The 72,089-nt window shown below is 34.9% G+C and overlaps 1 long non-coding RNA gene across 1 annotated transcript; it reads left to right on the top strand.

Moving 5' to 3' along the window:
• Positions 1 to 31,396: 31,396 nt before the first annotated feature.
• LOC309627397 lies at positions 31,397 to 66,248 on the top strand. Its single transcript, XR_014243720.1, has 3 exons — positions 31,397 to 42,619; positions 42,945 to 58,800; positions 60,471 to 66,248. It is a non-coding gene; the product is annotated as an uncharacterized lncRNA (long non-coding RNA).
• The last annotated feature ends 5,841 nt before the right edge of the window (positions 66,249 to 72,089 follow it).

The following is a 72,089-nucleotide window of genomic DNA, read 5'->3' as shown; positions in this document are numbered from 1 at the left end:
TGTTGTTCTTCTTTCTCTTCATCCTCTCTATTCTCCTTCCCTCATCCCCCTCCCCCTCCTCTCAGTTGTTAGAAAATTGGAGAGTAGCTTGGTATGGAAAAATAAGTAGTTGGTGTCAGAAAAAAAAATCATATATTTGCTGTCAGAAAACACTACACAAAGCTCTCTATAAGGCTATATATAAAGAATATATATAGTATGTTTACATATTTAATATGTTTATATATAGTGTATGTGGGGTATCTGTTATAGCACATATGTATGCTTATATGCATATATAAAAGATACACATATGTTTATATACATAAACACAAGATATATGTGTGTATATATCTGTATATACATTTACATTATATATCCTAAAATTAAAACAAGTTTCAATATTTAGCAAATTATGCATAGGACATACTTGTAACAAATTACTCATTATTTATCTTAAATTCAAATGTAAGTGAGAATACTTTATCTGACAACCCTAAATATACAGCACTTGCCTAAATGCCATGCCACGCCTTTGAATCAGTTACTGTTTGCCTGCTCGTACACTTAAATTAGGCTTACTTCAGTGTTACTCTGTGTTGGCAGCAGAGAGAAAACAAGTTTGGGAGTTAGTAGCTAAGTAAATATCTAAGCAGACATCAATTTTAGAGGTCTAGCTTTTTAAAATGCTTATTTATCCTGATGTGTTAATACTGAACCATCTTGTCTCCAACTAGCAAATGCTTGAGACTTAACATTTGTGTATAAGTCAATTGCTTGGGACTTAGCAATTATGCTTTTAAGGAGGAATATTCTACAAGATTGTTAGTTCATCAGGCCATATCACAAAATGCTATTTGACATATAATATAGTTGAACTACTTGTTAAAATAAATTTTAAAGTATTCTTTAGAACTCAAGACAGGTACACAAATTGTATTCATCCTTCTGTGATACTGGAGAGGAAAATTGGGTGGCTTCTTATACCACAGGACTCACTATTCCATCCTAGAAAGGATTTTGACCTTCCAGTGGAGCCCACTGTATAATTATGGGTTTTTTAAGTTTAGTATTAGTGTCTCAAGGTTGCTCACTATTCTACAGAGAATAAATTTTCATTTGATTCTCTTTTTTAAATGACCTCCTATTCTTCTCCTTTGAGTTTTTGTTTGCCTTAAGGCTTTCTCTGCTGATTTTTAACTGCATTTTTTCAACATTTAATGAGAGAATTGTATGGTTATGATGATGAGATGGAGGAGAAGCAAAACACTAACAAACAGCACTGCCATTCTTGAGCATGTGTTCGGTACCAAGAACTGAGCTAAGCACCACTGTCTGTGGATTACAAGTATTACTTCTTACAGCAGCCCTGTGAGTTAGGTTGTATTTCCATTTTGCAGAAGAGGGATATGAGTCACAGAATAGTTACCTAAGTTTGCATGGCTGGTAAATGGTGGAGGTAGGATTTAAACTCAATTTTTCTGACTTCAGAGCACCTGTGTATTATTCATAATGCTATGGCTTGGACAAGAAATCCGATACATATGTAGTTGAGAACTAAATATCATAGCATATCCAAACAATTAGTTGAAGTGGACAGTTTGAGATAAGTTGGCTGAAAATATCTTGCATAAAATAGCCCTATACAATGAACCAATGGGACATAAAAATGTATTCCATTTGTCTGACATTCTTGGTTTCAGATTTTTACTTTTTTTGTTTATTTCTTGTTATTCTTACACCAGTACTTTCAAGACCATTATATCATGTAGAGAATGAAAACTCCAAAAGATTAAATTCTAAAAAAGGCAGTAAGAGATAAAACAGATTCTCAAATGTGTGTCTAATGACCCTGAGTTTATTATTTTCTCCAATATACTTTTTTTCCAAAAAAATATTGTGTCAGCAGTGTTTCATATTATATTTGTCTTAAGACTTTTAAAATGATCTATTATATTATAATTACCATAAAAATGGAAACTACATAATTTTGTAAGATATTTCTTTTCCTGATCGGACATATTGCAAAAACTGTAACAGTTTCTCAGTCATACTTGGTGTGGCTGATATTTTATAGTGTTTGTCCCATTGTGGAACCTCAGAATGGTAATAATGAAAACACTGGATAAATATACAGCTAACATGTTTTGAATGATTACTATGTACCAGTGGCCATGCTCAAACTTTTACATAAATTGTCCTACTTAGTCCGCCAAAATAAGAGAATGATAAAAAGAGAGTGGCTGGCTTTCCTGAACAAAGTATTGCAGTAATCTTTTACATTTAATAGTTTCATGGGTATATGATTCTTTTTTCCCCCAAGTTTTAGACAATTGTGTAAAACAAATGAAATGTTGAAAAAAACCAAAAATATGGAAGCACAGTATCACAAGTGATCAAAAATACACAGAAAGATAACAGAATAAACGAGGCATTAACACAGGGTGACTGTCTCATTGGAACAAAAGGGAAAGAGGAAAGTTTACCTCATTAATCTTTTATTCATTCCCAAAATGACAGTCATAAACTTCTGAGAAATGTCATGGAAATTTTAGAATGTCTATCCAACCTCTACAGATTTCTATTCATCTGATAGTATACTAATGCCATAGTCACTTTTTTCAGAACCTCATCAAAAATAGCTCATTTTGTTACTAAGAGCAGAAAAGGAATTGAAACTACTAGATCTTCCCATACCCTTCTAGGAGTCCCACAAAAGGACTTGTTAAAGTTGAATCCAAACTCTTTTATGTTCACTCCCTGCTATGGAATTTTTGATGCACACTATTTTTATGTACATTTTCAACGTTAATTCCCACTTACTTTTAATTTGCAATGCCTTTGTTTCAAGTATAGAGATGCATGTAGCTGGTTTCCATGTTTTGATCAATGCCAAGCACTGACAGGTTCAGTACTGGTCACAGTGGCAGAAAATCTTAGAAACAGGAACTCTGGTACAACAGATAAAGCACAGACTCTGACTTCAGATAGTGTTTAAATGTTTTCATATACAGATATTTGGTTCCTACACTCCATTCTGCTACCAAGCCTCGCAAAAAACATTTCTTCACCTTGAAACACTAATCCTTACATAATTAACCATTTCCTTACTTGCTTTGTGGTTATTTCTTCCAGGACGTCTTCCTTGGCACTTCATATCTTGAATAGGGGGCCCCTCCTTTGCACTTCCATGGGGCCCTGAGCTTATATCATCAGTGGATTTCTCCTAGGCTGATTAACATTCCTATCTGTGTCTACCCAGTTCTCTGTTTGATTTCCAATACCTTTCTTAGGGCCTGGAACAGAGTAGTTCCAGCAAATAGAGTTCCAGTTATTGTTGGATGTTGCTGGATGTCCACGACTGGCAGTGCCATCTCCATCAATAATCTCCATCTCCATCACTGGCATGGCTGCACTCTACCACACTGCTCTAAGAAGCATGGGGTCTTGCCAGTGGATGTGGAGATCCTTCCTCAGCTGTGGCCTCTTCCTATACAGGTTGTCTTGTCTCCCTTTCTTCACTCTTTTTACATTAGAATGGATAATTTCAGAGAGCAATTGTGGCTTCTCCTTTTCTCTAAACAGGAATTTCTCACCACTCGAAGTATGGCTAAGGGAGTGGGGTGAACAAGAGTAGATCAACAGATTCATGAACTGTTCATGTGCCAATTTACAAAGCTTGGACTGTCTTAGAGTTTGTGGTGAGTCAATGGAGGGCTTTAATTAAGAGAGTGACAAGGATAGATTTTCATTTTAGATAGATCACTGTACTGGCTCTGAAGAAGATGGATTTGAGGAGAAAAATATTAGGGAGCACGGAAATCAATCATAAGGGCATTCAGTACTACAGACCTGTATATTAAGGGCCTATACCAGGGAAACAAGAAAACTTGTTTTCTGTAAAGGACCAGATAGTACATATTTTAGGCTTTGTCACAACTACTCAACTCTAACTCAGTAGCTAAAAATGTAGACAAAAGATAAATGAATGGGCGTGTCGGTGTTCCAATAAAACTTTCTTTATGGAAACTAAAGTTTAAATTTCATATAATTTTCATTTGTCACACACTATTATGCTTTAAAAATTTTTTTCAATCATTAAAAGTGTAAAAAACAAAATCTTATTTGCTAAACACACAATAACAGGTCAGAGGCTGGATTTGGGCCAAGTATCATAGTTCTTTGACAACTGGCTTATACCATTCATTTGTTTGTAGAAGAGAGGAGGGATTAAAAAAAAACTAAAAAGTTATAAAATTTTGAGTCACTGGTCCAAAACCTTGGATTTCATGAGCTCCTAGACTACTACGTGCCAAATAGTAAATACTCAAGTATTTTTTGATGGAAAATATATCAAAATTTGGTGACAACAGATTCTGGTGAGGAAGGAGGCAAGAACAGATGTCATATTTTAAGTTTTGGTGATTTAAAGTATTGTGTGGCCATTATCCATCATGGAGAATTCTGGGAAAGGAGACCTGGAAAGCAGAGGCAGAAGATGTTTGTCTTCTTTTCTGTTTGGCTGTGCTTCTACTCAGGACAAGGCATTAGCTGGTTTTGAACTGATTAGAATTCTCTACTTAACCTCCATGGTATCCAGAGTTTCTGTGTAAACTCTCTAGATCTCAGAGTTCTAGATCTCTCTCTTGGGCTGCATGATTCTCTTAGTGAAATAGTTCCCATAGGCTCTTTATATCTTAATTAGTACGTTCTGTGAGCTCCTTTCAGTTGGGAACTTTCCTTTGAAGTTTTTCCATTGGAGAAAGGACACAAGATTTTCCTCACAGAATTTTATTTTGTTACATCATCATCATCATCATCTTGAGGTACAGACATGAGAAGTCATGGCCACCAGGTGGAAAAGCTGGTAGAATAATTATTGCACTTATAAAATTATTACCTTTTCTAATTCAACTCCATCTTAGACTTCCCCAAGGCCAAAGTGAAGATTGCCATTAGAGTCTCTTCCCTTATATTCTCTGCCTTTGCCTCCCAATCCCTTCCCTAAGCTTGTGGACGATTCTCCTCGTCCTCCACTCCTCCTCTTCCTCCTCCTCATCGTCCTCTTCCACCTCGTCCTCCTTTGTATTCATGAGCATTCATACCATTGAGACTTGTAGCTAATATGACTAATATCTAGAGTGAAATTTAAGTACTTTATTTCTTCGTATATATATATACTAATATGCTCCAAATGGAATAATCTGAAATATAACAGAACAGATGAAAGGAAGCATATCAAATATAGCATTGGAGAAATTTATCTGCCAATTGTCATCCATGCAAATCATCTGTGAAAAAAATGGGATGTCATTTTGGAGCAACCAAATAAAGAATCCAGTTTAAGCAATGGAGGAGCTGCATTTTGAGGGCTGTCACATGAACGAGGTCCTATAGGCTATTGCTTTTGTAAGATAAGCAGACTTTTATTGTATAAGAAATCTATGGAATTCAGAACTATAGAGAAGTTGAAAAACTTCTAATTAAAAAATGGCATAGGGGAATCCTACAGTCTGATTGGGTCAGTTGCTTCCTGGCCTAGTTAAGAATTAGAATTACTTCTGCTTACTAATGGCATTACATAAAACATTAAAATATTTCTACAAATCAAGGTTATGCAGGTTAATAAGAACAAGGTCTGAAAGCATCACTGAATACATTGTTTTTAATATTTAAGCAACTCTTCATGAGTAAAAGTAGGATAAATACAACATTATCATTGCATTTCATGTTTTGTACATACATTATGTTGGAATGGTCTCTAGCATTATTTTTGTTTCTTTAATTCTCCTAGTTGCTTATTATTATTTTAATTTTATTCTGGCCTGTTTGCTTGTTTTTTTTCTTTTCTTTTTTCAAGTCATTTTTTTCTCTCTTTACATGTACATACATGCAAAAAAATTAAAGGATTTTTGTTAATTGGTTAGAACATTTTATTCTTAATGATTAAAATCAGAAGCAAAAATAATATAATCCTGAAGATTATCCTCCCCTTCTTCCCAGCACCTGAAACAAGATAGAAAAAACAAAACACAAGATTGGAAGCCATAGAGACCTCATTTGGATCCTGACTCTCTTTCTACTTTTATTTCTAAAAACTTAATTCAAACTGATTTAAAATCTAATAATGTATACTTATTTTGGTTAAAATTGAGTGGTTAATCCTCTCATTAATTAATGCATTTATTTTTCTAATACATGTTTGTCGAATCCCTGGTATGAAAAAGGCCATATGCTCAGTACCTTCAATGATAAAAAAAAATAAAAAGATACTAGAGCATGAGATCTGCCTTCGAGGGACTAAGAAAAGGTGGATGATATGTGTATATTTATATGTGACACATAGCAATATAAAATGGAAATATGAATTCTTTAAAAGACAAAAAAGTAAATATTGATATAAAACCACCCAAATATCTGAGTAGATAACTCAGAATGGACTTTTGAGAGAAATGTCATTTTATTTTGACCTTCAAGGATAGAATTCATAAAGACAAGGATTAGAGGGGAGAGGTAGATGAAAATATATTTATCTAGGATTCCAGGCAAGGAGAAGTTTATGTAAATGGATGAAATTTGAGAAAAGAGAGCCAATAAAGTAATATAAATTTATTCTGTAGAGGTACAAACACGGTTTATAGAGGTTAATCTTAGAGCTGTGATGAGGAGAGTGAAAACTCACAGAAATTGAGACATTAGAATGGTAAATTATATCAGATCCATTTTCTCTCTGCCTCTAGCCAAGCATAATGCTGATAATTATAATAATAATATTAACACAACAGCAACAATAAACATTTTCATTGCTTACTATATACCAAATGCTGCTAATAAATTATAAATAAAACTCTAAGTTAAGTACTATAATTGATCCTATTTGATAGATGAACAATTTGAAGCATAGAGATATTAACCAGGTTCCTCAAAATAACATAGTGCCAAACAGGTAGAGCCAGGAATTAAAATATCATGCTTCAATCTCTTTGGTATCTGGAAAAAGAAGGAAATAAGTAAAGAAGAGTGGAATAATGATGCACATAACTGAAAACTGTGTCCCACAGTGTCCAAAATTGAAAATGGAAGCCATCAACTTTCCTTGTTCTCTTTGTGCTTCTAATCTCAGCCAGAAACCTAATGGCAACCCTTTCCTCCTCCACCTCTCTGATTCCAATATTATCTATTCTATGCATTCAAATCGTTTATGAGAATTCCCTCCATTTGGTGTCTACTGTGACAACTTCACATTAGTCCCCGATTCTATCTTGCTTGACTTACTGTGAGAGGTATCTAACTAGTGTCCTGCCTCCAGTTTTCCTGATGTCTCCCCAGCCAACTACCACTCCATAGAGCATTCTTCCTAAAATGCAATTCAACATGACACTCCACCGCAAAAAGACACCTGTCATGTCCCTCAGAGCTGATGGAATAAAGTCTAAATTCCTTCCTATGGCATAGAAGACGAGCTAACTAATAGGTCTCCTTTTTTGCCCTACTGTAATCTCCAGTCATATGTAGAGACTAACATGTTTTATTTTTTTCTAAGGAGCAAAATTCTTTCATATCTACAAACTTCACTATTCTCATGTTTTTGCCTGGATCCACCTGGTGAGCTATGACTTTCATTTAAAGACTCAAACCAGGGCTGACCTCCATTATGAACCTTACCTGAACTCAGAGATCAAAACCTGTTTTTCTATTTGCAAATGTAGAACCCTATATTTTCTTTTAGTGGAGTACTTATAATACTCCAAAGTTTCCTTCATTTAAATTCTGAGCTTACCTTTAAGATCTTTGAAGTCAGAAGCAATGTCTTACAGTTACTGGCACTCTCAGGGGTCTTGCACAGAGCCTGGCACCTACTGGGGGTTGAATAAATGAAACATGAATTAAGAGGAGGGTTGTAGATGTAATTAGTAGATCCTGGCTCCAGCAGTTTACTCCCTCTACGAAGAAAGCAAGAAAAAAAATGTAATGGAAGGAAAAAAAAAAGCAGAGGCCTCCCATCAAGCCTTTCCACTGTCCAATTTGTCATATAATTTAATTATATTCTGGGTCAAGGAAGCCACATAGGATAAGACAGAGAGTTTACATTGTGTTTGTGACAGTGCCTGAGCTTTCATCTAATACTTGAAAGGTGAAAGTCTGAATTAAAGCTTTCATCTAATACGTGAAAGATTAAAGTCTGAATTAGTTGAGAACTGTCACACACGCCTGTTCTGTGCTCCCAAAATGATGCCTGGAAAGCCGGATTTGAGGGGGTGAGGGTGGGAGGCAGAGAGCAAGGCAAAGACAGAGGAAAGAGGGTGTGGGGACGACGTGAGAGAAATCCAGGAGGGCAGAAAAGAAAATGCAAGATAATTAGCTGTCATGATTAAAAGGTTTCACTTTCCAAATCACTATTCCATCTAATGCACACCATGTGAAATGTTAAGATCTATTTCGAGGCTGAGTAATATGCTGTAGTACAAGATTTTGATAAATAATTATCTTCCTATTTTATCCATAAAAATATTAAGACAGATTCTTGTAATTATCATAACCAAGCACTACAGGGTGCTGGCTGGGCCTTGATGAATCGCCTTTTCCTGCCTGACCGAAGTGTTTGGCCTTGAGCCTCATGTATGAACACCTGGGGGCAGAAGCTGGCCCACCTCTTTCTCATTTTCTGATGTTCAAGCTTCACTCTGCCCTTAGGGAATGGGATTATGACAGGCACTTTATCTCAACACGCTGAGTCTCCTATGAAATTGTCACTTTCTCTTGCCGCCTTGCTAGTTAGTTCAATATCATGACGAGATATACAGAGTGACATTTTATACAGAAGCCAAGCTGGGAGACTTGTTTAGGGGAAGTGCACTACTTTACACACATTTCTGAAGAACAAGAAATCAAGGAGGACACGGGAAAGGCAATGAAGCTGGGCCATTTCACAATGAAAATGGTTTGTTTGTACAACTCTTTGTGTGTTCCCACATATTATCTCAGTTAATTTTCACAAATTATCAAAGAATGCTATCATATGCCCCCCTTATTTTTATTATTAGAAAAAATGAGGTTTTGGCAAAGGGCTGAGAAAGAAGCATTAATTTCTAGGCAGACTCCTTTTTGTGTGGTATAATAGCTTGTAAGTGAGTTTATGAAAGTGCCAACAGCCAAATGCTGGTGATAAAAAAAAAAAAATAATACATTTAGAGGATGAGTCCAGAACACCTAATTATTACCACGTGAGCATTCTAATCCATGCATTTTGGGGAAATATTTATTAATATGTATGTCACTATTTGATATCCAAACCAATATTTTATTTAATGGTCATTTCCTCTTGGCAACTGCTCTAGTCTGTACTTCAATGGTTAGAATTCTACAGAAATGGAACATTTTTACTCTTTGGAATGGGATGTGGAGGGCATCTAGACACTAAGTTTTGGATACCACCATCTGTGGATGTGACATTTATACCTTCTAATTGACATAATTATTTCTCTTTCTTTTATACTGGAAATATGTCATGTTTTGTTACTGATTGTTCCTGCTTACTCCTTCTGACTCCCATCAAAATTACTGTAAACAAATAAATAAAGGGATAAAGCCACAAGAACAAAGAAAATGAAAAGAATGACAGCAGTACAACATTTTTTAATGGCTGAGTAGCATTCCATTGTGTGTGTGTATATATATATATATATATATATATATATATATATATATATATATATATATATATATATATATATACACACATATATATATATGCCACATCTTCTTAACCCATCCATCCCTTGATGGACATTTAGGTCATTTCCATATCTTGGCTACTGTAAATAATGCCACAATGAACATAGGAGTGCATGTATCTGTATCTTTTCTAATTACTGTTTTTGTATTCTTTGGATAAATACCCAGAAGTGGGATAGCTGGATCATATGGTAGTTCTATTTTTAATTTTTTCAGGAACCTGCATACCGTTTTCCACAATGGCTGCACCAATTTACATTCCCATCAGCAGTGCACAAGGGTTTCCTTTTCTCCACATCTCTCCAATATTTGTTATTTCATGTTTTCTTTTTTTTTATAATAGTCATTCTAACAGGTGTGAGGTGGTATCTCATTTGGTTTTTATTTGCATTTCCCTAATAATTAGTGATGTTAAACATCTTTTCATGTGCCTGTTGGCCATATGTATGTCTTCTTTGGAAAAATGTCTATTCAGAGCTTCTGTCCATTTTTAATTAGGTTGTTTGTTTTTCTATTGTTGAGTTGAACAAGTTCTTTGTATATTTTATATGTTAACCCCTTATTGGGTATATCATTTGTTAATATCTTTTCCCATTTGGTAGCTTATCTTTTCATTTCATTGATGGTTTCCTTTGAGTAGCACAACATTTTGAAAGCTGCAAAGCAAATAGGTCAATAACAAATGACTTTGTACAAAGAGGTTTTATGAGCAGGCAGAATGGAGGCCCAGAAGCAAGATAATTACAATCAAACAGCTCCAGAAAGGCATGGGAACTGGGTGTTCCACTTAACTCAGAAGCTGGTAGTGCAAATGGAAATAAAAGCAGGATTCTTGTCAAGTATCTGAGAAATAAATATTTGATGCCCTCAAATCCTCCCCAAATAACTTGATGACTCCCTGACCCCCAGGTCACCCTGTACAACTATGGCAAACACTAGGTTTACTCACTGGCGACTTTGAAATAGCTATACTATGTTTAAGAGACCTGGAGTATCTGAGGGTGAAAATATAACAAAATCAGGAAAATAATGGAAATCTCTACATTGAAGAAAGAAATCTCCCTCAACCACTTCTCCTACTGCAAGATCACTTCTAGGCAGGGGATTGGGTGACTTCTCTCTGGTGAAATTCCCAGATCCAAATAAAATGCTATATATACTAAGACTTGGTGGACAGCCAGAAATAAAATCATCAAGCTTCCTCTAGATTGAAGTACACCAGTTAACAAACTACAAATGCACACAGAGACTCAGATTAGGCATTTTATTTCCTGGCTCTTTAATGTGAGTTCATAGCCAAGAATCAAAGGTAGTTGAAAAAGGGAAATAAATCAGACCACAAATTTTTTTAAAAAAATGCAAATTAAAACAAAACAATGCAACCACTAACATGCCATAGTGACCTGGATAAACCAAAAAAGAAAAAAAAATATTCTTAGATATCAAGAGAAAGAGAAACAATAGAGAAAGAAGAAAACTGAAAAATAACTTCTCAGAACAGTCTTCAGAGAGATGAGGGACTATTAGAACCATGAAAGAAGTAAAGAAACAAAACAAATCAAAACACATGCAAACATAAAAACCCACTCAGAGACCTAAACAGATCTCAGACACACAAAATAGGAAAAAAATTGAAATGAATAAAACAGTTACAAGATAATAGTAAAAGTGAATGATATCTCCCAGAAGTTAAAAACAACAAAAAAGAAATGGGAAGATAGGGAAATAAAAATAAGATACTTAGAAGATTAGTCCAGAAAACATAATATCTAAATAATAGACATTTAGAAAATGGAGGAGAGAAAACTGATTTGAATAAATTATAAAAGAAAATAATTCTCCATGATTGAATGTCATAAAATTATAGATTTTCATAAATCAAAAGGCATCCAGCCAAACAGATGATAAAAGACCCACCCCAAGGTCCACCAAACTTCCTTCTTTCTATTTGTGGACAGGTAAATAATCACTTAGAAAAATTTGGTTGTCACAATGGCATTGGATTTCCCAATTAACAATGAAATCTCAAAGTCAATGGAACTTTCCTTCAATTCAAATAATTTCAGACTGTAAACTCTATAGCCAGGCAAACTACTAATAAAGACATTTTCATCTGTATAAGTTCTCAATGCTTTTATTTCTCAAGTCCTCTTTCTCAGGAAGGTACAAAGAGATCATCTCCTTCCCTCTGAGAAACCAAGAAAAAAGAAGTGACACTTAGGAAAGAGAATTTCCAACATATAGAAATTTCCAGCTTTATATAAATGTAATACTGACAGAAAATGTTCAAATGTAATTAATTTAAAAATAATATTTAGTGACATTAATGTTCCAAGTGTCAACAGGCAAGTAAAAATGTTGAAAAATAATGTAATAATAGCTAAATATACTAAAATTTTTACCTTATTATGTGCTAGGTACTGTGTCAAATTCTTTATATCTATCATCTCATTTTTAACACTCACAACTATACTCTGAGATAAACATAACTACATCTATTCTGTAAGCAAGTACATTGAGGTTTAGGGAAGTTTGTCAATTTTCCACAGTTGAAACCTCTTCCAAGTGCCAGAACTGACATTCAGACCATGCTAAACTTTCATGTAAGTCAAATATGAATTGATAATTAGTCGTCTGTGGTGTTGAATGAATGGACATACAGCTTAGTAGTTCTTCCTAAAATTTACCTTTACCTTGACTGTGAACCTCCGACCTTGGGCCAAGGTCTCATAATGCTGAAACATTACTAACCAGCAAATTCATCCTCGTAAATCAAAAGGGAGAATGAGAAACTATTGACGAGAGTAATAACTTATTATTTTTATAGTTTTGTTACACTAAATTCAGTCATTTGAATTCACATCCAACCCACCCTCTGCTCTTTCATATCATAAACAAGTAACATACATCAACAAAAACAAATGTGATTTTTAAGACCTCCTTTGCTACTAGAGTTTTGACCATCAGTTGAAAGTATAACAATCATTGCTGTGCAAATTAATTGTTTATAAGTGCACTTTAAAGGCATGTCTTACAGCAAAAATAATTAGCTGGGCTAATTATGTTTCTTTTTTCAAAACTCGAGTAGGAAAATCACTGTAATGTATTGGATGCCATTAAATTAGACCACTTAAAACAGAAAAAATGTGTTTTAAGCTGTTTTACCTGCAAAATTTCTACTCTTCAAGGAGGGCCATCTCTGCTATGAAGTAATCATGCTAGAAAGAAGGTCGAAGACATCCATGCTATCCAGCTACAGTGTATTTACTAGCATGATTCTAGTTTAGAATTGAAAGGAATTCAATATGATAACAATCAAAGCTGACCCTTATATAGAACAAAGATGTGCCAGGAATGGCTTCAAGTTCTTTCAATTCAATGTTTTATTTATTTTAACCTCAAACAACTCTATATGATGGGTATATTATTCACATTCTCACATTACAGATGAGGACACTAAGGCACAAAGAGAACAAGCAACTTCACTAAGGTCGCCCAACTCGTAAGTGGCCAGAGCCAGGGTTCATACATTGCCACGCTGGCTCTAGAGTTTGTGCTCTCAAAGCGTCTCTCGGGAAAAATGGGAAACTGTGAAGTAGGGTTTATCCATTCATATTTTGGTACCATGTTTGTAAATTGAGTGACTTGCATAAAATACTTTGACTCTCTGGGCCTCCATTTCTTCATCTGTAAAATTGGGATAATCATGATAATCAAAGAAATGAATGACAGTACATGTGTGAGCAATTTGTAAACCCTTAAATCATATATAAAATACTATTTACTTTTAAGGGAAGCAAATTCACCTGACAGACGTTTTTCGAGACCCCCGTTACAAACTATATACTGGCAGAAGCGACAGAAACATGTTTATAACTTCTGACCCCTGTAATTCTACAGAGTTGAACTTTAATACTCCTTTTAAATTAGGGACAACTGAATGACAATGTACACTGCAGTGGGGACTAGAGTGTGGTAAGATGCATCAATAAGCTCACCTGTGTGCCGCAGAAATTGAGAACTTGGAGAGTCGATGAGATTTTTAGACTTAATAGGACAAATGTAATTAACTGAATAGGAAGTCTTCTTTCCCACAGGACTGCAGTAGAAATTGGCCTTTGACAGAATAGCATAATTTAGCCAATGATCACATTGAAGCGGTGAGTATAATTCAAAAGCGGAGGCTGCAGTGAGATGCATCAGATAATGTATATTCCTAAATACTGTACTCATTCTGTTGGCCTGAGTATTGCTAAGTAATATTTTTTCATAATTCACAGAATTCTTAAACTTGGGAATTACAGATTTTGAAGGTCTTAGGTGACTATAAACCTCATAATGAAATGCAACTCTTTCAAGGTCAGGAAGGACATCTATGTTCCAGGATGACCCACTGCCAACTGTATTTTAAATCAAAGAAAAAAAAAATTAAAATAGCAAATACAAGTTGAATAAAGAGTTAGGACTTTTAATCACTGAAAACTCAAATTTTACTTCGTTAATTAGCAGCTGGCACATCAAATGATATATGATGCCAACTCTGGTATAAAACAGAACTTTAAAAATAACTTATGAGTAGGTAGGAAAAGCTTTTTAAATAAATAAAGAGCGGGGAAATTCTGAAATTGGATTGAGGTTCAAAACATGTCAATTTAATCTAACTTCAGCAGAGAATTATGTCAACTATTCGAGGATCATTATCATCAGTGGACATTTTTTGCTCTTCCGCTACTAATGCCTCCAATTGGCAATTAAGCAAAAAGGAGACAATTAGTGTGAAATGTAATATTTCACTCTTGACTCAATATTTGTTGAGTTCAAGGTCCATAAATAAGAAAATCTATTTCTTATAACTTTTTAACGTTGCAAACTTGATTTCTTGCTGTTTATGGATATGGTTGAAATTTCCAACAACTAAGAACAGTAAAAAAAAAAAAAAACAAAAACTTTGCTAGGCACAAAGATAATCTGAATTTTCTTAAGATCTTATGTATGCTGGTCTTGCCAGCCTTTTACCCACAATGCAATGCTGCATATGCAAAATGAAAAAAAAAAGAACAGATGGGAAACTAAGTTGTGCTAAACTAGGCATTCTGGGGGAAGCTAGCAGCCGTAGGTATGCCAAAAGCTACAGAAAAAAACAAAAAGCCAACTTACAGAATTCATGCCCCTAGAGCACATGGCACCTGCCTTCATAGTCAAAATGGAGAGGAAAATTGAAGAGAGAATCTAAATGTTCTTGGAATTACCAAAAGCAGAATCATGGGGTCTCTCACTTTCATTTTTAACTAAAGGAGTTACTTTACAAAATCTTTCTATAACATTTTCATAAAGTTCTGAAAACACTACATTCTTGAAGATGCAACCCAGTTTTTAAATGATCTTAATTTGGTAGTGTGAAGATATGAAATTATTTTTTCCTGATATTTCTTTGGATAATACTCTGTGCATCTCAATTTCTTATCACTGTTTGATCAATCAGGGGCTTCCATAGCAGTTTTAGTCATTTAAAGCACAACAAAAAACAAACTTTCATTCAAGTTAAAAATTCCAGTCACGTATACACTCACTTATTCCTTTTTCTCAGCCCACTGCTATGTGTGTGTTCATATATATGTGTCTATGCACCTGTGTGTATGTGTATAGTAGTGATGGATTCTGCTAGCTATTCTTCCTTTCTCCCCTTTTCTGTCTCAATCATCTAAGAGTAGTAGAAAATTTAGAGGTTACCTGATAAACTTGACGGCCTATGTAACATCCTTTTTTGGCTGTTGCTTCTCTTTTGGTGGATGCTAATAATCATTGATGTCCTCTGTATGTCAGACATCAAATGGTAGCTTTCTAGTGGGAAGCATGTTTAGTACTTCAGAGCTTGGTAGGGGAGTATACTCTTTGGTCATCTTAAGTAGGAGATTTACTCTGGCTTGACCTGCTCCAGACACAGCTGCCCTAGGATCGCCCCCATCTTCATTTGTAGCGTCAGTGCTGGTTTTCATAGGACGAGATTATATCAGGATTATCTATAGCCTGCCCAACTTCTTTACTGTTCAGTTTAATAGTGCAAAATGCATGCACATTTTAAGCCAATCATGAGGATGCTAGCTCTGTTTAATAATCACAATCTATTGGCTGTGGTAAGAAGTATGTCTAGAATAATATTCATAGAATTCAACACTTTCATTACTGAAGCCAAAAAAAGAAATGAAATATATAAATCATAAAATTAAAGGTGATTAAGGAAAGCAGAAATGGTAATAAGAACAAAGCTAGACATTAACAATTAAATAGATTTTTTAAAGTAGGATTATTAAAATGTCCAAAACCCTTCTTTGACCAAACAAAGCAATATGTAAATTAATTAGATTAATGTAATCAAAATGCAGAAATAAGGCCTCAGACAAATGCACATTGACACTAAAATAGTCAAAAACTGATTTTTACAATATCATGCTATTTATTTCAAATAAATTTGAAACTTAAATGATGTATTATTTTAAGGTAATATTTGTTTTAAAATTTAATTTCCAAAATTATTTGTCAAAAATAAGTAATCCATTAATGATTTTTATATGAAAAATTTCAACTTTCAACATATGATTTTCTCAATACTTTAATTTTATAAATGAACAAAATGAAGAAAATAACCAGAATTTTTTGTTTTTGTAACACATATCAATACCTGACAGAGTACAGCAGACAAAAAAAAAAAAACCCCAAAGCACAGAAATGTCATTCTATTTTACATCTAAAGTGTGATGTAAATCTTAAGTTATACTTTACAAAATAGAGGAATTAACATAGTATGCAAAATAATGATACCTTCTGATATATTAGGGTTCATTCAAACAAGTTCATATGATGAATAATATAATTCAATATAGTTATAATTCAAGGAAGGAAAAAAAATACCCAATAATAGACAAAAATAATTTGGTAAATTAAATTTCTGTTTTTATTTAAAGCAATGTAACTACAAACAGTTCATAAAAAAACAAAAACAAAAAAATCATCAGTAATAATAAAAAAAATTACGTACCTTTTATACTAACCTGTATATTAATTCTGAATTACTGTCAGTTAAAAATGTAATTAGGCAAGAAAAACTGCAAGAAAACAAAGCTGAGTTTCCACTTTGTCCCACATACTATATTTTTGTTGCTTCTCTTTACTGTATAAGTCCTAAAACTAGCCATTTACACTTGCTGCTGTCAACTCCTCTTTGCCCATGCTTCTTTAATTCTATTTCAGTTAGGATTTTGCTCCAACTAGTATACAGAAATTGCTTTCTTCAAGGTCACCAATAACCTTCATTATATTTAATGCTCGATCATAAAGTATTACTTAGATAAAACAGTTGACCATGCTTTCCTCCTTGATTTACCATATCGCTTGTATTTCAGGACACCATGCATTTTTGGTTTTTGTTCTGTCTCACTGGCTGCTTCTTCTCAGTTTATGTACTACCTTCTCAACTCTTTGAAACCTCTCAACATTGGTGAACTCCTGAGTTCAGTTCTTATATCTCAACTCATCTCTGTCTGCCATTACTCTCTTAGTGACCTTCTGTAGTTGCATGCCATTAAACAATACATTTATATGCCCTGAAATCCAAAATTTATATCTCCAGTTCAGATTTTTTGCTGATATACAGATGTGTATATCCAGCTGCTTACTTGACTTTTACTTGTCATCTCCAAATGGATATTTAGTAGACATGTAAAAATGTGTATGACTAAAACTGAATTCTGAATGTTTCCCCCCTTCCACTCAAAGGAAGTCTTCTAAGTTGATGACAATTCCATAATTCTAGCTGCACAGACCAAAAACCTTGAAGCCATCTGGCTCCACATTCGATTTATCATGAAAATCTACTGATTCTTTCAAATTTTAGTATATCTAAAAGCTGACCACTGCTCGTAACCTCTACCGCTAACACTTCCACCTGAGCCATCATTAATTTTCATTTAGCTTAGTGCACTAATTTTCTGACAAATACTCTTCTCACTATAATTGACCCCACTCCTTATAATTTGCTCCCCAAACAGCAGCCAGAGTTAATATCATAAATGAAAGTCAAATCATAGATTCTGCTCAAAACTTTGCAACATCAGGATAGGGGAGAGGGAGGCACAAACTATTGGGTGTAAGATAGCCAATATTTTGTAATAACTGTAAATGGAAAGTAACCTTTAAAATTACATTTAAAATTTAAAAAGAAAACCCAACAACTCTGTAATCATTCTCTAGTTTACTCAGAGTCAACATCTTACAGAAGTATAAAATGTCCTACATGATACAGTTGCTATTTTCCCTTTCTCTTTTTGTCTGATATCATTTCATTATCTTTCACTCTATTCCAGCCATATTGATCCTTTTCTGTTTCTCTGTAACACCAGGCATATTCCAAGATGCCCCCCCCTCTGCCTGGAAATATACTCTTCTGGATAATTCCTTCAATCTCTTCATACCTTTGCTCAAAACTTATTTCTTTTTATTTTCACAATAACGTGCCAATCATCAATTTATTTCCTTGCAATTGCAAATTCACCCTTCCTTGTTGGCTGTAAGAAAATGGGGATGAGCTCTTTAAATGTTTTCTCTTTGTCAGCTGGTATGTGTTAACCTTTGCAGGAGAGGGCACTGAAGAGACATTACAAGAGAAAGGTTTTTCTCCCTGCTTCCAGTATGCTGTCTCAGCAGGCTCCTGCAGGGCAAAGGACTGTTCCAGAGTTTGGCTCCTACAGCATGGGAGAATTCTCCAGCTCCAACCTTCTGTAGCATAATAATTTTCTCCAGCACCTGGGATCCTGCAGAGTGCTGTGTTCAGCTCAGCAGTATCAAGAACTTCTGACACTACCCTCAGGCAATTATGTTTGTGAACATCTTTCCCACAAACCCAAAATGGTAGATCCCAGCAAGTTCCACCATCACACACCTCAGTGATTTCTCTGCTATTCAGTGCATCACAGCCGTGCGTCCTCAGACAATGTCTGAATTGCCATTTTACTTTGTACTTTATATATTTACCATAGTCATTAGACTATGCACAATTAAAAATAACAATATTATTAAATATTTTAAAATATAGTTGTGACATATTTCTACATATCTTTTCATGTACTTAAAAATTACTTATTTATTTGCATCAGATAGGTGCAGCCCCTTTGTTGTGCTTACATCTACTCTATGATCAGCCATTCTATGTACATTGGATAACACGGGAGAATTTGAGATTCACAATTTGCTGTATCTCTGAAAAGTCTATTGCATTTTTACAAATTATTGTTTTGTTCACCAACTTAGTAATTATTTAGCAAGATGGCCAAATATAAGTTTAGCAAAAAAAAGTGCATTGTTTTTCTGTAAATTATATAGGAAATTCATCAATAAGTAGAATGACTATATTTAAATGGTGTAAAAATGAAAAAATAATAAAATTCCAGCAATCTGGGAAAATGAAGTTATGGAGACAGAAAGAAAGAGAGAGAGAGACAGAGACAGAGACAGAGACAGAGACAGAGACAGACAGTCACAGAAAATGAGGCTATGGAGACAACTTATTCTGAGCATTCTCTGCTTTCTATTATTCTTCAGGCAGTTCTTTCAGAAGGCAATGGCCCAGAGCTGAAAACTAGATTTTTGTTGTTGTGCGCAAAACCCAGTTGCCTGATACTGCCAATGTCTTATGTGCTAGAAACACATTTAAATGATAATAAAACAGCAGTATTCAAGATGTTCCAGCTCATATTCATTTGACAATGAGAAAGTATAGTATGCTTTGATTGTAATTGCTGTCAGACTTTGCAATCGTTCTCCTACACATGTTTATTCTAAATTTATTTTCTCTATAACTTGAAATGGTGTCACCAGCCAGTCAGTAACCAGGAAACAACAGGAAACACGTCAGGTAAATTTGGGAGTTTTTCATGTTGGAAACGTTGGGCCTAAACATATAGTTCTGACACAAGCTGATTTATAGTGGTGCTGTTGGTTATTTACTGTGTTATCATGAAATAACTCTGTTGTATTTTTGTAATTTACCAAGTGCTTTATGTAAAATTCTGGGTGGTGATTTAACACAGCTCTCTAAATAATTCCTCTCCTCTCTGAGTCCCTGATGCTCACTCTGATTCATGTCAGACTGAAGATGAGAGGCTTCCATATAAAAAAGATAGTTTATGAGTGGGAATCTTTCTATGGCATCCATGCTAGGTATTGAAGGGGTCTCATTTAGGAGCTAAAATGCCAACAGGCATGGCCAGAGACGGCCTGTGAAATCATGGATCTCCACAGCTGTCAAAATTCCACCTAATCTGCTGCAGCCAAGACCCCCTCTAAAGTTTACTGAACTTCCCATTCATCTTGAGAAGAGCTCGAACCAAATTTGGAAGAAAGAAATAGGCCTATGTTAGGGAATAAATCAGCTTAGTATTCTCTTTTTTTCTCCTTTTCTTCCACCAAGTCTAAATGAACATATAGGTACATATCCTAGCTTTGAAAGAACAAGGTTATTCGGTGTGATATGTTCTATTCAATATTTAGAGGAATAGAAAGGTAAATCAAGTTAGTTATCCCACCAGCATACCTAGCAAACATCAATAATTTATTATAGAGACAATATGAAGTGAACAGTCAGCAATTATCCAGTTAATGTGATCAATCCAGGTAGGCGATGGGCCATGGCTGATTGAAACCTTACTAATGATAGATAATAATGCTATTGTCAAATAGGCTGTGTGACATTAGTTATCTATCATTATGTTTGCCCAAATGAAGAGACTGATGCCATTTTGGATCTATTCATTTTTGCATATTTTAAAACATGACCAACATTAATCAATTTGCATAATCAGATTAAAAATTTTAAATGATAGTAAGATAACTGTGAAATTATCCCAATTTGAGGTTTGTTTAAAAAGCCATTGAATCAACAAGTAGATTTTGGGAGTTATTTCACTTGTTACTTTGGGAACCAGCATCCTAATCTCTATCCACTTGGAAACTATGAGTACTAATTTTTTTGTGACCCATGCTTCCTAGAAAATAAATGTACCCTGCACCTTGACTTGACTGAAGACCCAATCAGAATGAATCTTGAGGCTATTCTAGCTGCATGTTTTCAGATATAGATAAACTTGTCTTGTTATTAAATTTTATAACATATCTACCACTAATCAAGAAATCAATGATATTATAGGATATAATTTCTGAATATCTAGATTTATGATCAGAATAAGTGAAGTATCTGTTTTAAAAGATTCTTTACACAATTGTAGCCTTTTAAAAAATATAGATCTCTGTAAATTAAGCCATTTACTTCTGTATATTTGTGAAGGGCAAGGTTATATCAAAAATTGAATGTCAGTTGACACATATAACTTTAGATAAACTATATTTTCTTCTCTCTGTAACTCTCTTTCCTGTTTTGTATTTCTACTTATTTCACACAAGTACTGGTCTCTGGTGTTTCTCAGCCCCTGTTTTAGTGCTGGAAACAGATTTCCTACCTTGATGAATGAGCTCTGCCAGAGTTTATATACTTTGATGCCCTGGCACCCTTTGGAGTAATAATGAGAACTGCTGCTTCCTAATAGGTATTGCTGTTAACTCTAGTGAGAAAAGGGATTTTACAAGATGATTTATTGACTACACAAGATGATTCCAAAACGGATTTGCTGGCTGACAAGTAACAATAATATTACCAGTTGATATTAAACTTACATAAATGGAAAGTTAATATAAAAAGCTGATTTAAAACAAATATTTCTGTACTGACATATCTAAAATGAAAAGACCTAAGTCCTATATTTTAATGGCTTGCAGGCTGGAAAATCAACTGCATGTAATATAGGTAGCCAAATACCTGATGGTTGTGATAGCTCATAGATAACCTTGAGAGAATAATTATCTATAGATGTATCCAATTCCTTGCCTTGATTTTTCTCGTCCCAACAGTCTCCAAAATTTGTGTTCCTATACCAGTGATAATGGCATTTTTTATCAGAATACAACATGAAATGCCATGTACTCATCTATTAAATGTCTTGAACTACAGCCCAGCCTTCAGAAATAAAGTAAAATCTGATTATATTAAGCATATTGTAAAAAGGATATTATCTCTTTGCTCTATACAGGTGGAAGGAAAATAAGTTTAACTGCCCGCTGCATGATGCGTGGGTGGGTGTATCCTACTAAATTCTGGCAATAGAGTTATGAGGTGGGATATCTCTATCTCTATCTATCTATCTATCTATCATAAATGTGGACCAAAATTCCAAGAGGAAAAACAATTTGTCCTGAATCCACAAAGCTATTAAATTTGGAATTAAAATCTAGGTCAATCTAACTTTATAACCAATGCTCTTTCCATTATGTTAATACAGGTAAAAAAACTTTTGATTTATTATTGTGATTATTACTGACTTATTGTGGAAAGAAAACACGCATGTTATGTAAAAGCATATAATAAAAAAAAAAAATGTAAATCTGTTTGCTTACGACTTCTGTGGGATTCACCAGAAAACCAAAAATAAAAGCAAAAACAACATCAAGCATCTCTTTTCTGCACCAGTAAAGAATAAAAAAGCTTTTTTTTAAAAATTATAGTATAATTGCTTTACAATGTTGTGTTAGTTTCTGCTGTACAATGAAGTGAATCAGCTACATGTATATGTATATCCCCTCCCTCTTGGACCTCCCTCCCCCACCCATTCCACCCATCTAGGTCATCACAGAGCACCAAGCTGAGCTCCCTGAGCTATATAGCAGGTTCCCACTAGCTATCTATTTTACACAAAGCTTTTAAAGTATATTCTGTGAAGCAAAGTTCTTTGAACATTTCTGAAAAGGAGAAGGTCTAGTGATTTAGGCACTGCGTTCACCACTTCATGGTACCCCCTCGTACCTTTTATCCAAAGATGCTGGTTGGTAAAAGACCTAACTAAAAATATGTTAAGATGGAATCACTGGTCACATATATACCCTTCATGTTAGAGATGAGACATTTGAAGGGAATTATCTGAGCTTACCCAGACAGATAGAGGGAGAGCTGGGACTCAAAGTTACGTTCCTGATTCCCTGAACAGAGCTCTTTGCACTTTACCAAGCTGCTTTTCTGATATTTGACTAGCTTTGGAAATTGCAGATTCTAAAGGCTATGAATCCAAATGCTTGTACATTTGGCTTTTTCTTTGTATATTTTATAATAGCTCAGTGGCTGTGGAGAAGGTAATCTACTTCTCAGTGTGCATGTTCTTTTACTACCGACGATAATCTACTGAGTTCTGGAGTTCCCGTAATATAAGCAACTCCCTTTGTGACTTTCAATTGCTGTAGGTCTGTAATGGTGCTTGGCACTTTAATAATTAGTCTACAGGGAACTATAATAGAGTAGGGCAACTGTTTTAATTAACTTAATCCCCAGAACATGAGCTGACCATTAGACATCAAATCACATTTTAGCTCCAAGAGTATTTGAACTCTGAGGAAATCACAGTTGTACCTACAATGGGGATAACATTATCTTCTGTTATAAAACAATACAGCTGCAGCTGATTTGGCTTCACTGATCTCTGACACTGTGGTAAATGGAAATCATTATTTCTATTGGAATGAATGTATAATGGAAACGGCTTAAAAGTTGGCATTGGGTAGTGTAGAAATGATGTGTGCTGGCCTAATTCATGAGAAGCAAAAGACAAATAGAAGGGAAAGCCATTTTAAAACTTTCAGTGTGAATATTTTCAGCTGAGTAAAGAAATGCATGTTGCAAAGTGACTTAATTTGGCTCAAAAAGAACAATATTACAATGACGTGTTTTTATGCTCTGATAACTTACTTTGTTATTTTTTTAAACTATAGGACTTTCTATTTTAGTCACTCATTTATTCAGACATCTTTATTATACATAAACTGCATATAGGGAAAATGCTAGGTGCAGAGGACATGAAGAAAAGTATTTGCAACCATAATAAAATCACAAGCTAGAGTTTACAAAATATGTTTTCATCTACATAAAGGGATTTTGTTCTCACAACAAACCGAAGAGATTTTTTTCACTGGTTCATGTATTCCTTTCCACATTCCACATACAGCTGAAACATCTATTATTTAGGCAGGGTATTAGGCCCTGGGGAGTGGAAAGGAATAAGACACATAAGGTAACCTCCAAGAACTTAAAACAAAGTGGATAGGACAAGCAAGTAAAGGGGCAATTAAACGCTGTGTGATTAAGTTGGATACTAATGTTAATTATAGGGTGCCACAAGATGACGTAGGAAGGACACACACTCAGTCTTGAGATTCCAGAAGTTTCCATAGATGACATGATATTTGGATTAAAAAGCTGAAGATTGAGAGGCTGTAGTCAGACCTCGAGTTGGGTAAAGTTGTTCCAGCAAAAATTAGTAAATGTACAAGGACACGGATTCAAGAGATATTTTGCCTGATTTTTAATCTTATCATTTTCTTCTCCAAACAAACCTCTAAATTAAGATGATTCTACCTTAACACTTTAAAGCATGCTTTCTATTGACATGAATTACAGAATTATAGAGTCATAAAAAATCAGATATGGGAGAAACCTTTAAGTACCAGAATGCTTGACACCTTAATGGATTCTTACTATTTCTGACAAGGCTTCATTTAGTAAAAATTAGAATATCTCTATTATACTATTAAGAGTATTCATTCCAGTTTTGAGCATCTTCAACATTTGTTAAAATTTTCTTTGGCTTTCCACCCATCTTCCCAAACACTACTTCTGAAGTCACTTAAGTAAATCTAACCTCTCTTCAAGAGTAGTTACAGTCATTTCCCTTTATTAGCGGGGGATACTATCCAAGACCCCCAGTGGATGTCTGAAAACATGGGTAGTACTGAACCTTATATATACTTTATTTTTCTATACATACATACCTATAATAAAGTCTGATTTATAAATTAGACACAGTAAGACATTAACAACAATAACAATAAAATAGAACAATTATAACAATATATTGTAATAAAAGGTATGTGATTTTGGTCTCTCTCTCAAAGTATCTTATTGTTTCGTACTCACACTTCTTCTTGTGATGGTGTAAGATGATCAAATGCCTACATGATGAGGTGAAATGAGGTGAATGAGGCAGGCATTGTGATGTAGCATTAGGCTACTTCAGTTGGCAGTTCCGCATCTGTGGATTTGATCTGTGATTGGTTGAATGCGCAGATGCAGAAGCCGCAATTACAAAGGGCTGACTGTACTACACCATTTTATATGAGACTTGAGCATCCACGGGTTTTGTTAGCCATGGGAAGTTCTGGAGCCAACCCCCCATGGATACTGATCTTCTGATAACACATTAGAAGGAGGACTGTCTGCATCGGGTGATCCTGGATCATTGAGCCATAATGATGTCAATGATTTGATGTCAGAAGTAGATGATGTCGATGGTTGGGGACCCCAGTGGGGCAGAAGTGGGACAGTGGGACACTTCATCACAGAACTCAGAATGGCATGCAAATGAAAACTTATAAGTTGTTTATTTCTGGAATGTTCCATTTACTATTTTTGGACCTCGGTTTACATCAGATAACAGAAACCGTGCAAAGCAAACCCAAGAATGGGGTGGGGGTGGGGGTTTACTGGATTTGAATTTCTGAAGCTGTATCTCAGGCTCCTTATAAATCTTACATTTAACGTCATCATATAACCATATAACCACAGGAGCCTTGTTATAGTTAAGCAGTTAGGTTATAAAATTAGGAAGCAGACTAACTTTACTTTCAAGGGTTGTACTACCAGCAGGTGAGATAAACCTGTAAAATATTGACTCTAATGCTAGGCAGAGTGATGTGTGCACCAAAAGTAAATGGAACGTGCCACCAGAACTCAAAGCAAAGATCCAAATGTTCTCACCCAGATATTACAGATGTTAGAAAGGAAAAGGTATTTTAGGTGAGCCTTACAGAATGGGAAGGCCAGGCCCGGAATGAAGTGAATGGAAATCTAGGATAAGAATAGCTATGTGTACAGCCTGTTCAGTGTTTATAATGACATGTTTGTTACAGGGTGTTTACAATAATGCAGAAGGGGATAGGATTAGAAAAGGATTATGAGTGTAAAGTCATGAAAAAAAATCGTGAGCTTCCGAACAAAACAGAGAGAGAATGTTCTAATACATAATGTCACTTATATGTGGAACCTAAAAAATAATACAAAGGAATCTGTATACAAAACAGAAACAGACTCACAGACATAGAAAACAAAATTATGGTTACCAAAGGTGGAGGAAAGGGACAAATTAGGAGTATGGAGTTAACACATACAAATTTACACATAAAATAGTTAAGCCACAAGGATTTATTGTATAGCACAGGGAACTATATCCAATATCTTGTAGCCACCTATAATGGAATATAATCCACACACACACATACACACAAACTGAATCCTGATACTGTACACCTGAAACTAATGCAGTATTGTAAATCAACTATACTTCAAAAATTAAAAAAAAAAAAAAAAGAAAGCGATCTACTGCACAGAAGTGAGTAATCAATATACATCCTTCCTCCCTGGCACTTTATAAAGGAGAGAATGACTGTGCTGACGAATTAATCTCTTATATTTTAATACAATGCTTCTTTGCAAGTTTGTTTTCTGAAGTAAGATACCGACTTTGGTTTATTTAGGGTAACCTCTGCACTATTATCTGTTTATCCTGTTGGAATTTTGGCTTCCTCACAAAATCCCAGAAGTTCTTTATAGAGTACCTTGAAGCATAACCCCAAATCTCCCCATGAATGCTCCCAAAGTATTCTTAAAAACAGTTTAGTATTAAACTGTTAAAATAGCTACTAAAATGGTTAAAGCATTTTTAACATTTTGAAGCAGTCTTTTAAAATTTGGAGCTCTATGTTCCCAAATACTGTTATCCAGGACATAGTCATGCTTCCATAAATTTTAGTTTCAGCTAGGATAGCATAATGATATAATGTTTCCAGGTGCATCCATAAGAGAGGGAAAGCAATAACCAAAACAACTCTCTCCCCTGGCATCAGTGACCCTCTGGCCAGACGCCCCATCTTCCCTTCTATCTTGGTCTGTTTTCAATTTGGGCAATGCTAAGTGCAGCAATGTCCATCATTGCAAATCATTGAAATTGTTGGAATAATCTTTGTTTCAGGGACTCACAGGGACCTCTGTATTCTGAATTAGGATTACAGATAATCATTAGAAGAATAAAAAAGGCTATACCCAATCAAACTTGTATATATGCTCTACCTGAGCAAACTGTATAAAGAAAAAGATCATTTTTATAAGACTAGTTTCCAGCACCATTCCCAGGTAATACATTAAAACTGACCAAACACCCTATTCCTTTAGGAGACAATGCACAAGGTCCAACTGACTATGTACCCATCAGTCTTGTGTCCCCACAATCATTTATTCCAATCACTTAATAAATATGTATTGAATGTCTGTTATGTGTCAGGAATGGTCCTAGGTTCTAAGAATACATCAGCGATAAAATCAGACAGTAATCTCTGTTTTGGGGGAGACAAATAGTAACCAATAAATAATAGATAATAAAATATGTTATGTTAAGAGGTTATAATGCTGTGGCAAAATAGATCTGGGAAGAGAATTAAGGAGTCTAGGGCAGAGGTTAAAAATGGTGGATGCTATCAGTCTCACTGAGAAAGTGACATAGGCATGCTTTGAAGGAGGGAAGAGATGGACCAACAAGGGAATCTGAGGGAACATTCAATGCCAAGGCCTGAGACAGAGAGAGGATTCCAGAAGCCTTATAGTTCTAGCATGTAGTGATCATGGAGGAGAGAAATAAGAGGGGACATTAGGAAGAAAAGAGGGACCAGACTGTGTCCAGCTGTGTAAGGCATTGTAAAGACGTGGGCTGTTACTTTTGGCCAAAAAGGTTGGCATCAAAGAGTATGAAACAGACGAATGTCTTACTTTTTAAAAGAAATATTTGGCCTCTGTGTTGAGAAGGGCCAGGAGAGGAGAAAGGATACAAACTGGGAGACCAATTAGGAGACTGTTGCGATAATCCAGAAAGTGATAGCAATGAGATTAGAGAGAAGTGTTCTGAGTCTTTGTTGAAGTAGAGATGATGTGATTTCTTAACTGATTGATGTGGCATATGAGAAAAAGAAAAGAGTCAAGGATGTCTCCAAGGTTTTGACTGAACATCTGGAAGGACAGGATTGATATTAACTGAGTTGAGAAAGACTGTAGATACAGCAGGTTTTGGAAATGGACAGGAGCATACTCTAGATACCACTTTCCCAGTTTTCCAGAGCCTCTGCACAATCACTCCCATGCCAACCTGTAATGTCTGAACCCTATTCCTTCAAAGGTCCTGATTAAATCATTTGAAAAAACTAAATTTGAGAGATCCACCGAACTAACAAGAAAATGCATCTTGAAAACTCCTATTGCCTCAGGTTGAATCATACCTTCATACTGTCCACAGATCTCTATTCAAATGAGCAATGTAAAAACTAAATATCTTAGACCAACTATCAAGTGAGAGCTGTGCTAAAATAAGCTGGGCTGTTTGGAAAGTCAGAATCTCAAAATGACATCTAAACCATACTATGTGTGTAGCTTCCTACCTTGACCCTGAACCAAGCCAGGAGTGCCAACTTACCCATTAGGTTCAGTAGGTAAGATGCCATAGCATCTTAGGACCCGTGATAAGTTTAAAGGTACACAAGAATGCTTTAATTTATTGTAAAATCAGAAAAATAAATTAACATAACCAGCCTGGATTACATTCACCTTTATATGAAAACAATCATAAAATGCAATTTTATTGTTTAGTTGAAGAAACGACCCACAAACACAAAAATGACTAAGACCCAGGAAAGTTGTACCGTGACCCAGAGGTCCAGATCGAATTATGACTCTACTCCATACTTACAGTCACCTGGTATTATTGAGTTTATTCTTTTGCAGCAGAACACCCAACTCCATATCATCAGAGATCTGAAACTCCATTTATCAAACTATTCCTTCAGATGGATATTTGTTTATAAAAATGATACACTTGGTTTCTGAACATTGTCTATTAACTCTTTTTTTTTTTTAAACATCTTTATTGAAGTATAATTGCTTCACAATGGTGTGTTAGTTTCTGTTTTATAACAAAGTGAATCAGCTACACATATACACACGTTCCCATATCTCCTCCCACCCTCCCCATCCCACCCCCCCAGGCGGTCACAAAGAACCGAGCTGATCTCCCTGTGCTATGTGGCTGCTTCCCACTAGCTATCTATTTTACATTTGGTAGTGTATATATGTCCATGACACTCTCTCACCCTGTCACATCTCACCCCTCCCCCTCCCCATATCCTCAAGTCCATTCTTTAGTAGGTCTGTGTCTTTATTCCCATCTTGCCACTAGGTTCTTCATGACCTTTTTTATTTTTTTCCCTTAGATTCCATATATATGTGTTAGCATACTGTATTTGTTTTTTTCTTTCTGACTTACTTCACTCTGTATGATAGACTCTAACTCCATCCACCTCATTACAAATACCTCCATTTCATTTCCTTTTATGGCTGAGTAATATTCCATTGTATATATGTGCCACATCTTCTTGATCCATTCATCTGTCAATGGACACTTAGGTTGCTTCCATGTCCTGGCTATTGTAAATAGAGCTGCAATGAACATTGTTGTACATTAATCTTTTTGAATTATGGTTTTCTCAGGGTATATGCCCAGTAGTGGGATTGCTGGGTCGTATGGTAGTTCTATTTGTAGTTTTTTAAGGAACCTCCATACTGTTCTCCATAGTGGCTGTATCAATTTACATTCCCACCAACAGTGCAAGAGTGTTCCCTTTTCTCCACACCCTCTCCAGCATTTATTGTTTGTAGATTTTTTGATGATGGCCATTCTGACCGGTATGAGATGATACCTCACTGTAGTTTTGATTTGCATTTCTCTAATGATTAATGATGTTGAGCATTCTTTCATGTGTCTGTTGGCCATCTGTATATCTTCTTTGGAGAAATGTCTATTTAGGTCTTTTGCCCATTTTTGGATTGGGTTGTTCATTTTTTTGTTATTGAGCTGCATGAGCTGCTTGTAAATCTTGGAGATTAATCCTTTGTCAGTTGCTTCATTTGCAAATATTTTCTTCCATTCTGAGGGTTGTCTTTTGGTCTTGTTTATGGTTTCCTTTGCTGTGCAAAAGCTTTTAAGTTTCATTAGGTCCCATTTGTTTATTTGTGTTTTTATTTCCATTTCTCTAGGAGCTGGGTCAAAAAGGATCTTGCTGTGATTTATGTCATAGAGTGTTCTGCCTATGTTTTCCTCTATTAACTCTTGATTGCAGTACACTATTTCTTTGAAAATAAACATTAGGGAAGTACAGAGAAACATAATAATATTTTCTCTTTCAAAAGCCAATGTGTTTCTCCTTTTTAAAGAAATTCTTCTTTGATATTCTCTGTTAAGAGTTGAATCTTGGAAATATGATTCAATAATCAAGGGAAATAATTACATAAAAGTGCTGGACTTGGGCAGTCTAAAACAGCAGATAAATGTAATCCCATATCTGATACTCCACAGGGTTGGCAAAGCTATATTTTGCTTACTTTTAAGAGTCTGAAAAGGATTTATGGACAATAGCACAAATGAAAAGCAAAATGAAACAGCAGTGGCAAATCTGTTTCTTTCTGCAAAGTGAGCCAAAAAAGGTTTTTGATTGATTAAAAAAAGGCTGGCCACTCTACAGTCACAGCTGGAATACTTAACTAAAAACAATAATAAAACTAGGCAACTCTTCTGATTCACTGAGAACTATCTTTTGTATGTAAATTTTTGGTTTTGTTTTGTTTGTCTGCTTGTTAGTGCATGGAAGGCAACATGGAGACTTAAGGCATGAGGCCATTTGATGAACTTTCTAGAGATACTTGCAATGGACTGTCCAGTGATTAAAATGCCCTTGAATGCTCATTCTAGGCACCTAGGAAGGCCTGGAACAATGTCCTGGGCTGAGGTTCTGGGAGTTGGGGTAAGAAGGTAGGAGTATGCTGGCATTGCTGTGTGACAGTGGAGCATGCTTGAGATATTTATGAAATACCAGGGCTCAGAACCAAGAAGAGGGACCAGAATGAGAGTCGTTGTAAGGTCCAAAATTAGTGAGCAAGAGATTGATGCTTTAAATACAAATTGCTGCCTGAACTGACAGAATCGAGGACAAAAAATGTCCCTCAGAGCCATGCATTTACCTACAATCTTTCATTCTACTCCTTCCTCCTTTTTTCTCCCTCTTTTCCACTGTGAGAGGCAATTTAACCTGATGAATAAGAAAGTTGCACAAAGACCTACTAGAGAATGGACTTGAGGATATGGGGAGGGGGTGGGGTGAGATGTGACAGGGTAAGAGAGTGTCATGGACATATATACACTACCAAATGTAAAATAGATAGCTAGTGGGAAGCAGCCGCATAGCACAGGGAGATCAGCTCGGTGCTTTGTGACCACCTAGAGGGGTGGAATGGGGAGGGTGGGAGGGAGGGAGATGCAAGAGGGAAGAGAAATGGGAACATATTGTATATGTATAACTGATTCACTTTGTTATAAAGCAGAAGCTAACACACCATTGTAAGGCAATTATACTTCAATAAAGATGTTTAAAAAAAAAAAAAAAAAAGAAAGTTGACTGAACAGTTTTAAACCTAAGTTCTGACTCTTCCTGGCCTTGTACTGTTACCTAACCAGTATGAACTTGCCACTATAGCCCATTCATTAAATAGGCATAAGAAGTAAACACCTCATACGTTTGTTTTGAAGTTTGAATTTGATCATTTATAATCAGCACAGAACTTGACATAGTACAAATGTTAAGCAAATATTAATTATTTTTATTACTTTTATGTTCTTTGACAAGAAAACACCAGACTGAATTTGCAAACAAGATATTACAAAATTTAAAGTTTACTTTCACATGGGAGTTAATTTTTGTGTCTTTACCTCTCTTAAATTTCCCATTCAACTCTTTTGAACCCACTAATATTTATTGGAAATAATCTTTAAATTCTAATGACTCCAATTTTCTTAGTTACTCTCCAGGAAACAATGTATAATTTTTGACGATATTCACTCCGTCTCTCTTTCTGTCATCCACTTTAATAGATTTAAAATCCTTTAACAACAGGTAGTTTGTTTTCCCATAAACCACCCTTATAATAAATATCCCCAAATGGCTGAATTGGCATTTCTTTCATTAAAAAAAATAGTATTTGAAGATGAATACCAAGTAGACTAATAACCACATGACACAATGTGGTTAAATTTAATAATCTATCTTTTAAAAAAAAATCACTCTGAAATTACTGTAGTACTACTGTGGTACATCTATTCTTCTTATAATTCAATTCTAATGCTTCTATTCATTGAAAACTTTAGAACTAAAATTTTTGATGAAAATAGGATAAAATGTTCAGCCTCATTGTTTAATAGCACATAAAAGGAAGATGAGATATGTATAGCTGATTCACTTTGTTATAAAGCAGAAACTAACACACCATTGTAAAGTAATTATACTCCAATAAAGATGTTAAAAAAAAGAAAAAGGAAGATGAGCTGAGAAAAAAAATGCAATCTGTCTTTCAAATATGAGCTGCAAAACAGAAAATGATGCTGGGCCATAGAAGTTCCTAGACACTATTTCTTTTTCTTTAACCAACACTTGGCATTTTAGTTCTATGTCTGTGACTGGACTTTAAGACTACTTTATTCATCTCAGTATTCTTTCCTGCACATTCTACTCACTTTTTTCTCACAGTTTCTGGCACTAATGTGCCCTTAGGAAATGTCTTGAATGTATGAATTATTGCAATTCATTTGAGCTTATTTAGGGAGTAAAAATTATGTGTAGGCCCTGTGTTAAGAGCTGGGCATAAGATAAAGAACAAAACTGATCAAATCCCTGTCCTCAGTGTGCTCATATTGTCATAATGATACAGTCATAGAATTTGTGACAGTAAGTATCATCCAGCCAGCAGGGGTATGCACAGGCCTGAGTGTAAGGACAGTCTGTCATGAAGCTCTGAGATTCTGGGACCCATGAAGGTTTTCTCTGGAATGGGCAAAATAAACTCTTATTATGTTGTTTCCCTTTCACATATGGAGTTTTTTGGGAGGAAAAACACAAGTGTCAAATAATTCAATTTCTATCTCTAAGGGGAAAAGGTTCAAATTGCAAAGCTTCTGCCCAGCTGGTGTAGAATGAAGAAGTGACTGCTTATATTGGGGGTGGGGAGTGTTGATGGCTCCAAGTTTTTGAAAAAAGTATTACAAATAAAGACTAAAATTAAAATTTCCAGCGCACAGGCTGAAAATGAATATGGAAAAGGAGAAGGATAAAGAATGGAACTAAAGCTACTCTGTCGGGTAATGTGAAAGATATACTCTATTTGTGGCCCATAGGAATGTCTGTGGATTACATGATCTTTGAAAAAATAGTTCTCTTCTTTATATGGTTTCACAAGGTATTTGTAGTATATACGTAAGTGCAAGTGTGTGTGCTTTGCCCAATAATTAAAAGTTGCCAGAAGAAATTTTTTTAAAAGGCACATACTTTCACCTCACACTGGCTGTAGTACTTCTAGTGGGATTGGACCCTGTGTTAGTATTCTGCAGAGAAACAGAACAGATAGGATATGAATATCTCTATCTCTGTCTCTATCTCTATCATCTCTATCCCTCTATCCCCCTCTCTGAAAGAGAGAAAGACAGAGAGAGACAGGTAGACAGAGAGATTGAGACAGAAAGAGGAGAGAGGAGAGAGAGAGAAATTTATTATAAGGAATTGGCTCATATGATTATGGAGGCTAAGAAGTCCCTAAATCTGTACTTCTGGTCTGAGTCCAAAGACTTGAGAAGACGGAGAAGCCAATGGTTTAAGGTCCAGTCCAAGTCCAAAGATAATACAAGGCCACTGTCCCAGCTTGTAGAGAGTCAGGCAGAGAAAGTGATTTCTCTTACTTTGCTTTTTGGTTCTATTCGGGCCTTCAGTGGATTAGATGAAGCCTGCCCACACTGGGAGGGCAATCTGCTTTACTCAGTCTACAAATTTAAATGTTAATTTCCTCTATAGACACCCTCACAGACCCAGAATAATGTTTGGCCAAATATCTGGTGCTCTGTGGCCCAGTCAAGCTGACACATAAAATTAAACATCACAGACCCACTCCTGGACTACTCTGATAAAACCCTATGGGGTGTTCAGAATAATCCCTCAGAGACCAAACAGTGTACTCTGTGGATTATTATGTGCCATTGTCTGGGTGAAGGGAGTGGTGGGGATCCTAGAGGGATACCAAGTTCTATGTGTAGATGTTGAAATGCTCCAAAGAGGGGAGGGATTGGCAATATCAAAAATTAAAGAAGGGGTTTCTCTCTCTCTCTCTCTCTCTCTCTCTCTTTCTGCCACTCATGCACACTAGTCATGTATTAATGGAATAGTAGAAAATTTTGAGAATGAGACATAAGTATGTGAGGCCTTTTTGTGTCACCTCTCTGCTAAGGACAGTAATCACAGCCATATTTCATCAAAGGAAGATCCAAGTTCCTGGAGAGGGTCTGGAACAGGGTACAGGAAGCAAAACAGAGGTAAAAGCGAGACTTGAGCAAGGACGCTTGTAACTCTATGAACTATCTCTGGAGCAGATAAAATACAAATCTTTCTCCCCTAAAAATTAGAATGAGAGCATAACCTATAATAGATATGTATGGGCAGGTTGGTGTTAGAAAAGATAGACATCTGAGCTCATTTGAAAAGTCCATTGGCTTGTTCTGAAAGATAATCAGTACTTGGTTCCTTACCAAAACTTCTCTGACATCAAGCAAATGCACAGCTCATGTTTATCTAGATAAAAGCTGAATCTATGCCTGTAGGTTTAATATTACCTGTCAGTGAAGATCCTCTTAAAACAGATATAAAAATAATGGACTATGTCTTGCTTCTTTTAAAAAGCCTAAATTATTACTGTGTCTCTTGCCTTCTGTGAAGACCCGCCACTTAGCACAGTGCCTGGACCACTGCATGCATCTCCATTGAAGAAATGCACAAAGATGCTGGGCCAGAGTCTTTGATGTTTTACATCTGCTCAAGGAACTTGCTTTTTTGAAAGAATTCTATTATCAATGCTTTTGAAAAGAAAAATGAAACTGTTGGGTCAGGAATTGTTTATCTAATCTATCTTTCGTGATTATCTGGATATTTTAAAGGAAAGTAGGCCTGAAGGAAGAAGTAATGAGCATTTTCCTCTGAGAACAAGGCATACTTCATTCAAAATATACTTGGCTTTTAGCCAGGCTTTCATTTATCTTTACTTAAATTCAAGTGTGTGACTGAAGATAAAGGTCACTTTATTTACCAAAACCAAAATGTCAACAAATAAGCATTTATTCTCTCTCCTGCTTTCCTCAAATCAGCATGCATGGAAGAGAACACAATGCTCTAAGACCTTCTCCACAGAGATTTAAATGGAAGCTTTAATCCATACAAAATATGTTAATTCCTGGTCTATTTAGCCCATGGGAACAGAAAGGATAATGTGTCAGGAATCAAAATCTTGTGTCCTAAATAATCCTTTCATTAAGTCTTACTGAGCAGGAGTCCCTGGGAATAATTGAAGTGATCCTGGAAGGTCTGGCCTGAGAAGTAGGACACGGGTTCTGAGGGCATCAGTGCTATTAAGTGTATGTACAACTGTGGACAAACTGCTTTGACCCTCTGGCCCTCACATTTAACCACCTACCTGAAAACTGGTGATAGAAACTTACCTTAAGACTGATTGCTGTAAAATGGAGCTGGATACTGGAAATGGTGGGAATTCAATAACTTACAAAAGCTAAAAAATATCATATGCAATTGAATTTTAATGGTAATGATCGTGATGATGTGATTATACTAACTGTGAGTGTGGACACTTTTTTTTATTGGAGTATAGTTGATTTACAATATTGTGTTAGTTTCAGGTGTACAGCAAAGTGAATCAGTTATACATATACACATATCCACTCTTTCTTAGATTCTTTTCCCATATAGGCCATTACAGAGTATTGAGTAGAGTTCCCTGTACTATACAGTAGGTCGTTATCGGCTACCTATTTTATATATAGTAGTGAGTGTGGACACTTTTGATGAAGCTTCTGTGTCCTTGCTGATGTGCGCACAGTGGGCACGTCTATGAATTCCGCCATTCTGGAACCACTTTTTTGAACCCCTACTGTGTGCCAGGCACTGTGATGTAGGCTGTACAAGGTAGTAGTAATAAACTGTTACAACTGTTATAGAGAGAATCTATGCACTTGAGAAACCAATGGGAAATAATATTAGAATGTAAGCAGTATTGTGATATAAAGCAGAGGGCGTTGGGGACTGCCTAGGAGATGCCCTGAACCCAGGCATCCAGGAGGAAAACATCCAGTAGAAAGGACTGACTGTTGCAGGATGGTTGCCTGTGTTGTTAGAAGTTGATGTTCAATTCTTAGAGAAAGACTGATAAGTAAAATATCAAGTGTAACTTCCATTTTTCTGGCTTTTATGGGAGGTAATAACTAAATTTCTTCTATATAGAGACATAGCATTCTTAAAAATCTTATATTCTGAAAAATTGTGCATGAAAAATGGGGCTCATGGGAAAAATAGGACTGATGCAGATCACTCCAAAACCTATTGTAAACAGAATGCTAATAAAACACAGCTATAATCCAAATAAAAATAGCAGCTTAAAGAAAACATGTTAAATCCTGCAGAAACAAACAAACAAAAAAACCTGCTCTGGAAAATATAGGGCTTTACCTTAAAAAGAAAAGAGGTAAGTAGTTTAAGAAAACTTATTTAAAAAATTTCTGGGATGACTGTGTCATGAGGACAAGGTTACAATATATACAAATCAGGAAAACGTCTCCCAGAACAGAACAGGTGGTCAATCTGAGCCCTGGGAGGACAGTGGGCAAGACTGATGTACAGGACAATTTCCTCAACTACTTGCTGTGCTTAGCTGATATCACTGCAGAATTAACTGGCAAGGAAGAATCCCTTTTAAACTAATGTAACTTCTCCATTATGCTGACATCAGTATCTTATTTATCAAGTGCATGTGAGCTGATTCACATTATAAAAACTCACATTGTTGCAGAAGAGACTGTTGAGATATTTATTAAAATGTGATGATGGATTCTGATTCTGAGGAGTTCTGCTCTGGGGCACATTATCTTGCTTGCCATAGTTCCTGTCACGTTGTGTGAGCTGAATAAATATTTCTTTATTCCACGAATTCCTCTAAAATCCAGTACTCCTCAGCGGTTTTGTTCAGGAGAAACTGGTCTCACTATGTACAACTTTCTCAAGCCCCCAGTGATTGGTACTTCAGTAGTTTATGATTGCTTACCCACTTCTCATTCCTTTATTAGGAAAAGTGTGTAATTTATTTAATATTAAGCATCTACGATAAGTAGGAATTTGGAGATCAGCTGCTATTTATTAACTGGGCACAGTTTTATGCTTAAATATGCTATTTCATTTAATCTTAAAAGCCAAATTGTGTGCTAAGTTTTATAGGTGCAACCAAAAAATGGGAAAAACAATTGAGGTTCATGAGGATTAGGTACTTTATCCAAAGACACTCAAGTAGTAGTTGTTGGAACTGTGATATAAATCTAGGTGTGTCTTCCTCTGACATTTTTACTCTCTTCCCCGTCTCATGCTAAATGAGAGGAGTAAAAAGCTTATTCACATCAATGTAACTAGTTTCCTTATAGAATTCAAAATCTTAATCTTAAGTGACAAAGATTTGCATTAGAATGTTAATAATCATCTCCAATTAAATAAAAAGGAGTGGTATTCCTATGATACTTCAGTTGTTTAAATTTCACATCCATAGTTCACTTGAAACAATCTCTCAGAGACAGATGTTTAGAGCCTTCACTTTAAGTGTACTCTGTTGCCACATAATCCTTGGTCCAAGTCATAAATAGAACTGGTAAAACTTCTTATAGAAATAGAAATGGCTTATCTAAGCTTTTAAGAGCTTTCAGAGACAGTGAAGAGTCTTTGGATTCCTGCCTAGTTAAATATGTTTTTATAAGCACCCTAGAAGTTTCTATAGTATTTTTTCAGACCCGAGGAATATAATTGAAAGGATCCATTCATTTTTTAGTATAGTATGTGTCTTAACTCATGAAGAGTCCAAATAAAATGACCTCAGTTGTCTTGCCTGCAGAGAGAAAGAAATTTGCTCCATAGCGGGACCTCTAATCCAAGTTTTGTCAAATTGTTGGCAAAACAGATTTTCTTGTTATCCATTGTGTGTAAAGTCTGGCCTTCTCTAATAACTCCCTTATTTGTTTGTAGTCATAATTGATTTTGCTTTTAATTCAGTAATTCATTCAACTGTTCTGTGTACTGGGAATACACTGGTAAAAACAAAACGTACAGGTTCCTGTTCTCTTGGATCATACCTTCTGGTGGGGGGGGACAGTTTTAGGGAGAAATTATAAGCAATAAATAAGTTAACTTCAGATTTGTTTTATGAAACTGATAATCAATTTTCTTCAGTAGGATAGTTCAAATCCATCACCATATAATCTGGAATAATACATTTTCTTTTCTACATATCAACAACTTAATGTATTTTAAAAATATTGTACATGTTCAGTGACTGTGTTTATCTGATTAGCCCTTACTGGGACTTTTGTCCTGTAAGAGAACAGGGTCCTCAAGAAATGAAGCACACAGTGACTGTTTTATAGGGTATAAAAGGTACAAAACATCAGTTGGAATGCTAGAGTCCATGGAATGGTGCTGGGAGGGAACAGCTTGCTCTAGCCATATGGGTGGGCACTGTGACAGGGCTCTTGTCTTAGAGCATTTCTGGTTAATTGCACTTTACAAAAATGGCCACAGCAACATATCTGGTGTTACATAGTCTTTCAGAACTTTGATACTCTTCCCATCAAAAGGTGAATTCTGAATGTTGTCCCCTCAAAAAAGGAATCATATATGGTGACATGCATCGTGTGGTAGAAGTGGCACTTCATGGATTCCATGGCTAACAAAAAGTGATGCAGCTTCTAGCTGGTTCTCCTTCTCTTTTGGGATCTGACCTTGAGATCTGTGAGCTGACATATAGGTGTACATCTATCATGAAGTTTCCATATTAAAGAAGCCACATGGCATTAGAAAGAGATGTCCAAGTAGCCCCTCAAATTTCAGTACCTAATCATTTGAGTCTTCTTAGTGTCAACCACTGGAAATATAAGTGAACAAACCAGTCTCAGCCTTCTAGTTGAGCTGGCTCATGCCATGTGGGACAGAAATGAGCTATCTCCACAGAGTTTTGCCCAAATTATAGATTAGTGAGCAAAATAAATGTCGTTGTTTCAGACTACTCAGATTTGTGGCGGTTAGTTACACAGCACTGCAACTGAAACACTTATATATGTACAAGTCAAGAGATAGCACCATGTGACATGTTACAGAAACTTAATATGTCCTACATAACTGAGTGGGGCAGTTAGAGATTTGCCTTGACTATTGAATGTGCTTGTTCTTAGACACACAAAAGATGCACCCAAACTGAGATTTCTAGAACACTTTTTTGTTCCTCTGAGTAACTGTCTTTCGAAATAGAAAAATCAGAAGTAGGAAATACATTTTTGCTTTGCAGTCATTGTCTTGGTGTCATTTTTCTGTGCAAAATTCAAGCAAAATACTAACTGGTATTTTTAAAACATTTGTGCTCTATACATCATAATCTGATTAAAAATATTGGCTTGGCCAAAAAGTTCGTTTGGGTTTTTCCATTAACATTTTACAGAAAATCCCAAATGAACTTTTTGGCCAACCCAATAAAAAGGATAGTGAATATGGAAAATTGAAGTATTTGGCTCTAATTTTTTTGCCCTGCTTTAATCCATATCCTTTGTTGTATAACTTTCCAGTGTCAAACCATTATGGACAAGATCTACCTCACCTCTTGAATCTGAACTTGGTTTTGTGACTCATGACCAGTGGATATGAGTAGACGAAGTCATGAAGAGGCTTAAAAACACCTTTATATAATTTGCTTGTGCATTTGTGTTTCTACCATTTCCATTAAAACATGCCTGAGGTTACATGTAGGAGGTTGGAGATACGTGTAGAAGAGCTGAAATGCCAATAGCACAGTCACCCAAGGAAGGACAGTCTAAATCAATTGACAGCTAGCCAACCCAGGCATGGAACTGAACTGGGCAGAGATTGAAAGCAACACCCAATCAAGGTCATTATAAATCTCTTGCTCTCAGACTCATGAGGTTATTAAAAACATTGTTGAATCCTGCTGAGTTTCAGCATGGTTGTGATATGCATCACTGACACAATTAATATAGTATGTATTAAATTTCAACAAATGGCTTTAACATTACCATGGGGAAGAAAGTTATGCATGTGTAAGAATGGAATTTTTACTTGAGCAATAATTAAACAATGCCTTTTTGGTGTCTATATTTGTATTTCAGTTACCTCAAAACATCTTGTAGTGTCATAAGTAGTACAATGGTGTTAGAGAAAGAATAATTCACTCAGGATTGCAATGTGCAGAAGATTACAGAAAAACATGAAACTTAATAGGATATGAAGTAATGGGAGCAACCACTAAAAAAATTAAAAGGAAAGTATAACTGATATGCTAAGCAAGGAGAGAAAATGGAATCATATAAAATGATCAGTTAAAACCAAAAAATGAGGAAAAGAGAGGAAGACAAAAATAGGAACAAAGAACAAGGGCAACAAATAGAAAACAGTAACAAATATGGTAGATATCTAACTATATTAATAATCACTTTGACTGTCAATGATCTAATGAAAAAACAGTTCATCAGAATAAATAAAAAAATACTATGTAATTATATGTTGTCTGCAAGGAACTCACTTTAAATATAAAGATACCTAGAAACCAAATGGATGTTGAAAAATATACCATGATAATACTAAGCAAATAAAACAGGAGAAGCTTTATTAATTTTAGGCAGAGAAGACATTAAGAAGATTTATTAGGAATAAAGAAGGGCTTTACATAATGATGAAGGGATCACTTTTCCAGGAACACATAACAGTCCTTAACGTGTATGTGCCTGGCAATAGAGCATCAAACCACATGAGGCAAAAACTGATAGAATCACAGGGAGAAATAGATGAATTCACTCTCACGGTTGGAGATTTCAACACCTCTCTATCAGAAATGGACAGATCCAGAAAACCCGGAATCAGTAAAGGCATAGTCAAATTCAGCAACAACGTCAATCAACTGGATATAATGGATATCTATAGACAATGTCATCCAACAGTAGAAGAAAAAACATTATTTTCAAGCTCACATGAGATATTTACCAAGATAGACCACAATCTGGGCCTAAAACACACCTTAACAAATTTAAAAGAATAGAAATCAAATAATGTCTGCTCTCAGATCACAATGGAATTTAACTAGAAACAAATAACAGAGAATTAACTGGAAAAACTGGAAACTCCCAAAATACATGGAGATTAAATGATATGTGTATACATAACTCATGGGTCAAAGAAGAAATATCAAGAGAAATTTAAATTATTTTCAAGTAAATGAAAATAAAAACACATCTTATCAAAATTTGTGTGATGCAGCAAAGACAGTACTTAGTGGGAAATTTATGCTGTTGAATGCATACATCAGAAAAGAAGAAAGAACTAAAATCAATCATCTTAGTAAAGTAGAAAAAGAAGAGCAAATTATATCCAAAGTAAGAGAAGAAAATAAATAATAAGAATTAGAGCAGAAAGCAATTAAATTGAGCACAGCAAATCAGTAGAGAAAATCAACACCACCAAAAGCTGTTTCTTTGGAGAGGTCAATAAAATTGACACATCTCTAGCCAGTCTATCTAAGACAAAAAGAAAGAGGGCACAAATTACTTATACCCGAAATGAAAGAGGGGACATCATCACAGATCCCATGGACACTAAAATGATGATAAAGGAATATTATAAACAACTCTATGCCCATGAATTTGATAACCTAGGTGAAATGGACCAACTCCTTGAAAGATCCAAGATGTCAAAACTCACACAAGAAGAAACAGACATCTGAATAGGCCTATAGCTATTAAATAAATTGAATTCGGATAGCTCTGGGGGCAAGAAGAATGACATTAAATGAGATATGAGATGTTACCACAAGCATGGGCATTACAGAGACTGAGATTCCATGTTTTTTTAATAAACTTTTTTTCTTTTAGCACAGCTTGAGGTTCACAGACATATTGATTGGAAGATATGAAGTGTTCCACCTTTACACATGCACAATCCCCATTATCAACATCCTGCACTAGAGTGGTACATTTGGTACAATTGATGAACCTACAATGAAACATCATTATCATACAAAAACCATAGTTTACATTAGGTTTCACTCTATGCTCTTGTGTACTTTATGGGTTTGGACAAATGTATAATGAAATGTATTCCCCATCATAAAATCATACAGAGTATTTTCACTGTCCTAAAAATCCTGTGTTCCACCTATTCATCCCTCCCTTCCCCTTAACCCCTGGCAATCAGTGATCTTTTTACTGTTTCTATAGTTTTGCCTTTTCCAGAAGGTCATATAGTTGGAATCATACAGTATGTAACCTTTCAGATTGGCTTCTTTCACTTAGTAATATGCATTTAAAATTCCTCCATGTCTTTTTAAGGCCAGATCGCTTATTTCTTTTATTGATAAATCTGAATAACATTTCATCTTATGGATTCACCACAGTGTATTCATCAATTTTTTTTAGATGAAGAACATCTAATTGCATCCAAGTTTTGGTAACTATGAATAAGGTTGCTATAAAACATACAGGTGGGGCTTCCCTGGTGGCGCAGTGGTTGAGAGTCTGCCTGCCAATGCAGGGGACGCGGGTTCGAGCCCTGGTCTGGGAGGATCCCACATGCCGCAGAGCAACTGGGCCCGTGAGCCACAATTACTGAGCCTGCGCGTCTGGAGCCTGTGCTCCACAACAAGAGAGGCCGCGATAGTGAGAGGCCCGTGCACCGCGATGAAGAGTGGCCCCCGCTTGCCACAACTAGAGAAAGCCCTCGCACAGAAACAAAGACCCAACACAGCCATAAATAAAATAAATAAATTAATTAATTAAAAAAAAAAACAAAAAACAAAAAACATACAGGTGCAGGTTTTTGTGTGGACATAATCTATAGTTCATTTCATGAAATACCAAGGACTGCTGTTGCTGGAATATATGATAAGAGTATGTTTAGTTTCATAAAAAGCTAACAAATTGTGTTCCAAAGTGGCTGTACCATTTTGCATTTTGGCGGGAACCAGCAATAAATGAGAATTGCTATTGCTCCATATCCTCACCAGCATTTGTTGTTCTCAGTGTTTTGCATTTTGCCCACTCCAGTAGATACATCGGGGTTTCTCATTGTTTTTTAATTTGCAATTCTCTAATGACATATGATATTGAGCATCTTTTCATATGCCTATTTACCAAAGCTATGTCTTCTTTGGGAGGTGTCCATTCAGGTCTCTGTCTATTTTTTAATGAGGCTGTTAGGTTTTTTTATTGCTGAGCTTTAAGCGTTCTTTGTATATTTTGGAAAAACAGCTCTTTATCAGATATATATGCACAAATGTTTTTTTGCCTGTCTGTGGCTTGTCTTCTCATTCTCTTGACATTGTCTTTCTCAGAGCAGAAGCTTTTCATTTTAATGAAGTCCAGCTTATCAATTATTTATTTCATAAATTGTGCCCTTGGTGTTGTGACTCCATATTTTTTAGCAGGGGTTTCTCAGCTCAGAATTAAGAGGAAAGCTGAGACAATACAGTTTAAATTCTTGTCATAAAGTAACTTTTTATGTGGGAAAATGAGAACTAAAGAGGTTTCAAAAGAAATAAGAATTATAAATATTTATTTAGTATGTTTAAAGTTTCTGGAAGACACCTAAGACCTTTACATTTAATATTTGATTTAATCCTCACCACAAGTATATATACATGGCTCTATAACATAAAAATCATTTTACAAATAAGGAATGTAAAACTAAGAGAGATTAATTGTATTCCCAAGGTTAGGTAGCTGGCTACTGTTAGAACCAGGATTCAAACACAGAAAGATCCAGAATTCCAACCAGTCAGGATTCTGTAACACCATCATATTTATTCACTTCACTACCTCAAGAATGTTTTTAGAGAAAATGTGCAAGTGTTCAGGCTCACAAGATGTGGATATCGTTATAAATGCAAGAAACGGTTCCAGTAGTTTGAGGAAATGAAGCAAATGTCTTCTTTAGTTTCTTTAGAGCCCAAGTTCCTTGGCGCCTCCCTCCTCTCATACCTTCTCATCATTTCATTATTAACAGCCTTGGATAATCATTAATTATGCACCATCAGTTATGCTTGTATTATCGTTTCAAATAGATACAATATCTGATTGATTTGACTAAAATAACCCCCTTGTTTAATTGTCAATTTGCATAAATTCACATGCAATGAGGTGTGTTGCACAGTGATTCTTTAGGCGCTGAAAACAGCAGCAACAACCTGAACAATGGGAGGCCCAGGCTCACAAATTATTGCTATATTCATCTGGAAAGGAATTCCATTAAAACTGACTTTCCTTTGCCTGGAATAGTGATGAGGAGTTTGCGAATTTATGCTACCATCGACTTTATGGGGAGACACTACTGGGAAACACGTACCCATGACCACTGGCGAGACATCTGTCCTCCAAGTAATTAAAATCGCTCGTGTGTTGGTCCAGTGCTTTGATGGCAGGGTGATGGGTTTCATGCTGGTGCTCTCATTACAGAGCTGGCTGTCTGAATGTGACCTCCAAGTCCAGGGAGTTGAATGAGTCACTTCTCCCACCGACTGAGAGTGAGGTTTCTGTTGAAGGTGAGTGAGGTGAACCAACATATTTACTCTAAGTCTGTTTTTCTTTGCTTCTTTGATAATAACATTTTCAAGTGCCTACTATGTGCTAGGCATGAATTAGGAATCATACACAATTTTATTCACATTGAATACTCACAACAATCTTAAGAAGTTTATGATAATATCATATTTTCATTGGTACAAATTTGACAAGTGGCAAAGCTGCAATAGATCCTAAGTCTAATGGACTCAAATCTCTGCTATATTATCTCCCAGTACCTATGTGTAACAATTTAACCAGAACCTAGGAGAACCTAGAGATACTGTTATTCATATACGGGACATATATATTTTTTAAAGCATATTAAGATAATTTCTTCTATTTTCTAGTGAGGCTGCATTATTTAAGCCACTACTGGTCCTGAGATGGTTTTAAACAAAGCACGGTTGCACAATATGTTTTCTGGAATTTTTTTTTTGTTGTTGTTATACTCTAATACCATTTGATATTTTTATGGTTCTACAATTTTCAAAGAACATCAAAGCTAAGGTGAATACATAATTTCTAGGCCATTTTTGGAATTTAAGTAGTATTTTAATCCCCATTTTACAGATGTGAAAATTCAGAAATTTACTCGCCCATAATTGTAAAACTCTTAAATAAAGGACTTAAAGACCTCTCATCTCAAGTCTATCCTTTTTCCTCTGCACGTTCATGCCTTTATTATTTGTTTGCTTGTTTGTTTATTTATTCCTCTTTCCCTCTTTTATTTCAGGTGATCACTGTACTCATGAATGCTCCTGACTCCCCAGAATATTTACACAGGAATACTTGAGCACCTACAGAAGATAGTGAGTGTCACAAATTAAAACACTTTTTAGTGAAGTACCTTATCCTATTAGAACATACTGTTGCTGAGTCCTACACTCTCAAGATCCAGAAAATGTATTTTGTATGCTATTTTTCTGTCTTCTCTACCCCAGAGCTCATGGGCCATCACAAGCTTTGAACACTGGGAAACCTCTGTCATCTAGTCTCATCTACCAACTGCTATCTGGACAAGTGTCTTTTTCTGGACATTTTCACTTTATGTCAGATTAATTTCCCAACTTAACCAAAGTACTATGTAGGCAACTGCCACAGTAACTTAAAAGTTAACAAAAGTTCACTAAATTTAGGGTTCTCAATAAGTTTGAGAAAAAACAGTATGCATTTAAAAAGAACAAGAAGTAGTAATAAAACAAAATAAATGAATATGTATCAAGAACTGATGGATATAAAAAGTAACCAGCAGGAAATTTTTTTTAGTAGGGGCTTCTCTTGTCTTTTGGGCACAGAGACAAGTCAATATGCTACTTCAATGTTTTGTAAACTTTATTTGGTTTTTAAAACATCTTTACTCAGAACTGCTCATTTCAAACACAAGGCTAAATCAAACCCCAGAATTTTCCGCATTCTTGATGATGCCATAGTGGTTCCTGAAATAGACATCCTCTTCTTTGCTGGTTTTTGGAGGGGTATCTATCATATAGCAATATGAAAAAGAGGCTCTGGTTGATAAGATTTTTCTAATATGAAGAAAATGCAAGTGATACAAGTTAAATAACAAACCCTCACTAACTCAGGTGTCTGCTTTGGGGAATGAGATACTTTTCTTTGCTTAGGATACATGCTCATATACAATGTGAGACAACTCTACCCTTGCTAATATAGGGTTTCATCAACTGTGAAGTAATGTTTCTTACATACTGGCTAATAGTTGCATTTTAATGAAGATTATACCATTTTTAAAATTTGGGATGTGAAAGTAACCCCATTTTAAAACATAGCAGATTTCTTTCTCACTTATGTCTTTATTTTTTTTGGAAATTACATAATTTTAAAATCTCAAGTATTTAAGTTACTATTGTAAAATCTCCGCATGAAGCCTGTTTTAGTGTCAAAAGTAGCCACACCCTGCTATATTCTAGCTGATTTTACTTCTTGGTTATGATTATTTAAATATAGTAGAATGAGAGATGAATGGGAGATTAGTATATAACACCTTCAAAAATATTTGAATAGTAATGTGTTTTAAATATTTAATAAATATGAATTAACACTACACATTCTAAAATATATAATTGCACATAAAACCCTTGTTCTTCTTATTTTAAATGCATTCAGGGGAAAGCTGTTAAATAAAAAAAATGATATTCCCAGGGTGAAAATCATAGAATTGTATGATTCTTATGCCTCTACTTATTATGCAGTCTTAATAAGTAGTGGGTTTTTATAAGAATGAAATGTTTTTGTTATGCATTGCAAACAATTGGACTTAAAGTACTGTCAGTTTTCAAAAGTACAGTGCTGAGTTTGTACCAGTTCTGAAATAGCTAATACTTTTGTTAAAATACATTTGGTTTTTCTTACTGCAAGAAGTAATTGAATTTTGAAATAAATATTGCAGTTTGCTTAGTAAGGTTACAATGACATAAACATTCATTAATATAGAGTACATTAAGTATCATGTATTGTCTCAGAAGCAATAAATGCCACCAGATTTCTGCTTCATTATATGTAAGATATGGTAACTGGAAAGATACTATCATTAGGTCAAATATCTTTGATCCCTACTATAGAAATTGCTAATATTTTAGAAATTAGTTGAAGTTAAAGACTTATCTGTTCCCTGATTTAGCTAATGCTAGTCAGGGCAATGTCATTTTGTACAATATTGAGTTTCATTGTGAAATTATACTCATCATTTGAGGCCCAGACTGAATCACATCTCTGCTAGAGGCATTTATTTTATTAATTCATGGCATACAACGATTGGAATAAACCTTAGAATTCATCATGTCATACTCCTAGACCAGAATTTCTGAAATATTTTTGTAAATATAAACTTTGCATCAGCAGCACACCTCAAAACCCCTCATAAAATCATATTCTTTAAAGGGTGAAGCCCAGAAATATGAATTTAAATTGGCACTCTAAGTGATATTATACATTATAAAATTGTCAAACCACTACTCCAGCTGGGCTTGGAATCCTTCTTTGACAACTTTTCTAATGGTTAAATAATTTGGAGAAAAAAGTGCTACCTCACTACACTCAAATGCTGCTCAAAATCTAGGTAGTTCTATTATAAATATTATTATGCCTTATACTTTGTCAAAAGTTGTTGCTTCCAAACATCTATTTCAGCTTTATGAAACAACAAAGAAACTTCTAATCCTTCAAATACATTTTAACAGTTTATGTAATGTTAGTTATATCCTCACGTTATTAAGTTTAAATAAGAACTTTTATCACTTTCTCATGACGTGGTTTCAGGCTTCCTAACTCTACCTACTTATTAAAATCCTGATAAATTTTACTGGAAAATATTCCTCTTAATGTAGTGCATACAAAATCAAATGCAATCTTTTCCATGATAGGATGGGTCCCGCAACTTAAAAGAATGAATGAATGAATAAAAGCATAAAATTTAAGTGGAAATGAACATCTTTGAAAACATGCTGTGTCACTGGCACTACTCAAGTTCTTAATATTCCTTGTTTTATGTAACACTGCCTTAAACATATGAGGTGGGACATTTATTATTAAGTGACTTTTAATATTTTCCTTAATATCACATCCTTAACTATGGTTGCACTAGTATTCAGAACCTGGTCTGTTTGCCACCACACCTTGTGTTTGCTTTCTATATACCGTGCTTATAAAGGAATTTATTATCTTTAGCCTAAAAATGAAATTTCTATTGACCTCAAAGTGATCAATAATTGTTCATAAAAGTGTGAGCAGTATTACTTTCAAATGTATCAAAGAATGAAATCTCATGATGTCTTATTAAAATAAGCAATATTATGATCATCAATTTTATTATCATGACAAGTATTAATTCAATGATCAAAATTAGCCAATTAGTAAACTAAGGAATTTCTAACTATTATTTTATTTAATCCTCAAAATAACCTCATATGGTAGATATGAGGCACCAAACAAAGGTAAGGACAAGATCCAAAAAGCTTCCAGAGGGCATCAACAGATCACGTACAAAAAAGGAGAAATAGAATGTCACCAGGATTCTCAGCAGTAACATTGAGAATGGAATAGCTTTATATTTTGTCTGAAAGTACAGCAAAAGGAATAAAGGCTCCTGTAATATTAAGGAGGAAAATTTGGGAGTTGAGAAAAGAAGCAAATGTCTTATGACTACATTAAGAGAAATTTGTTGGGTTTCTTTCTTCCTTCTTTCTTTTCTTTCTACTTTCTTTCCTTCTTTTCTTCCTTCCTTCTTTCTATTCCTTTCTTTCCTTTTTTTTATGCTTTTGATGTTTAGCTTAGAAAAGTAAGCTACAAAAAAAGCAATTATTAACTTAAAGGGAGACAACAAAAACAACAAAAGCAAAATGTTTTCATAAAAATGAAAACTATATTATATTATGTGGCTTAGTTATAAAAACAGTCTATTTCATAATACAGTGTTTAATATTGATATAGACAAAATTTGCACTATAAATATTTTTGGAAAGATGGGAGATGTGAATGTGTGAGTGTGTGTGTGTGTGTGTGTGTGTGTGTGTGTGTGTGTGTGTGTGAGAGAGAGAGAGCATGCAAGGTCAAGAGAAAAGGAATAAAACTCTTTTATAAGAAAAATTCATAGATAATTTTCTAAAAGAAATAAGTAGGAAAAAGGCATTTTTTTGTTCAATTTCAGCTTTAACATATGAGGAACTGAGAAGTCATCTCTCCTACTCTTACATTAAAAAAAGCTAAAAAATAAAATAACAATCAATAATGATTGCAGAATCCATGAAAGAACTGAGGTCTCAGGGAAAACTGCCACCCTAAAATCTGGAGAGACAGGCAGATGCAAAAAGTCACAGCTGATTGCTGCTTATCTGGACCAGAAACATTAGAACCATAAATTAAGAACACTTAAGCTGCAATTTTTACAAATTACTGGAGGCTGAGTATAGACTAGTTTGAGAGTAAGAAACTCCTGGTGGCTGCAGTCTTGTGTGTGTGTGGGAGAAGGGGGGAGGCACACTTTCAAGAGTTTTAACTACCACGCCAGGTTCTCAAGGGAAGGAGTCATGAAAGACTGCCTCAGGACCCTGCAAGATGAAGGGGAGGAGTAACTGTTGTGAAATACACAGAGTACATTCTACACACAAAATATCTTCCAGCAAATAGTTAACAGAGAGAACATTTTCTAAATTATTCTATGAGGCTATAGCCATAAAAGAGGCTAGAGAAGAAAATCATAGGATTGTGCCAATTAATACAGAAACACATTTAACAAAATCCAACACTTACTCATGATAAAAACATTCAACAAACTAAGAAAGGATGGGAGCTTTCTCAACTTCATGAAGCACCTCTACAAAAAAAACCTACAGCCAACAACATACTTAGTGGTGAGAAACTGGACTCTTTCACCTTAAAATTTGGAAGAAGGCAATGATGTCCTTTCCTATCAATCATATGGCGCATCATACTGGATGCTTAAGTAGTACAATAAGCAAGTAAAAGAGATAAAGAATAAGCAATAAAGATATACATATTGGAAAGGATGAAATAAAATCACCTTTGTTCACAAATGACATGAATGTCTATGTAAAGAAATCCCAAAAAACCTATTAAAATAAACAAATTAATTATTAATTAGATAAATGGATAGATTGATAGATGATAGGTAGATAGATAGATGATAGATAGATTGATAAACTTCCTAGAATAAACTAGTATAGGAAAGATACAAGATACATGGCTAATGTAGTAAAGTCAATTACTTTCCTATATAGCAGCAATAAACAACTGGAAATTGTAATTTAAAATAATGCCATTTATGGTAGCCCCCCTAAAAAATACAAAATTAAATATCTAACTATAAATCTAACAAAATACCTATACAAGATTTGTATGTAGATTCCCTCGAATTCAGTATCTTTAAGATGTTGTTGACTGAAAAAAATGCACAACCTAATAGTTGAGAATTATATTTTATTTGGAAGGCAAAACTGAGGACTTAAGCCTGGGATGCAGCCTCTCAGATAGCTCTGAGAGACTGCTTGGAAGAGGTAACGGAGGAGCCAGGATATTTCAGAGTTTTTGCAACAAAGACTAGGTAGTCAGAACTTCAAAAGATTACTGTTAATTAAAGAAAACCAGATATTTCTATGTACAGGAAGAGGCAAGCCTCTGGGCTCTTTGAAATCATTCCTTTGATATGCACCTTAACTATCTAGGACCAGTATCCTGCTTCTCTCCATCCTGAGTCCCCTCAGGGTGCACAGTTGGGGGTGACTGCAGTGGCTGAAGGCTTGGCAGCAGGGCAACCTGTTTGTCTCCATCCTGAGTTTCCTGCAGGACTCACCCTCTGGGGTGGTTGTAGTGGCTTGATGGATGCAGCAGCCTTTGTTTACTGATATGGCAGGCAACATCTTTCATTTCACAACGTCAATTCTTCACACCTTGATGAATTGCTTTAATGCAATCTCAATCAAATCCCAGGAAGCTATTCTATGGGTATCCATAAACTTATTATAAAATATAAAGACAAAGGCCTAGAATAGTCAACACAATAGTGAAGAAGAGGAACTAAGTTGGAGGAGTCACACTACCCAATATCAAGAATTATTATAAAGCTACAACAATGAAGACAACATGGAACTGGTGCAAGAATATAAGTGTAGAACAGAAATGAGTCCAGAACTAGACCAACATATAGTCAACCGATATTTCACAAAGAGGTAAGGACAATTAAAAGGACAAGGGACAGTCTTTTCAACAAATGGTGCTAAAACATATGCAAAAAGTGAACCTAGATACAGACCTTACATCCTTCACGAAAGTAACTCAAGATAAATCATAGATGCAAATGTGAAATGAAAATCTATAAAATTTCTGGAAGAAAACACAGAAAATCTGGGTGACTTTGGTTTGGCAGTGAGATTTTAGATGCAATACCAAAAGCATGATCAATGAAAAAAAGAGTAAAGTGAACTTCATTAAAATTAAAATCTACTCTGCTATAAATAAATACTTGACCAAGTAAATACATAGGAAAGAAAAGAAATATCTGTGAAGGAAAATTCCTGTAGTTTATGTAGCTCTATCTCCCTCAAGAGATAGAGCATAACTCCCTACATCTTAAGTGAGGACTGTACATAGTGACTTCCTTCCAAAGAAGGCAGTATGGAATGGGAGGTGGGGAAGGAGTAACTTTCAGTGAGAAAACCTAACATACACAGCCAGATTGTCCAGGTTAGCGTCAGGTTGATAGTATGTATCCTTGATATGAGGTTGTGAAAATGCACTTTATTTCTGTAGTGGTCCTCTCCCAAACCCATAACCCAGTGTAATCATGAGGAAAACATCATATACATTCTAACTGAAATAACGTTCTACAATAATACCTAACCAGTACTACTGAAAACAGTCAAGGTCATCAAAAACAAGGAAAAAGGCAGTGAAACTGGTACAGCCTGGAGGAGCCTACAACAGTCTACAACTAAATGTGATGTGGTCTTCTGGATGGAATCCTGGAACGGAGAAAGGACATTAGGCGATCATAATGTATGAATATCGGTTTATTAATTGTAATGAATATAACATACTAGTGTAAGATGTTAACAATAGGGAAAAATCGGTGAGAAGTATATGAGAATTTTCTGTACTGCTGTAATAGGGAAGAACAAATCTGACTCCATATCGGTACACTTGTTTTTGGTACAAGTTAATCACTAAAGGGATATTGCCTATATTAAAGTATACATAATGGCCCATCTCCTTGGACCCTGCCTCCTATTCGTGAGTGTTAAACTAAAATACCTTTGTTTAAGGTCACAGGATACATCCTGACCAGGCCCACCTATGAATGGCTGCAGGAAGGAAGAAATTAACACATCCCCTCCAGAGTCTGTCTGGAACCAATAAATATTTGCAACAACATATCACCATTTTTTACTTGACCTCCTCACCTCCCCTTCTTTATTCTACAAAAGAAACTAGCAAAGCCAGGCAAGATGTTTTGTTGGGACACTAGTCCACCATCTTCTCCATTTGCGAGTTTTCCAAATAAAGTTGCTATTCCTTGCCCCGATAACTTATTTCTCGATTTATTGGCCTGTTGTCTGGTGAGCAATAAGAGCTTGGACTCAGTAATACTATCTTCTCAATTCTTCTGTAAAATTAAAAGTGTTCTAAAAATAGTTTATTAGAAAATATTATTTTTAAGGAAAATCCAAGTAAGTAGAGTAAGAAAGATCTCCAAGTGTTTGCTTCTTAGGAGTAGTATTCAATTGTTGGAAATGGCAGGATGGAATATGATGGCTTTCCTTTTTAAATTAGTAGTTTTCAAAAAAATTAATTGTGGATAGAATTTCTCTGCAAAAAAGAGAAGACAAGGGGGAAAGAGGAAGGAAGGAAGAAAGGGAGGGAGGAAAGAAGGAAGGAAGGAAGGAAGGGAGGTAGATAAAAGTCTTAGGTTAACTAGCTCCAAATTACCCAGGTAATAATAGGTAAAACAGGGACTTAAACTCAATTCTTTCTGACGCTAAAGCCCACAGGATCAGTCACTTTTTTGCCTTTCATAAAAAGAGGACAAAATGGCTAGAAGGACAGCAAGGTGTCTCTTGCTTAACCGTAGTTAAAAGGTAACAAATTTCATTTCTCATTCCTTCAGCAAATTCATTGAAAATGTATTCAGTGCCAGATGTTACGCAGCTGAATAACTTATTATAGTCTAAAAGAGAAACTTGGAACTTGCTTCAAATGTTGCAAACAGTTAAGTCAGTTTTACCTGCTTTGCCTTTTAATGTTCTTTAAGAGCCGATCTTCGTAACCTCTCTTATCATATCTTCTCTGTGTTATCATTGGAGTTTGATTTGTAGGGCCAGATTCTGGGGTGCACCTTTAGTTTAAGTTGATAGGAAAAGATTCAGCATCTTTATACAAAGCGAAATCCTGTTTGGGAAGCTTAGGAAAAAAATAACCTCTGTTGGATTGGAGTGAGAAAGTTCTTACTGCAACGTGTAAAAGCTGCTTTGCACATCATTTTATTCACTTCTTAATCAGTGGAGAATAATATATTATTGTTAGGTCAGGGCATAGTGCTTTTCTTCTTCAATGTTTTGTATTACCCATGTAGCTAATAGAAGGAGAATGGGTGGAGTCATTTTCCCCTCCCCGCCCCCCTTTTTAATGGTAGCCCAGAGGGATGAGGCTAATTTTCTGTGTAATTATTTTAAGATTGAGTTAGAGAATTTTTTTTTCTTGATTCTTTTCTCCTGTTGTGTTTTCAATTGAGAAGGAACACAATCTTTTTAATGAATTGTGACTGTGTAGACTGGAAACATCTCTAAAGATTCAGACCTAACCCCTGGGGTTAGTTTGGCTGTATTTTTTTAGAGCCCAGTCTGGGTTTTCATGAGGCCATGTGCGTTTCCTCTGCAGTTATGTTAGGAAGGGGGAAATGTCTTTGCTATGAAGATTCATAAAAATGACTGGGAGAACAAAACACTATTTATGAACAATAATTATTGTCTATAATATTATCTAACTATTATGAACAATAATTAGAAAAATGATTACTCAAATTTATCCCTCTAACAACTAATGTAGGAAAACCACAAAAAGACTTTCTCCTTTTAAAATAGTTAATAATTGCCTTTCTTTATGGTTTCAACTGATGTAAAATGACATAAAAGCCACTCTTCTCTTCTAAATCACATTTCAAATGTTAAAACAACACCCAGACTGCAGCATATAAGCAAAGTTACAATTAAGTTACACATGGATTGTCTTTTTAATTTTAATTGACACATTCAATATATATCATTATTTATCCCTTTTAAAGTAAATTAATATTCTGTGAATTTGAGGGATTCTTTATATTAGGCCATAGTAATCAACATCATATTTTATTGCATTGTATCACATTATTTCACATGATTATTTAATGTTATAGAGAAAGCACCAGAATGAGAGTCAAATCATTGCTAGTTTCCCTAACATTAGCCAAATCACTTGGATAAGCTACATGATCTTTCAGAGTTTCAATGTTCTCAAATTTAAAATGGAAATAATACATGCTCACTGTGCCTTCCAGGGTCATTATCAGTGACAAATAACGTGAAAAATTTTTGAAATTTGAAGATACCAATAATTTTTTAACAAAGATTATAATTAAACATTTGAATTATAGGCCATCACTACATTACAAAAGATTAAACCTTTGCAAGCAAAGATGTAAATGTATTAATTAAAAGATATATAAAGTTTTACAGGTCAATAAATTAATATTTTAAATATTAAGGCAAATTGAAGAAGCCATCAAATTAAAGACACATATGATTTTCTTCATTTAAAAGAAAACCAACATTTTGACTCAGTGTACCAAGCCCTGTAAACAGAACATGACTAATAAATTTATTATTCAGAAAATATTTAACTTGAGAATCATTTAATAAATAAGGATACATTATTAACATATATCAATTATGAATATTCTTTTAATGTTCTTGAAGATACTTGAAAACAATATGCATATTCCTGTATTTTAAATAACTTTTATATTTTTGTTTATATGATAATTTTTCTTATTTCTACTTAGTGTATCTGAAAATTTAACCAATTTTAACTTTTTTAATTACCATAAAAGACAATTAATACATTATATGTACTCAGTGTGGAGAAGATTCATTACATAGTTTCTGAATAAGTATTTCCAATACATTATTTATAAGTGTATTGCTTAAACTGCATTCTTATATTAATTCTGCAGCAAAATTCTCAGGTATAACTTCTTCCTCTGTGACCAGTATACTTTTTTCACTTGAGATGCTACAGTTAAACTTGATTCATTTCAGATTACACAATTCCAAATTTAAGAAAATTTAAATAAGAGCTTGTTAAAAGCTTATCCTTATTTATAAAACCACTTAAAAATAAAGCAAAGAAGTTTTACAAATAATATCTAGAATGATTATTTAAAATAACAAAATTAATTGTTTTGATTGACATAAAAGTAATTTGGAGGCAACTATGCATATGCTACAATATTGATATGCTAATTATGAATTATTACTTATCAAAATAAATTCCCTAAAGATGCACCACTGCTAAGTAACATGCAACTTTAAAGTTAGTTACAAGTCAGACCAGCCCTCCTCCAAATAGTCAAATTCAGGAAGAGTTAGTAATGTATCTTCCATCTGTGTTGTTAGGTTATAAAATTGTCAAAATCATATATATGCAATTTACATCTCATTTTTATTTCTATAATTTGCTTAGTGTAACAATAAGAGATAATCTTTGAAATGCAGTAATAGTATATAATCTGATACACACCCTAGTTCATCCCCTCACTATGGCAAAAATGAAATTCTTTACTAATAGTCCTGGAATCAACTTCATAATTTTTTCTAAATATGAAGCTGAATCCAGCCTCTGTACCCTGACACTGAATAAAATCTCAGAAACAAAGTTTTGGGTGAAGTAGAAAAGAAAGGCAAAGGAGGTCACAGCAGGCTAATGCCCTCAAAACTGTGTGTCCCGACCTGGAGTGGGTAGTGAGGAGTTTTTTGTTTTTTTTAATAAATCACATTAGGATTTTTTTTTTTTTTTTTTTTTTTTTTAATGGCTGTGTTGGGTCATCGTTTCTGTGCGAGGGCTTTCTCTAGTTGCGGCAAGTGGGGGCCACTCTTCATCGCGGTGCGCGGGCCTCTCACTATCGCGGCCTCTCTTGTTGCGGAGCACAGGCTCCAGACGCGCAGGCTCAGTAATTGTGGCTCACGGGCCTAGTTGCTCCGCGGCATGTGGGATCTTCCCAGACCAGGGCTCGAACCCGTGTCCCCTGCATTGGCAGGCAGATTCTCAACCACTGCGCCACCAGGGAAGCCCGATGAGTTTTATATTAATGGTTCAAAGAGGAGGGCATGAACAGCTCGTGGACATTCTGACTGGTCAGTGGTGAGGTAATTGGGAGTCAGTATCATCAACCTTCCGGTTCCAACTGGTCTTGGGTCTACATGCTTGTGGGCAGCATACAGTTAACTTCTCCCACCTGGTGAGGGTTTCAGTATCTGCAAAACAGTTCAAAGATATTACTATGTATATCCCTTGGTGGGAAATCAGGACCTTACCCCCAGGCTGCATTGTTATTTCTCTTGACTGTCCCTCCCTTGTCTTCACATCCCCTCCCTTACCTAATTAGCAACTGCTTGAACCTGCCCACTGGAACTCAGGGAAGGTCATGGAGGCTGAATGAAGTCTATTTCCTGTAATCAAGAAATGGGGGACACAGAAAAGTTTCTGTGCCCAGGAGCCCCATAGGGTCCTGCTCAGTTTCAAATACAATAAAACATTTTGTCATCCTTGCTTTGTAACTGAACCCAATACTTTTAATTTACATTCTCTCATTGGAGTCTTCATTAAACTAGTGCTCATGGGAAAACAAACTTGAGATTTTAGAGTTTTTAGAAGATCACAATGTTTTTCCAGATGGATCCCTAAATGTTTTAATGTTGTCAGATTATTCCAAGTCATGCTCTCAGTTTGGAAATTTAGAAATTTTATTGTATATTCAGAAGCTATATAGCCTAGAATGGCTGACTCCTTCAACTGAAATGCATAAAAAGCTATTGTATAAAATCAGAAGATCCACTTCAGTGAAAACGATAAGCAATAATTAGATCAGATATTTATTTGGGCCTAGAGAGGTCATCATTTTATTTCCCTCTCTATGTAATCCCGTGTAAGCCAGGTGATAGCTGATTGCTTAGAAATGATAAAAACAGAACAAAGAGATATTAGGTATAGTATTCAGATGTCTAACAACAACAAAATTACATACCTTGATGGAACCATCTTCAATATAGAGACCTAGCTGCCCCTAAAATGGGTCAGCTGGCCTACCAGGTATTCTTGGCCCTTAACAACACTGATGACACTGGTCTTTGTAATTTTTTTTCTCCTCTTTCATTCATTCTTGGTTCATCAAATAACCTTTTAGTTAATCATTTTTTCAATTAATTGAAATAAAATAGTTATTATAAGTTAACATTTACTTTAAATGCTTATAATGTGCTAGAAACCATTCTGAGCACTTTACAAGAGTGATTTCACTTAATCCTCTCAACAATTCTTCTAAAATTCAAAATTTTACAAATTAGGAAATGAAATTTTAATCAGTAAACTAACAAGATTAAATGGACATAGTTGGTAAGCAATGGATTTAGATCTCAATCCCAGGTGTGTTTGAATGTAAAGTGTAAAATTTTGACTCTCAGTAGCTTTCCATTTCCTATGATAGGGCAATCTTGCTCTCATTTTTATCTGCATTTTTGGGAGTGGGGACATTTCTCAATTGTTTCTTAGTACAACCAACCTTTTTATTACAGAAGATAAAACTTAGTTTTAAAAATGTCAAATAACTTGCTGAAATTACTCAGCTAGTAGGGACTAGCAAGGGACTTGAATCTGGATCTTCCACATTTAAAAAAAAAAATTATTTTATTATTATTATTTTTATACAGCAGGTTCTTATTAGTTATCTATTTTATATATATTAGTGTATATATGTCAGTCCCAATCTCCCAATTCATCTTACCACCACCACGACGGATCGTCCACATTTAAGGCTCATAATTGTTGCAGAGACAGTGTCCCTTTGGTAACCACTGGGCTCCTATGTGTGTACAAAATTCACTGACTGACTAAGCAAGAGATCTCTTTGGAGCAGTTATTTCTTTGAGGAGTAGTGCTGGTTAAGCTCTCTGTATACAATCTGAAGAGTCTCATCATCGTTAAAAGCACGTTGCAAGTCAGTTTAGGATACACATTTTTCTTCAGTTCATTTACACCTTAGTTTCAAGCAGACATGGCCACAAATAAACCTATCAGAACTCTCATTTAACATTCTGCGTATTCTTTTCTTTGGAATCACTTATTCCTGCAGCTTCTCAATTATCACTGGGGCCTCTGGAGATTTCCATTTTGGGAAAATTAACCTTTTTCCTCCCACCACAGAGCTTCAAAGCCACCCGCTACTGTTGCAATCTAAATGACTCAGGAATGAAAAACTGGAGCCACGGTGGGAAAAAAGATTCTCTGTGAGGTCCAAGCCTTTCTCTCTCAGCCGTAAGAAAAAAAGGTAACTAGTGTCAAGTACAACTGAATTTGCCTTGAAAAATGTTTCAGGCAATCATGCAGTGGATTATAACATATTATATAAGATGATCTCTATATTTTTCTTTTTTTCAACAAAGATGAAAGAAAATTGTATGCGTACATGTGTATGTTTGTGCTGTCTGTATAGTAATTCTAACGTTAGATAAAACTACTTACAGCATTTATTCCGATTAAATTGACTGTGAAATCAAGGAAGATTATAATCCGGGCAAAGTGAGGCAGATGTGCACTAAGTCACTCTACTCAATTCCATTAAGGAAAACTAGTTAAAATCATATTTTTTAGGCCCTGAAAAGCTAAGAAAATATATTGATTCCTTATTAACAAAAGTTCTTCAGCACCTAGCGTAGTGTTCATAAGTAAGTGTAAGATGAATAAACAGATGAATGAAAAGGTCACAGACAATTTGTCAACATCCTTTAAGAAAAAGCACAATGAAGAAGAAACAACTGTCATGTAAAGTGTTAAACTTTATCACTATTTTTATCCAATTCTAAGGACCCAAATTATTTTAGAAAAGAGCTGAGCGTAATTTCAAAAATAAAACCTTTATAAAATTGTTTTTAAGACACTAGGCCTAGCTGTTCCTCTATTCCCACAATGTTGGTTAAATTATAAAGTATTTCCAATTTTTAGTTGACTTTCCACTTTTTAAAAATAAACAATTCAATAAAATTTTTGTTATAACCTAAAATAGTCACAGCCCCTTAGAGTTCAAAGTAAGGGAAATTGTCCTATCATATTTGCAGTACCCTTTTTCTTATATGAGTAATAGAAAGATAAACCACATTGCTTCGAATTCCTGTGAAGTGGTTCTAGTGTATCACATATCATTCCACGGTATACTGAGTATGTGAACTCTTCTGCCTTGATAATCCTGTGTTTACTACCATTTAAGGCATTTTGTAAGTCTTAGAGATGCACTCTGCATTCTGCTTTTGAGTCTTCTCCAACTGTAGGTGTGTAAAAGTTTAAAACATGATTTATAATCAAACATGGCTCAAAATACTTTTTTTTTTTTTTTTTTACAAACAGGACCTCGTAAATCTTCACAGCAATTTAAAAATAAGTTTATTTTTATTTTATAGATGAGGATACAGATAGAGCATAACTGCTCAATAAATCATTACTAAATGGATAAAAAAAGCTCAAAACGCCACTTTTCCAAGGTCACGTAGAAAATGAATTATTATTTTCATGTTCTAGCTTGGGAACTGGCCCATCCTACTGTTTGTGGTCCCTTGGAGTACTGGGAAAACTTGCACAAAGCACAACATATCTGCCTTGTGAAAGGAATGTTCTCAAGTTTCACTTGTGAGACAGCAATTTTGCATAAGGGTTTGGACGGCTTTCATCTCACACAGGCATTAATAAATGATTTTTATTTACCTAGGTAGTTAATCTATTGCATCTCATTTTTTTCTTTTTATATTGTACTAAGTATCTGTAGTTTTTTTATATGTCTCTTCAATAAAACAGAGTAGAAGAGGACAATAGAATTTCTGAATCAACTTAATCTGATCTATTCTCTTAGAATAAGGGTCCCCAATGGTGGAGGCTCAATTGTAACATGGTGTTTCATGAATCAACATCTACTCCATTAGTTCCTCCCTAGCTTTATGTCATTTATAGACATTTCTCCAAAGAAGACATACAGATGGCCAACAAAAACATGAAAAGATGCTCAACTTCAGGAATTCCCTGGTGGCGCAATGTTTAAGAATCCACCTGCCAATGCAGGGGACACGGGTTCGATCCCTGGTCCAGGAAGATCCCACATGCCAAGGAGCAACTAAGCCTGTGCGCCACAGCTACTGAGCCTGTGCTCTAGAACCCGCAAGCCACAACTACTGAGCCCGCATGCCACAACTACTGAAGCCCGCATGCCTAGAGCCTGTGCCCTGCAACAAGAGAAGTCACCGCAATGAGAAGCCTGTGCATCGCAGTGAAGAGTAGCCCCCATTCGCCGCTGCTAGAGAAAGCCTGTGTGCAGCAATGAAGACACAACACAGCCAAAAGTAATAAATAAAATAAATAGCTTTATAAAAAAAAAAAAGAAAGATGCTCAACGTCACTAATTATTAGAGAAATGCAAATCAAAACTACAAAGAGGTATCATCTCACACCAGTCAGAATGGCCATCATCAAAAAATCTACAAGCAATGAATGCTGGAGAGGATATCTGAGATCTGTGAACTTGGGGAGTCACTTGACTTCACTGTATTTGCTTCTTTTTCTATAAAATAAGAAAAATCTTTTCAGTTTCACAAGGTTGTTGTGAAAACAAATAAAAAAAAGTGGTTTGAATTGGACAGTGTTATGAAAAAAACAAAGTTATTTACTGCTTAATTCTACCTAGTCAAGCTTTCAATAAACTGTACACATATGAATTAAATAGATGATTATTTAATGGCTGCATACATACATAAGCAAAAGAACCAGCTTTTTACTCACAACCTACAGATAATTTATGTAACACAAATTTATTGATAAGATACTGTTGTTGACATATTAATGGCCCCCAAAGATGTCATGTCTAATCCATCAAATACATGAATATATTAGCCTACATGGTAAAGAAGAACTTTGCAGATGTGACCAACTTAATAATTTTGTGATGGGAAGATTATTCTGGGGGGCCCAATATAATCACAAGAGACCTAATAAGAGACAGGCAAGAGGAACAGAGTTGAAGAAGGAAGTGTGATAAAGGAAGCAGATGTAGGAATGGGGAGAGGAGGGGGCCAGGAACCAAGGAATGTGGGCAAACTCTAGAAGCTGGGAAAGGCAAGGAAACAAATTCTCTCCTAGAGAAACAGGGGAAATTCTTCTCCCTCAGAAGAAATGCAGCCCTTGATTTAGGACTTCTGATCTCCGGAACTGTTAGATAATAAATCTCTGTTGTTAGAAGTGTAAGATAATAAATTTGTGTTGTTTTGAGCCACCAAATTTGTGATAATTTGTTACTTCAGCTATAAGAAACTAATATAGATTCTATGCGCTGAGCCCCATTCTAAGTGATGGAAATATGCAGATGAACGAAATGGAGAAATAAGCCGAATATTGCGCTCTACATTTTACATAAATTCAAGTCATTTTTTACAACTGTACAGGTAGGTATAATAAGCCCCTTCTTTATCGATGAGGAAACTGGAAGCCAGAGTAATGTGTCTGTTGTCACACAACTAAGAGGTGAATTTCCTGTCTTTAGAGCCTGTGTCCTTTATACTCATTGTATTACCTCCTCCAAATAACCTGAAGGTACATGTCAGCGTAATATAGGTTATGCATCAAAGATTCATTTGCTGAGCTATGGCTTGTTTTGCCACTTGGGGGGAGATATGGGAGAAGAAAGCAAGTAAGGCGAAGAGGCTTAATTTGTAGAGATTCATTAGAAGAGTTGGAATTGAACTCACATAACTCAAGATGAGTCTGCATACCCAAGCCTACTAAAAAAAAGTAAAAGTTTTTCTTTAACTCGAACTTATTTTTAGTAATTGCTCCATAGACATTAATTTCAGATTTTTATTTGTAAATGTTTTTGTGAAACTTTTTATTTATAATTTGAAAGACCAAAATAAAACAAATGATGTCATTATATCATTTCCCTTAACACACTTATCTGACTTTTTAAACAATAGAATGGATTGAAAAGGAAGGCTAAAAATATATTTTTAACAAAAATGTTTATGGATAAAATTTATTAATACATTCCCACTTGTGCTGAATATTTTGAGAGTTTTGGTCAAAAGCAAGTTGAAGAACCCCGAGATCCACAGAAGTTGCTTCTAGCCCGGAGCTCATCTTATTTATTTATTTGTTTTCACTAATTGGAAATCACATTTCTTAGAAATGAAAACAAAAAGTATCCTTTTATAAAGAATGCCTTGCCTGAAGATTTTTCAACGAGGGTGAAAACAGTTGCAAGCCCATTAGTAGTTTTCCCTAAAATAATTTATTTTAAAAAGTCATTAGCTTACTAGAAAAAAACTGATAGAGGGCCTTTAAGATTTCTACTTTAAATTTCAGGGATTTACCTCATTAAAAATCAATTGCAGAACCAAAAGCCTCATGCATGTGTATGTGTGTGAGGGGGTGAGAGAAAGGGAAGTATGGATGTAAAAATCTTGCCCAGTTTTATTTAAATATTTCTGAAAATAAAAATCATCTTAAATGACATTAAGAAAAACTTCTTTGAGATGTTTACATTTTTTTCTAGTAGAAAATATAGTGCTACTTCTGGACATGTCATTATTATGTCTCATAACCAGGTTAGAAATTTCAATTTCTGATAATTTCCTTATAAATTAAGCCTTAAAATTGTCTCCATTATTTCTACTACTCTGCTGCAAATTTAGCAGTGAGTGAGTTTAATAAATTGTAAACATTACCCAACAATGTATAAGTCATGGAGAGAAAATAAATATATGCTGACTCTGCTAGTTTTTCATTCTAAGAAAAAGAAAAGAATTGGCTGAAAATAGAAACCTAAGAATCTTGGAAAAGGATGATAATAACATACTTAGCACTTTTCTAAGTAATTCTTTTTCCATTATCTTAAGCTATTTAAAAACCTTTGTGCTTGATAACCTGAGCTCGGTAAGAGGTACTATCTGGAGGATAGTGAAGTAGTTGATACATTTGTTTCTTCCCTCGTTGGAGACTTTATGAGCTATGTTGCAGTCAACTGCTGTTACTTCCAAAGACTTCATATATCAGAGGACAATGACCACAAGGCCAAGGTCATCCTTGAAGTTAGACAAAGGAAATGGCCCCAATAATATAATGATATCTACAATTATTTAAGGGGAACAAAGGTAAGGTGTGAGAATAATTTTGTCTTCTTTTGTAGCTAGTGAAGGAGTTTCTTCATTTATGAAAGGAGGGAATCTACTCCATGTCTTAGAATACATATCTTAGGCATTGTCATTGTTCCTTTCTTCTCTCGGCTATTTCTTCTGAACTTATCTTTTACCATGGGCTTTTAGATTTGCAAGGTGCCATGGAAGAAATTACTTTCTTCTTTAGGTTCAAAAGCAATAGTCAGGCTTGTAGTGCACACAAGTCAAAAATTTGTCATATGTTCAAAGGCACTTGTAGAATCTCAGAGCTATAATTTTAAAAATAATAAAAATAATAAATGATGCTTCCATAATATTGGAGGGTCAGATCTCTAAGGAACTTAGGCTATGGAGAATAGATAGGTGATAGATAGATTAGATAGGTAGATATTCTGATATAGCATTGTCCCAATAATAGCTAAGAGCATAGTTGAGGATTTCTGAGAATTTCTTTACTGCCTATATTGTTTTCAGGTCCCTTATAATTCAATGATCATTTTCAAGAAAACTACCCAAATAATCTAATATTAGGTGAATTCCAATAGGGCACCCAGGAATTCTTTCCACTCATTCTTCAAAAAAACTTTTTGAAGTAATTATCACCCAAATACATACGGAGAGAAAACTAGGGAGTGTAAGTGACTTATCCAAATTTAGCTAGGAAGTGGAAAAGTGGAAATACCAACAAAGACTTTTGATTTTTATGGCAAAATGTCTTTACAGTGTTTCTTGTCTTTTTAATTATTTGAATGCTTTTAACAAAAACAATGTAGCAGTAGGTGTTGAAGTCCCATAAGCAGAAATAGAATGAGGCACCTTTAAAAGTTATAAATTTTTTTACAAATACATTATTATACAAATTCTTATGAGGTAGACTCTCCAATTATATTGTCTTTAGATTTAGACGTCAATGATACTATTTTTTTCCTACCTTAATGTGAGTGATAATTCTCTTTGTTCTGTTGAGTTTTTCATTTAGTATCCTTCTTAATGTAAATTTGGAAAAAAAAAACTTTTAAAAGATAAAAACCCAAAGGAACAAAATCTAGAGTGACCGTGTCTGCAATGTGGGAATGTCCTGAATTTTAATGGGACGGGGAAACTATTTCTATCTTTTAAGTTATGTGAGCATATTCAGTTAAGAATACATTTCAATCCATTAGGATGTTATATGATTTCAGTATTGTCCTCACACAAAAACAGGGACATTAATGAAAAGAAAAATAATTAGCTCTGTGTTAATAAGATCATGGGGTGGTACTGTCAAATATCTGTTAGAGATGTATCCCATACATAAAGTCCTAAGAAAGAACTTAGTCTCTGGCCCTAGCATAGTTGTATGGTCCTTCAGCTAACATGTGAGAAATGGGTTAAGGTCCTACATCTTCTAAATTTATATTCCAGAAGCTAGCATCACTGGCCCTCCAAGTAGGCTATACAAGGAAGTTTCCAAGGAATGCAGTAACAATTCATAGCTACCTTAATGAGATATCTCTGTTGAGGGAGTGGGTTGAAAAGGTCAAGAAAAACCCCTTTTTGAATTTTTGCTGAAATGGTATAATTAATCAAATCAATGAAAGAAATCATTGAAAATCCATATTATTTTCTAATAGGTAGAAAAATCCAATCAACTAATAGGAATATACTGAGTTCCCACTTGATGTTTAATATGGACATATGGATCAAGATATTTTCTGCCATTTTCACTTGTTCTTGAACCATATTTTGCTGATTCCTAAGAAGAATGGAATACTAAGCAATGAAATAAAAGTCAGGCAAATTTCGATTGGGGTTTAGGGCAGTTAAGAATTCTGAGGCTCTGTACAATCTTACCAAAAAATTATGTGGTAATTTCTAATCGTTATCCAAGGCAATAGTTCAGGTTCAGAGAATTCTGAACAGCAATACGAAGAAATAGGGAAGAGGTACAACAGTACATAGGTCAGAAAGAACAATGAATATAAAATAACTAATTCAAAAATTTCTTTACAGATAGATCTGGTTTCATTAGTTAAGAATCTTACATTTAATAGATGATCATTAAATTCACTGCTGAGACAAAAATACCCTTTTAAATGTGCAAATCTTTTATCTCTTCATTTTTAAAATGATGGAAATAATTTAATTTGTTTTTAGACAGCTCTCAGTCCTAAGACAAGAGAAAAAACCTGGAAGTTAGACTGTTTGTGTTTGGTTAATATATGTGTTTAATATGCTAAAGAAATCTAATCTTGCTTCAATATTTGCAGAAAAATATGCCATTTATCAAAAACTCTTGGGCAGTCATTTTACTGCAAGTGTTCTTTGATTAACAAATAGATTCATTCAGCGAATATTTATGGAGCATCTTCTGAGCTCCAGGCAATGAAACAGATACAAGAGATTCAGAAATGAATAGGATAAACTGCATCTTTTTGAGGAACTCATAATCCTGTGTGAGATATATACATTGAGAACACTGCAATACAAATGCCACTCATGTAACAGAATTTAGTACAAAGTTTTATAGGTACACTAAAGAGGAAGTGATAAACTCTGACAGAAAAAGTTGGAAAAAAATCTTTACAAAGACATTTACATTTCTAGTGGGTATAAAGGGACAGTAGATAATTTAAACATAAAGAAGTAGCTGAAATTCCATTAAAAATTTATCTTTCAGTACTGACCTTCCCCATGTCCAGGGAGGGGGTAAGGGTGGGGACAATGAAATACAAAGAGGAGAGGACAAACAAACAGGGTATACTCGTGAGATTCGGGAGCACCAACATTAACGGAAACAAAGCCAGATTTGGATAGGGTCCTCAGAAAATTAGTCCCGGATGTACTGGGACAGAGTGGGTTACCTCCTCCCACTACGTCCCTGTGCTTTCCCGTCCTCTGCTCCAGGTATCAAACCAAGCACTCTTTTTTCCAAGATGCCCTGCTGGCCCAGGCGTCCAGGAGCCCATAGGTCTGGCCTCTGTGACACTTTGAATGCCTCCTCACTAATAACAGCAGTTAACAGTAAGCTTTTGTTCATGGTTTTAATTCCTTGGTAAAGTAAATTAGGCAATGCCAAAAGTTGTGGGTTTGGTCCTTGGAGAAAATGTGGGCCTTACAAGATAGGAGAGTAAATTTTGGAGGGTTTTACTGAAGAAATAAAACATACCTTTTGTATCTTTCTTCCCTGGAGCCCTTCATTTTCATAACTGTGTTCCTGTTGGCTTAATTAAACATAAAAAAGTAAGATGTTGAGTCCACCTGCCTTGGAGCAGACCCAGGTCTGAACTTTTTCAAATCCTTGATACATTTAACTTGAAGGATTTGAAACATGCAATCATAGGTTACATAGTTCAGTCTTATGTCCTACTGGATTAAGTTTTTTTTTTTTAATGTTTGAAAGCATAGTTTTATGGTAGTCCTTTTAGGAAGAATCCATTATTATCTAAAATTATTAGCAAAGTTAAATGTATTTTACATAACAAAGTTTTTAGAATGTTGAGAATTATTTGAAAATAGAGTGATGAGTAAATGTTTAGGCTGAGATAATTTATTTCAATAAATTTCAAAAGCCTTGTCTTGAAATACTGTTAGTAAACTTCTGTGATTTTTTTCTTTTTAAGTTTGTTTTGCTGAGAGCATAGTTATTTGTTTTTATTGTAAAACAATAATAATAACAATAAAAAGCAAACTCTCAAAAAAAAACTTATCTTGGAACAGGTTCAAGTAAAGTCAGTCCATTGGATATTTGCGTGTGATTCCTTTTATAAAATAAAATACCAATATCAACACAAAATTTTATCTTAGTGATACTGTAAGTAAGGTAAAAAAGTACTGTGTTTAATAAAATTTTAGAAAATCATTATATAACATTAGGGTTTACCTATGTCTGTTTACACAACGTTTCAGGGCAAAGGAAGAAATGATAGGAGTGTAATATTCTGCTTCCCTTACACCAGTGTTTCTCACTGGTATAGTTCTTGACATTTTAGGAAGGAAAATTGTGTTTTGTAAGATACTTAATATCCACGAGCCATAGGCACTATATACAGGTCATACATTTCAGTTATTTTAACAACTAAAATACTCTTTCACATTTCCAAGTACATCAGGTGAGCATGGAAGTGTGGATGCTTACAGCATCTGGTTGAACAAACAAGGCATCCATCAACATGATTTGATAGAAACATGGGTTGAAATAACAACTCCATGTTGCCTACTCTCTAGAAGAAAAATCATTGAAATGGAAAATCTCAAGAAACTTCAAAATTTCAAAAAGTTCGATTTTTTAAGTTTGCCTAGTGTATGTGTGGTAAGACTATACTTCTGAAGGCCTAAATATCACTTAGCATCTTTTCACCAGGGGTTGCCTAAGAGACAAAACATGAGCAGGAGAAGGATATGGAGCAAGGGGAATAGGTAGAGGAAGAGGAGAAACTGATCACCACTTACTTCTAGAAAACAATCGAAACTAATCTCATTGTACCTTCCATCCTAACTTATCTTAGTCAAGGCCATGAGTCATAAGTAGACTTTATAAATAACCCTCTTTACACGTATTTTAATCCCATATGGCTTTGTATCTATCCTAATTTTACCCATTGTCCCACCTCCCTGACCTCCTTGTAGGAATTTCATCCATGACTCTATCGATTTTTCACTGCTTGTGGCTTCAGTGAAATTATTGCATGCCTCCTCACATGACATATTTCAGAGTCCATCTCTGTAAATATCCTCTTGCACATATTTTCAGCTCCCTTTCTCCTTTGTCATTCTCCATTATACTAGTCTAACATAACTAAAACCCCCATCACTCCTGGCAAGAGAATATAGCTGGAAAAAATATACATTTCACGATAAATCACTACTAGGTCTCCATTATTACCTAAAAACTCTACTCAACCATTCCCCAAAAGAACCATATCTCTCCTCTTATCAAACTATTAATGCTTCTCCCTATCACTCTAAGAAAATAGAAAGGATCACATTAGAACAACTTCATCATACTAGTACCAAATCTCTCAGCTTGCATTAATCTCTAGAACTTTTTTTTACTTTCTCCATAAAATGAAAGTTTTTGCTTGCTTCAATCTAAGTCTAATACCTCTATTTGTATCTTGGATCCCACTGTCTCAACATTCAAAGGGTTGTATCTTCAATTATCCCCTTTATTGCCTCCATCAATTTCCCCCTTTTGTTACATTATACCCATGAGAACACACATATACCTTGATATCTTCAATTTTAATAAAATGCTCTTTCTTTACCCGCGTCCCGTCAGCTTACCAACTAACGTGTTTTTTATCTAAGCCTCATTGTTATTTTTTCCAGTGGTTGCTCTTGTGATTGTAATTTGTCTTTAATCTACCAAGTCTACCTTCATGTAATTACACTCTGAGGAAAAATAGGACAAAATATATATTAGGAAAAATAATAGTTGAGAAATTGCAAAATTTCTGCATTAACCATAATCCATAGATCCAGGAAGCTTATAGAATCATAAAGAGGGGGAAAACTACAAAGAAAAAACTTACTTAGATACATTATAGTCAAACTTATGAAAACCAAAGATAAAAAGAAAATGTTAAAAGCAACGAGAAACAGAAACACATATTACATGCAGTCTCGTGAACAATAATGTGTGTGATGGCTGTCTTCTCACCTTAAAGAATGGAGGCTGAATGACAATGGAATAAAATCTTTAAAGTGCTAAGAGAAAAACATAACCAAAAACCACCTGTCAATCTAAAATTCTATATCTGAATAAAATAAAATATCATTCAAAATAAAAGTCAGATAGATACACTTTTGGATACATAAAGGCCAAGATAATTCAGTTCCAATAGACCTGCACAATGAGAAATGGTCAAAGACTTTTTTTTCATTTGGAAAAATATGGCTCCACTTACATATACAGCAGACAACTTGATATTGTCCTACAGCTCTCACGTTCTGTTCTTTTGTGCCACTCTCTTTTTTCTCTTCATGCTTCAGCTTAAATACTTTCTACTTACCTCTCTTCAAGTTCATTCACTTTTTCCCCTTATGTTCAGTTTGTTCATTAGTTTAATGAATTGTTCATGTGTGATTATTTATCTATCTATCCATCTGTCTATATTCTCTATTTATATATATGTTTATACACATATATCTCTGCATATGTATAGATCTATATCTACATCTACATTTACATGTATTCTTACCTCAGTATTTTTCCTAGCATTTTCTTTTGATTCTGTTTTGTAGATTCCATGTCTCTGTTAAAATTTCCCATCATTTTACACCTGTTCTCCATATTTTCCATGAAGCCCATAAATTTCAAGTTCCTGTCTGATAATTCCAGCATCTTTACCTCTGGGTTTGTCTTTATTAACTGTTTCTTCTTTTGAATATGGATTACATTTACTTGGTTGTTTGAGTGTTGTATAATTTTTCTGTAGAAGCTCTCTCTCTGCTAAACAGTCTAACCACCCAGTTTTAGAATTGCTGTAAGGTTCTGTTTGCTCTTTAGATTTGCCTAAATTTTTCTACAGCTCAGGAAATTTCTTTCTATGCTTCTGACCTTCCTCCAGCATTCAGAATATGAGTACCTTACTCTCTGCAGTGCCAGAGAAGATGTTTCTTACTTTTCACGTCCAACCTTCAGCCTTCTGCAGATGAAAGCCAGCAATCTCTCAGATTTCTTTCAATTCTCCTGCCCACTGCCCTCTCAGTCTTTGGTTCCTGAGAGACCAAGTTGTTTTGTATCTCAGCTTTTCTTACCTGATTTTGGTATATTGCACTTAGGTAACTAAAGTAGATCCATGGGAAAAAAACCAAACAAACAAACACACAGAGTGGGTGAAATTTATCCTGTGCCTGGGATATCTTGGAATTCTATTCTGCCATCCAAGTGTATACCCAGACATTAATGATTTATTAACACTTAGTTTCACTTTTTCTTATTCCGGTCTTTGACATGTTCATTATTTTCTAGCCACCCTATCATTTTTCCAAGGATAAAAACAGCTCAGAGTCTCCTTCTTCTATAAATGGCTTGTGTTTCTCTGAAATTTAGTTCAGTTAGGTTTCCTTGAATCTTCAGCTTTCTGGTAAACTTAAAATATATTATTTTTTAGCTTATGTGGTTGTTTTTTTGTTGTGAGTGTGAAGACTATAGTCTCTCACAATGTTTTAAGTTCTAACTAGAAGCAGACATTCTCTTATTTGCTATTATTTTAGATTCAGACTCCCATCCATTTCTCTATAGATTGCATTTGAAAGTCTAATGTAAATAAGTTGGAGATGGCCTTTTGCATCTATCTCATCCAGAGAGAAAGTATGAGGATTTAGGGCTAGAATATCTGTAATAAATCCTATTAAATGTGACTTAATCATTAAAAAATCTTGAGTTTCTGTATTTTTTCAATCAAGTCAGAATACTGATTAATACTACTTAAAAAAAATAGTTTCAACAGACTTTCTTATGACTTACAGATAAGAAGTGAAAACGAACTAGAGTTCATGAGAACTCTTTATAAACTTTAAAGAAGTATAGACCTGCTGATTTTTATAACCATTAAGAAATAATACTTTTTGAATCAATAATGGTTCTAAGATTATACCTTAGATGCTTCCAGTTTGTAAAAAAAATCACACATTAACAACTGCCATCAGTTCTGGTGCGTATCGCTGACAACTTCTTAAATTCTTCATGCTCTGTGACAGGATATGATTTTTTTCCCTTGAGAAATATGCACAGTATAAATGCAAGTCAGCTGGTATTTCACATACCTAGGGAATATCTCTATTAACAACTTATTACTAATTCATTAGTCATTCAGAATTTCACACCTACTTCTTGACTAAAATATATATGTAAATATTTAATGTCAACCCAGAGAAATTTGTTCAAAGTCTACAAATCTAAGTCAAATATTATTTAAATTACAAATTTTCAGTTAGAGATAAGATGGACATGAAATGGGCAGGAAAAGGAAATGTAAGAGATAAATTTCATGTTAGTACATTTTAAAAAATGTGTTTGATTCCAAAATATGAGTTTAAAATTTTTTCTGTTTTAATATCTACCATAATTTATTTATAGTTCTAGTTCAATTATCCTTTCTTTGCAACTTAGGACATTTAACATTTGCATAGCAATATTATTTCTTGGTAGGAGCTGCATGAATTTTAGGTTACTTTAGATTGTTAATGAGATCTAATAATAATATCTCTGATGCCATCAATTTTCAACTATCCAAGTAAATGTTAACAGGGTTAACATGGGTAATTGGAATCCATACATATGTGCACAATTTCTCTAAATATTTTTTTGCTTGCTTGCTTGCTTGCTTCAAATAATAGCTTCAAGGAAAAGAGAAATGATTGACCTAAATAATGTCTCCTTTCTCTTTCATCTTCAGTAAAGATGCTAATGAGAACTGTGGTT

Source organism: Balaenoptera borealis (genome assembly GCF_965194805.1).
Source record: "Balaenoptera borealis genome assembly, chromosome: 4".
Taxonomy (NCBI): domain Eukaryota; kingdom Metazoa; phylum Chordata; class Mammalia; order Artiodactyla; family Balaenopteridae; genus Balaenoptera; species Balaenoptera borealis.
Note: the sequence above shows the minus strand (reverse complement) of the source record. Positions and strands in the feature narration are given on the sequence as shown.